Here is a 71,744-nt window from a genome sequence, read left to right as displayed (position 1 = left end):
TGTCCTCTCCGCCCATGGTGTTTCAGAGGAGACAGACTTACTGTGGGAAAGAGGGAAACTTGTCTGATGAGAAGAACATGAAGCCTCTCTTATTCAGAGACTTGAGAAGAGATACAGTCAACATAATAAATCCAACATATATTATCCACTATTTAAAATCGAGTGGTGCTTGCCTGTGGAAAAGTACAACATATTGATGATACTGACATTTACAAGCTATTTTTATTAGACTGGTTATTATATTAGACTTTTTTGTTCATGGATTTTGTTTATCACGGTCTATAAATGGAGTTTATGTGAAAAGAGCAGATGTGTATTACAGTGGTTGGCATCAATGTGTAGAATCTTCTACTGAATGATTTATAAAGAGCTCTAGAAATATTTTTCAGTTCAAGACAATGTATAAAGACAGAATAATTAGTGTCAGCTAATCTATTTTCTCAGTTGACAGTGAATTTTTGTCCCATGTTACTGTAAGTATTTGTTGTTAAGTAACAGACCATCTATTTCTACTGTTTATATACTTTTTTTAGCGAGAGGCAGGCAAAAGAAGAGTCTTCTCCTCCATGGTCCTTTTTGGTCACGGTAAATAGAGTTGTGTTGTGATTGTGAATAGCTGCTTTTCTTTACACTTTTTTTCTGGAATTCTGCATTACCATGAGAGGAACAAATAAAAAAGAAGTAAAAGTACCGCAACATTTTGGTTCTTATCAATTCAGATTAGCCTTTGAAGCCTTCAGGGTTTTAAAAGCCTGTTTGTGCTACAGTTCGAAAGTCTAACCAGCCATTTTCTTTTTCAGCATGGTCTGACCTGTCTCACACACACACACACACACACACACACACACACACACACACACACACACACACACACACACACACGGAGGACAAAGTAGTGGGTAGATGTTCCAGACAAAGTTGTTTGCTTTATAGTCAAACTTGAGGCTTTGGACAGGTGTCTTGTCAGTTAAAGGAACAGTTTTATGAGAGGAGCCTCCATGAAGATGAATTAAACTAACAATATATAACATGTTAATTATTAAGCTTTCGAAGTGCTGGTAGCCTGGTCTTGTTATGTTTAGACTGAGCCAGACTAAATATTCCCCCTGCTTCCAAGCCAAGCTAACCATCTGCTTGCTCCAACCTCATAGATGATTGAAGTAGGCCTACATTAGATATTGGTTAAAGGTAACCAGTGAGAAGAAAGTGAAGGAAAAGTTTGATATTTTTTAGAAATACTCTTATTTGCCTTCTTGCTGAGAGTTGAAAGAGGAGACTCTCATGTATGTTTCTGTTTGTTAAATATGAAACCAAAAGCCGGGAGACAATTAGCTTAGCGTAACTGCAGGGGACAACAGCTAATTAACACATAATATCCAATTTGTTTCATCTGTACACAAAAAGAAATGCAAAAGTTTCATGCTGATTATTTTTTGTTGGCGACCTGCATGTATCAGCGGAGACCGATAGGTTTGGACACAGCCAGGGTAGCTGATTCCCATGGTTCCAGTCTTTATGCTAAGCTAAGCTATTTGCCTTCAGCTATTGGCATCAGCTCCATACTTAACACGCAGACATAAGAGTGGAAAGCGAGAAGTATATTTGCCAAAATGTCAAATGATTCCTTTAACATTGATTTCACACTATTGGCTGTTACTTCAGCTCTAATTGGGTCTTCATCGAACTTGAGTGCCAGATACCAGAGCCCTGTGAGGTTTGGTCTCTACATTGTGGGTGTGTAGTTTACACCTTCCCTGTCACGTCGTGGCCAGACTGTGGTTTCTGTTTATTTATGTATGAAAAACAGAGGAATATATGTGGGCTGGATTAGAGAGGAGGAGGCCCTGCAGACCCACTCTGAGCCCACCGGCAAGAGAACCAACGGGGCCGCAGAAACCCTCCATTACACCACAGCTTTATTTTTAGCCAACATTCTTCCACTCAACAAAGAAGTCATTCAAGTTAATCCAGAGGCAAATATGTCATAGTGAGTTATAGACGTAAATCATGGCATTTATTTACATTTATGCTGCAATCTAACATTTGATGAAGACAGCGAATCCTCACGCAAACATTCGCTCATCGTCAGTGGGATTAGGAGGAGAGGGAGAGCACAGCCTCTTCATGAAGTATCAGCTGAAAGAAAAGAAACAATGATCCTGCTCATTGGATACGACCGCTCCACTACTTCAACGACATTCAAACATTCTTCAGTGGCATTAGAAAATATTTGGAGAGGGAGGGAGAAGGAGAGAAACCCAAGACATAAACATGTGGAGCTGGGAGAGCTAACAGGCGCAGGAGGACAACCTGCCAACGGGAGCTGTGGCTTCCAGGAATGTGCACAAACACACCGCCTCTCTGTTGCCCGCAGTGCCGAGTATCATCTGTGCTCCTATTTTCTCTTTCTGTCCGTCTCACCTGCAACTTGCCGACGTTTAAAAGTGGAAACTGATATTTAAGAAGCTATAAACTGCTGAATGCAAATATTTTGTGCCATAATTTATCCTTATTATCCTTTGTTATCCTTTGCCACATTCTTTGCCCAAAAAGTCTTAAAGGAATAGTTCAACATCTTGCGAAATATTCAGTATGTATTATGTGGAAAGTCATCTTGCAGTAACCTTGCTCGGGTCAAGGTTTTTAGAAGGGCTTGGGAAAAAAACATACATACTTTGACCAATATTAAAATGTTCTGATTTGAATACATAAGGATAATGACATAATAATAAGCTAACCCACTGCTGACTGTAGCCTTATATATACTGGTCAGACAAGAGCGTGGCATCTCATCGAACTCTCAACAAGAAAGTGAATAGTTTGAGTGTGTTTTTATCAAAATGTTGAGCTATTCCGTAAAAACATCCTCTAGGATTGTATAGAGGGGTCTCTGACGTAGCATTTTGATCTACAGGAGATAATGCAACTCTCAAATAAACACCTTACAAATGATATTCTTCATAGATTCTCCTGAAATAAATATAATATGTATCATAAAAGTAGAAAATGTGCAAGTCAAACTTTTGGTCTGGCCTTCCTCCCCTTGTCCATTTACTTACCATTTTGGGGCAGAAGTGCGATGGCAGTATGTTGTTGTTCCTGCCTTGTTCACTTCACCTTGACAGCTCACCAGCTGCTCGCTCAGCAGTGAGTCAACAGCACAGACAGCAGCTCGTTTACACAACCCCCAATTCCAATTTTTCCCTCCATCAAGTCTGTGTAATTTATTTCATGCATGCCACTCTTGTCAGTATCATTTTCAGCATCACATGCCACAATAGTAGACTTTTGGTCACAGTTAATGACAGATTTAGACGTTTGTGGAGCGATATATAGCCCCCTGCATAGTCCACAGTTGGTCTCATACTGCAGCTTCACACCATATGCCCTGTTGCCTTTGCACCATGTGTCTGCCTGACCTTTATGTAATTTCAATATGATACTGCACCAATGTCACCCAGGTAACTTATTGTGTTGCATTTGTTAAAGTACTGCAGGGTATTCAGAGGTGCAAGTCTGAACACTGTCTGATCATCTGATGTTGCTGTTATCAATGTGACTGTGGACGCTGCCAAGTACTTGATTCATTAAGGGCTTCGTTCCTCCAGGAGCAAAAACAAAACTGTCAAAAGAGATTTATGTCAAGGTTTCTTTATCAGAGGTATTGCTCAAGGAACATTAAATGGTGTTTAAAAATTACAGCCTAGAAAAACAATAATGCATTTGTCACCAGATTTAAAATCACAGTGGATTGATTGTTGAAAATGCACAGACAATTCTGAATGAAAAGGTTAAGTTTTATACAAGGAAAGGCAATCCAGCAGGTGGATACACACCCCATTCAAATTGTTGATTGTTTTTTGAGTAATGTAAACTCCTCTACAGGAGATAATGCAACTCTCAAATAAACACCTTACAAATGATATTCTTCATAGATTCTCCTGAAATAAATATAATATGTATCGTAAAAGTAGAAAAGTGTTTCTGGCAAGGTGCCATTCAAGGAAATTCGGTTGAGTGAGTGGCAGATAAAGACTCTTTTCATTACGTTCTCTGGGGCTCTGGAGCAGGGCTGTCATAGAGTTTCAAGGCAGAGCTGTGTCCCTGCCTGAATGAAAATAGAGCATGGAAAGAATTTCCTGAAATGAAACTCAATCACATTTGCCACGAAACAGCCGAATATGCACTGGAGGAATCATCAGCAAAGGCGTGGCTTGTTAAAGTAGTCCTTGAAAAGTATAGAATAGTAGCCCAACAATCAAAGTTAGGAAAAAGAAAATAGCTGCAGCTCCATGAAAGGGAAAGTTCAGTGGATGGAACAATAACAACATTATGTGGAATTCAAAAATTCAATGAATATTGGTTTTCCTCTTTACAATTCAATTTCTTCCATCAGAGACCTTTAAATGTTCTGCCTTTGTCGGAGGAGTCTTTTCTCAGAGAAGGACGGAGTGGCAGCCAAGGGCGACAGTGGCGTTACTGAAGATGGTGCGGCAGTGGAGGCCATAATCCGTGGCTTTCCTGTGCTGACTGGTCTCTCAGAGCCCAGCCGGTGTTGGGTTTCCATCCAAGCAGCTGGGCGAGGGTGTTTTGTGGTCCTCTTCAGTCCTCTTTGAAAGAGGATAGTCAAGTAGAGTCCCTCCATGAGGCCCTGAGGACCCTGCCACTGCAGCCACACTGAAGAGAGACGTCCCTGTTGCAGCCGGCATGAGCAGCTGGAAGACTCTGGGACACATTGGCAACAGGTGAACACAGCACCAGTGTGAAGGAGAATATCTGGCAAGAGAATTGGAAGGTCTTGAACCAATGTGGGAACTCAGGGTGTTGTCAATATGGTTGAAATGTGTTTTACTCAATTGGTGGGAAGAAATAAGAGAATAAAAGCAAATGTTTTCAGTTCAGGGAGGTTCAGACAGGGCGGGGTGTGCGGAGCTTGTGAAACAGCTCTCCTGCTGGGGGAGATGCAAAGATAGGTGAAGCTTTTCACTTACCCCCACAGAGGAAATGGACAACTTTAGGAAGGGCCTTGACAGTGTGTTGATTGGCCTTTTCGTCAATCTGACTGATCCAGTGTTTGTTAATTCAGGAAAGCCTCAGGGTTTAAATGGTTTCCTTGTATTTTGCCTGGCCACATAGATGGTGGAAAATAGCTCTGTAGTGGGTTTTTCTTGGCCCGGCAGCTCTATTTTATTTGGAGTCCTGCACTAAAGGATGAGTCGCCCAGTTTGACTGGAGCGGGCCCAAGGCCTTTGGAGATCACACAGGCACTAAAATCCATATGCGAGATGTATAAACAGCGAGCAGTGTTTATTTACAGCATTTGAACCTTCAGCATTTACCCAATTCTTGCTAGCTCCACACTCTGGAAAGAAGAGCTGAAGTCTTACACACCTGTTTGGTAAGGGCATTGAGCACATGCAACAAACACAAACTGAAGCAGGTTTCAAAGGCATTTTTGTCAATGCAACTTCATTTTGGTATCCTGGTAAAAAATGTAATTCAGCAATATCTTCTTATTTTGCTGCAGATTTGGAGATTATATTTACTGGACAGATATGAGACTGGTATCACTGTTCTTATCTAACTTCCTGCAAGAAAGTGAATAAGTGTATGCCAAATTACTCTTGAGGTGTTTTTGGTGTTTAGTGGGTCCCTGGTGAGAATTTGGAGTAGGCAAGTTTAATCATGGGTGTTTTAGGGTTGCGTTAGGCTCTAGTTTAGTGGCCTCCATCACTCACAGGGTTAAACTGCGGCTGCTCCGACCCCCAGCAGGAAACACTGCCAAATTCCATGACTCTCAGTTCACCTTCAAAGAGTTATGCAGCATATTCACACACACACACAACGGGATTCAATACATTACTCTGCGAAAGGTAAAGCGCCGTGTTTCACACGAGTCACAGACATATTGCACAGATCTCATATCTGTGTTCATCTTTGCAAGGACACAAGCAGCCACAAGGACATTTCAAGCAGACAAAGCGTAAGCTAGTGTTTGAGAGCTTCTGTAACTTTTCATTGAACACGTTTATGTGAAAGGTAGGTAGTCTGCACAGACATTTTTTGACACTACTGGTGGACTACTTTATGGATTATATTTCAGGAACATGCTGTCTCTGCTTTTGAACATCCAGTTCGCAACTATTCATTCTTTGAATACTCAACCAGTGGTTTGAAGATGGATACACATGGGCACATCAAATGTATAAGTCGGCAGAATTATCATCCTTATTGTGACTGGACAACAGGATGGAACTGAAAATTCTAGACTAGTCTCTTATTTCTCTGGAAAAACAGAGATTGTTTGAGCTGTATCTCAGGGCAGTGATTATGGTCGCGCACTAAGGATGGCTGAGGTGGTCGAAATAGGAGCCTGGGGATTTTATGACTGCTCTGAATCCAGGAAAGGCATGTCTGCTTCTGCTTCTGCTTCTCTTGGTTGTCGACCAAGCTGTGATAATCCAAGAAGAGAGTGTCCACCACAAACCACAAAAAGGCTTTACACATAACCTTACCACCCAAGTTAGCCCGAAGCATTAGTTTGTTCAGGCTTACACTGTACTGGAGGTTATACAGAGGTATACTTCTGCTTCTACTCGAGGTACCTGAACATCCACCCAAACAGCTACCTTAAGCCTAAAAGTGCAAATACAATCAAAGCTTGATCAAAGATAAGGAGTTGGTGCTGTTTTTTTTAAATTAGCAAAAATTATATACAGTCAATCATGACACTGATTTCAAAGCCTTCTAACATTTATTTCACACCTAAAACATTTGCATAGACGTTTTATATTTATCTAAGCGGACGAAGTATGTTAAAGGGTAATGAGGCAACAGTGGGAGTACCTCAAGGATCTGTGTTAGGTCCCCTCCAATTAATTAGGCCTCTCACAACAGTGTCAAGGGATAGAGTTGCAAATGTATGCCAATGACACTGCTGTACACACAGATTAGAAACTTGTAGCAAAATGTAATGCAGCCAAATTACTAAAAATGTTTTGATTGATTACAAGTCTTGCTTTTAATTTGTGCGGACATGCTGTGTGATGCATTTGTTTTATCCTGTTGGTTTAATGTGGTTCTGTCATTGTACAATTGTGATTGTGGTACAATACATCCAATGGAAACATGTATTACTACACTTAGTAACTGACATTAAACTCTAGTTTACACAATTTCTTTATTCTTGTCTTTTTCATTCCCCTTTAAACAATTAACTCACAGACATTACATTAATTACCTTCTGAATTGAAGAGTTTTAGTTGACACTTGCTTTACGATAAATGCGCCTGCATTCCCTAAACTATTATTTTAGATCGCAAAATAGCACAACTTTCAGAGAGAATACTTAAAGCCTATTCCCATAATTGCTATCCTCTAAATATGTGCTCTGAACCTTCATGTTTTCTATTTCATCAGCTCATTTGAACTAAGTTATGTGTCTTTCACTATCCATCACAGCATGTCTTGTACCAGTACGGGTGGAATGATATACCATGATACACAGTTTCTTCTGTGGTTGACTGTGCGGGCACCTTGAGTTACAGCCACTTCAAAGTCTGGTGTTAGTGGTCCATTAACCTCCAGTAATTAAAGCGTTACTTTAAATGGCAAGTAGCTCACAGCTCTCTCTCGACTGTGAACAAACTGTAAAAGAAATAAAAAGTAGCATAGAAAGCATGGTTTCCTGCAGTCCAGCCTCATTACCAGAATGAAGGCAGAGATATTTTGGCAGTGGCATTGTAATGATTGGACTTTCCATGCGAGCCCTATGTAACATGTTGGCTGTAATTTCCACCCTGTGTTCACCTATGTTTTCTCAGCTCGTAAATTTGTCAAGAATTAATTGGAAGGTACAAAACTGTGTCAGAGAAGCTGACTGCTGTTGTAATAACCTTTACTCCAGTGGCGGCTGGTGGAAAATGTTCTAGGTTGGGCCATCCTATCAATTTCAGGAACCATCCCAGTATGATTTAATGCAAAAAAAATGTAAGTATCAAACACGCATTATTACTTGGCAGTTAAATATTTAACATGTATTCCAACACGAAAACAATCAGTAAATAACACTTATATAATATAATATAACATGTTCATTTATTGAGATGCCCCTATGGACCTTGTTATAGGAGGTAAAGATCAGGAGAAGTAAACATGAAGTGTAATTATGAATACTGATGTTAAATTAAGCTATGATGAGTTTTCACTGTTAATTTAACATCTCTATTACACGTTGATGCCTCCATGACCAAGTTAAGCAGATGAGACTGAGGACAGCTATGTAGAATAAAAGATGTTCACTTTGCATAATATGTAGCTTGACAGAGTTCTCCATGTGTGTCCTGGTGTTCTCATGTTTCCTTACCTCCTCATCCCTCACTCCCTACCCTGGTGTTCTCATGTTTCCTTACCTCCTCATCCCTCACTCCCGTAACTGTCCGTGCTGGATCCGTCCCCGTTGTTTTAAAAAGCTAAATAAATTATTAGCATGACGTCATCCAGCTAGCCAAACCTGTCTGGTGTACAGCTATACAGAAGCTCCGCATGTACTGCTTCCCTTTCCCGCGAGTCTGCTGTCTGATTGTGAGGTCAGGCTGATCTGATATCAGCTCTTTGGCTGCAGAATCTCCTCAAAGTTCTCCTCTCAAACGGGGGTTGGAGGAGGAGTGCTCGCGCTGGCGCGGGCGCCTGTAGAGACTTCTCCTGACGAGAACGCGCAGCTATGGGCCAGATCGTTCTGGCCCATAGCTGAATCTATTTGAGGGCGCTGCTAATCATCCAAACAAATATACATTTGTAATATTCATATATAATAGTAGAACACTGACAGGGATCATGTTTTTGCAAAATTAGTACTTGTATTATTCAACATCTTTCGAAAACACGATGAGCAGCTTTACGAGAAAGACCGGACCCTTATGATTGTAAGTGGGGGTGATGAGGGTAAGTATGTGCATGCATGTGCACTTACTGCTTGTACTATAAGGACACGTGTGATGGCAAATTATCTAAAGAAATAATTCAGCCAAGTTTAAAATGTCACCCAATTGCATTTCACATTATGAAACTGTATATCAAGTATTAATCATAATCAGAAAGTTGAAAGGCATTAATGCCATCGCACTGTCAGCAGCTTACTTTGAAGTTTTCTCATAAATGACAGTCGGTTCAACAGTCGGGCGATATGACTTTCTTTCAGACAAATAAAAAAGGTCTTGGAAAATTAAATTAGCTTTTCAGAGTTTTAGAGGCATTATGCCTTGCCAACCTCAATATAATATCCGTAAAACTATTACAACCTGAGAAGTGTTGGTATTGGCCGCTTGTCAGAGCAGGGGCAGTTAAGCAGTGCCATTTGAGACTGGCTGCCATGTGCTTACATTTGTAATTCCATGAATTTGACAAGGACCTGCACTATCTGTTCACAATCCAGCAACTATACCAATGAGACACATTCAAGAAAGGTATAAATTAGTTTTACTCTTACTGATGTATGACTGATGCCCAGAAGTAACAAAAGCATAATAATCCCCTCTTATTACTTTTCCAGCAGTATAACATATATGACGTTTTGGGCCCATGTCGAGGACCCTCGCCCCCGTCTGTATGGCATTACTTGGAACATTTTTGAGTGCATGGCTGTGTTTCAAAAGTATGTATTTCCTCACTTTCTTTATAAAAGACAGAATATCAAGCTACAGACAAACTGTTGATTGATATTCTGTTTTTTATGAAGAAAGACAGGAAATACATTCACACTTGGCTGTAAATGCTCAGAGACATTAATGAGGCCTGCCAGATTGTCAGTCTTTACTTCTTATGCACATTACTATAGAACCTTTGCACTATACCCTCATTTCCACCTAACCTTTTTTTTGTAAATCTCTAATTTCAAATATTTGGATTTTTCTTCATACATTTTCAGTGTGTTTGGCAGGGAGCAATCCTGTATTATATAATGACAGTAAAGCTGAACCTTGAGCCTTGTTAAAGGAAATGGACAGTTTGAATGAAGGACATTTCTCAGCTGGAGCCTTCCCAGCACCGGATCACCTATAGGCAAAGGCCAAAAAAACACAGCAGGAGTCCAAAGTCAATTCTGCTTGTTTCATTCGGTTGGAGGTTTCTCTTGTTGAGCTACTTTACAACATGTTATGATATATGGAGATCTCTAGCAGTGTGAAAGTAAAAGAAATCACCAGGAAGGTAGGGGTCTCTGTTGGAGAATTATTTTTCACCTCACTTTTCTTGGGGCGAGGATAACTTACCTTCACCTCAACCAGGTGCTTTCTGCAGGCAGCTGGGAAGCGTGCCAGAAGCACTAAAAATAAAGAAATGAGAAGAATTGAATCCCTATCACAAACATGCCTAAACCAGGGAGAGATTAAAGGCTGCTTCTGAAAAATAACATTTCTGGAGGTGGACAATAATTCCATTTATTCCATGAGATATTTTCTTTTTACACATGAGCCTCTTACTTAGGTTGAGAATGAAAACTGATGCTTTTGTTTTTGGTTTGTATCATTTTACTCAGTAGCTAGGTCACTGTGGAATTTCTCTTGCCAGAAATAATTTAAGGGGATATGAAAAGTATGAAATGAAAAGGCTACTGTTTCCCAAATGTTCATACCTCAGACTGGGGAACTCGGAGTCAAGACTGCTGATATCACTTCAGATTCGTTAAAGTTAAATTATTCCTCCGGCAAAGTCCACGGTGAGCAGTAAATGGTACAATTTATTATTAATAAATTCTAACAAATCAAATGAAGTGTGTATACTGTAATAAGCATACATACCATTTCAATACTAATATAAATGTTGTATAGAAAACCTTTGTGTGAATTTATATAGTATTTGAATAGTAGTGCTGAAAAACATTCAAAAGAAAAGTTGTGATAATACACATTCATTCTCAATTTTTTACAGCCAAAGCCCACACAAACACTTGTTTTCAGTCTTGCATCTAACATTGCCGTTGCCAATTCTAATAGACACATACCAACTTGAATAGTCACATTGAGTACGCATTATTTACCTGCCACCCAACCCCAAACTGCAGCAGAAGAATACCCGAAGGAGTCAAATAGGCTTGAATGGCAAACTGCACCTTGCACTGATGGCTTTTATTTAAATACAGACATTGATTTGTATGTTTTGCTAAATTGTTTTAACATAATAGCAAATAATTATGTTAAGATCAGTCCCATGTTTGACATCCCTTAACAATCTCTAATGACAAGAGACCTTTAAAGAATTGATAAGAATACATTCATGAAGAATTTAAGTAATGAATACAATAAGACAATCACTGTGAGATTTGCTAAAAATGAAATAGATGAAAAAAGGAGTAGCATGAGAGTGAGTGGTCACAGTGTGTTGTAGTATCCCAGATCTGCCATTGAAGGGCAACACTCCCCTCTGCTGTCCACCAGCTGTGCTCTGTCCAACTGCTTCACTTATTTTCATTAATTTACTTCATTCTGGCAGTTTGGCACAGGATGGACATTAAATCTGACACCTAAGTACAGCATAGTTAGCGTTACGACATCATCACGTATCTCACTAATTGCAGTGCTGCTGTACTCCTGTTCTGCCAGTAGGTGGCGTAAACGCATCACTGCTAACAGGTGACATATTCTGTTGCTATGGTGATGACGCCGGTGACTTAAAAACTGTAGCACGTCCCTGACAATAATTCATGTTATACAAGGTTAGTAATTGCGGCTTATGTTTTACTTAAAAAAATAAATTAAAGTGTTAATTCGAACGGCTGATGTTGAATGACGTGATTAGAAATAACCGTGATTAAACGCCTTTGGGCCCTGTTTTTGTTTCCCATGATGCATCGCTTTATTTTGTCTCGTAGCCCAGGGAGATGATTGACACCTCCTCCCCTCTCTCGCGACCAAAGGCGAGCCCCTGAAAGCATCACCGACATGCCCCACAAGGCAGGACGCTCTTAGCCGGTGAAGGCTGGTCCGTTCAACGACTATTTACAACCGTTTACATGATATTCGACGGCCGCATATTGTCCAGCCATAAGGTATACGCTCTCTTTAATATATATTGTGTTGTTGTACCCTCGTTAGCTGTCCAGCTAGGCTAGCATAATTAAAGCCCCACGCAACGTTACTTCCTCTGTGCAGGGAACTTGTTTAATTCAAAGACATTTGATTAGATTTCCTATATTTAATATCACGTAACCCAGTAGCACGTATGATGCATTTATCAAATTGGCATTCCTCAAAGTAGGTTGACTTCATTGATATTGTAACCTATATAACGGGTTAGTCAAGTCTGTTGTTATTCATCAGGGTGGCAGCTACTAATGTGTGCTCACTGTTGCTAAATTACGGACTTTTATTGGATACAAGTCCTGTTTTGGTATGGTAACGTATGCCGAATTATCCAGAACTCCACCACAATGCCATAACCAGTGTTTATACCCTTCGATTGGATAATTTCCTGTCGCGTATAGCAGGGTGTTACTTGGGTGACGGATTGTAAAAGGGAGTATGGTGCGTTCAATAGAGAATAGCACATATTGAGACTAGCTTGTTGTCGGTTCTGGAGACTGGACAGCTCCTCCCTGGACAGCTGCAGTACATAACATTATAGCTGCAAGGACAAGTCTTTGTGATGGCATCCTACAGTGCATCACTTCATAACACAACAAGGAAAGTGAAATGCGTTGCCAGTTTCCGGGTTTACGACCACCAACGTCTTGTTTGATAACGGTAAAGAAGGTTGTGTCCTGGATGACATCGCTGTCAGAAGCTCAAAAATAACGTGTGTGTGAAGTAATGATCCTCTGGCAGCTACTGCCAGGACGAGCACCGCTCTGCTGTGAGATGTGGGTTTGGGGTGCTGTCCGCAATGCAGGTCCTGAAATTGAAAGTGCCGTGGATCGTAATCCCTGCCGGAAAACACGTCGCATAGGCTTTGTTTTTAATGGCTGAACTGGTTCAATTATAGTTGTTTATCTGTTTTGCCATGTTTTATATTGTTATTGACGTGGCAGACGTTTAGATGTTAACGTTTTCTTAAACATAAACGTGTGCTAGGAGTAGGTTGATGTTAGTCTTAAATGCATTTACTTGCAAGAAAAATATTGAAGATATGCTAAGAAAAGGGATGAAAAGCGAAGAAAATCTTCATGACAGGAAGACTAGTGACTGCTCAGCTCTTGTTTAGGCTAAAGATGGTAGCTTATGTTTCATGTTGCTGCAGTTCATTGATTATTTATGTTCTTTTATTAGGAAAAGAAAGACATGGATCACACTGGTTTGACATTAATCTGTTAGATTTGCATTGACCCCCTACATTGTTTCTGAACAAAGGGAAATCAACGTTATCGTCTGTCTCTAATTCACTAAAGTTGTATACTCCTTTGTACATGTGTCACCTCCACGCTACGGCATGAGCCATTTGAGGTGAGGTCATGTCTGTGCAAATGGAAAGCTATCCAAGCTATTCTAGGAAAGAGCTGTGATGAGATAAATGCTTGCAGTGCAGGGTTTATCGGAAAGACGCCACATTGCTCATCAATAACAGATCATCTCTTCAGCTTTTAGGATGCATCACTGGTTCTATTTGTGATTACCAGTTTGTGTTTTGATTATCACATGCTTTCCTTTTCCTCTGTAAGCCATGAAAGAAAAAATGCCACACAGAAGACTGTGAAGTGTGTCCAGCGAGGTGTCATGAGATATATTATTTATGTTAAGAGAGCTGATGATGTAAGAGTGAGAAGCTCTGGGATGTTTTATTGAAGCACACTTACGTATGCACGGAGAAAGAGAAAAGGCTTTCTCCGCACTCAGAAGGGTTGTTGCAGGGATCAATGTGCTCTCAACTCTCAGCCGGGTACAGTTGTCTGGCAGAGGATGAAGATGTCACTGAGTTATTGGATCTCTCACTCTGACTTGGCTCTGGAGATAAGGACATCGGGGGTGCGTGGAAGGATGGGCCTACTTGAGACTGCAAGCCTTCATGCCACACCCAGTGTCATTGTGTTCCACTTTGTTTTTGGTCTTTGTTGTTGTTTTACACTGCTCACTCTCAGATCAATAGCTTCATGTCAGTGATTGGTTGATAATTACAGCAAGCGAAAATGGAGTGCTCCTATTTCTGGATCAATTAGGATCAATTCGCCTTTTTCTGCTACAGTCTGAACGTAGCATCGACCCAGCTTTATTAATGATGATAGCGTACACACCTTTCCTGCAAATTAACAAATGTGCATCCTCACCTTTTCCTCAGCATGTTTGCTAATTGCTAATTTGTACACTTGCTTGGTTAGTTGAAGTGCCAAATGGCCTCCATTGTGAATGTGTTTGATGGTATTATCCAATGGTAATGAAGTCGATATGTCATCTAAAGCAGATCTTGGCTGACAGAGCAAAGTGTGAGTACATCCCTAAACCCAGCTGTTGAAAGGCGAAAGGGTGAGAGCTACCGGCCTGTTTGCCAGATGGACTGACTTTACATTTATCGTCTTCTCCTTCTCTCTCTTGTTCTCTGTCTCTCCTTGTTTTCTGTCCACCTGTGTGTCTGAACACTATCAGCCATGGCATCAGCAAATGTTCCACTGGAAAATCAGCTGCACAGTGCACAGAAAAACCTGCTCTTCCTCCAGCACGACCATGCCAACACATTGAAGGGGCTACACGCAGAGATTCGCAGATTACAACAGCAATGCACAGGTGAGCGCAACCACACGTAGCCACCTCTCTTCTCCTCATGCTGCGTAAAAACCAGCTCATTAAAGAACGTCTTAGAGGGAATATCTCAGCTGAGGCAGATCAGATGGAACACCTAAATGGATAGTTGAGACGCTGTGGGGCCACTATTAAACCTTTTTAGAGAGAATATGATGACTTATGGGAAATGCACTCAAGCATCAGTGAGTACACTTTGCACTGCAGCAATGCAAAATCTATATTGAGCATGATACCAGTAATAGATATATTCTTCCACAAAGGGAGGATATAAAGATTGACGCCTAGGTAAACAACACACTGTAAGCTTTGGCCCTGATTTCCCGTATTCTTGGCTAATCTGTCACTAAAGCTGACGTTGAACTGTCACTAATCTTGTTAAAGGAATACTTCGCCATAAGGAAACCACTGACACGTCTTCCCCAAACATGCAGTGGTGCTACATAGTGTGTGTAATGTGAATGCTGTTTGATAGCTGTCCTTTTGCAACCTCATGTGACCCTCTCCTTTTTTCACAGATCTGACATATGAGCTCACTGTGAGAGGCTCTGATCCCTCAGGTAAGCCTATATTGTCCTGTAAAGTACACACTCATCTGTTTTGCTGCAGACGTTCAATGTCTTAGAAAGGCCTTAGAAAGTACTTGCAACAAGTCGTTTCCTCCTGGATTATTTATATCAAATCTAGTTTTGTTTCTTAACAAGTTATTTAAATTGTAAAAGTACAACAGCAGCAGCAGACAAAACAGTCAAGGCTATGAATCAGTGTTTTCTGCTGACATAGAGGTCTGTGTCAGTGGACAGGTTTCCTGGTAACAAAGTCCCTCCCACGAAGCATTGCAGTGTGGGACTCCCTGCTGTTCATTAGAGCTCCCACTGCCCAGTGACCCTCCCCCCACACGTTACCATGGCCATGTCATGGAGTCACAACACTGGTGCCATTCAGCCCCAGCTCCTCTGTCTTTATACTGACAGCAGAGTACAGTCAGGGAGCATGCAGCTTAATATATTTACATGCCACTGATGACCCCACCGATGTGTGTAACTGAACAGGGAGCATGTTGCGTCTCACCAGGATCACTATATGTTGCTTGCTTTTTAACATGGCTGGCCCAGATCTAAGCAATACCCTTAGGGCCTCCGGTTAGAGGCACTATCATGTTAGCGTGGGACATCTCAGAGATTGGAGTGCAGGAAATGAGATTATCTGTCACCGCGCTAATGCACAGCCTGCAACCTGCTTAGTGCAGCAGGCCTCAGCTGCTCCAACTGGGATGCAAAATGACCACCCCCCCCCCCTCCCTCCCTTAGAGGGATGGATAACATCTTTCTATGCATCCCTCTATTGGAATGGAATTAGGAAAATATAATGTAAACTAGACATCGAATACTGTACACACATTTACTGTGTATACATAATGCACAGTTGTATTTTATTCCACGTTTTTTGCCCGTGTACAAACATGGCTGTATAGGCTGTTACTGGGTGGGCCGGGGATGAAGGTCAGAGAAGAGCACTGCCATTGCCGTACACCAGAGTTGTAACGTGAGACTGGAGCTCTCTGCCCACTGCAGATTCGTCTCCATAGGATCAAGCTGTCTCTGTCAGCTGGCAGACTGTCTATAGGCAGTGTCTGCTCTTAATGTACTAATTAGTGCTGCGGTCTGGGGAGATGAATGTCTCCGGCCTCTATTACTGTATTTCTTGTGTGCACACACGTGTATCTATGTTTGCTGTTTACTACACGTATGCATCTCTGTTTTTTGTTGTTGTGTGTGTTCAGACAGCAGTGAAGTCCGCTGCAGGGAGCTGCAAAGGAGGTGTGAGGAGCTCGAGGCCCAGCTGAAGAAGAAGGAGGAGGAGAACACCGAGCTGCTCAGGGACCTTGAGCAGAAGAACGCCATGATCTCTGTCCTAGAAAACACCATTAAGGAGAGAGAGAAGAAGTACCTGGATGAGCTCAAGATGAAGAGCCACAAGCTGGCTGTTTTGTCCGGGGAGCTGGAGCAGAGAGCGAGCACTATTGCTTACCTAACCTCACAGCTTCACGCCACCAAGAAGAAGCTGTTAGCCGGCAGTTCGTCTGAGGCCAGCCCCAACGTTAGTCCGGTCACTTCATACAAGCCCACGCCTCCACCGGCCAAGGACAGGCAACCTGAAACCCCGCGGCGACGCATGAAGAAGAGTCTCTCCCAGCCTCTTCACCCAGAGTTGACTGAGGTGTATCGGCTTGGCCCGGACGGCCGGCGGTTGGTTCTGCGGGAGACGGTAGACGCCATGCCGGACCCCACGCCCTTCCTGCAGGCCGGGAGAGAGTCTCCCGAACCGCAGGTAGTTCGAGAACGGCCTGCCGTCATCCCTCCTATTGCCTCCGAGCGCTCCCCTATCGCTCCCCTGGGTGCTACGGCCAGCCCCCGACACAGCCCGGCTCGGGACCGTCAGTACAGGGCTCACGTGGGCGTGGCACACCGCATCCCACATGGCGCCACTCCCGTGGCCCCGCCGCAGGCAGAGCTGGAGACACTGGCAGTGGACCAGGTCAAGGAGGAGAAGGTTGTGCGGAAGCGCTCGGGAACCGACAGAACAGTTTAACACTGCAATGTTAACATGCACATACACACACACACACGCACACATCTACTCTAAACACACTGCAAGAGCAGGAAGGAGCCTGATCCACTGTGTAGCCTGCTTTTTACGCAACACTGCAATATGAAAAAAGTAAAAGATTATAATTTTGTTCATGGTATTCCATAAAGACTTTTGTTTTTCTTAATATACATGAGAAAATGACGACTATAAAGCATGCCAAATGTTTCTTATTTTGCAACCAATGAGATCTTGTATAATACACATCTTGACTTTCGCTTCCTCCTCATTCTGTCTCATGCGATGCATACAACCAATTCTCAGCCAAATATCTGCATCAGTGCCTGCTCGACCGGATCAACCACACACGAGCTGTGTCGTGTGTATTCATGGCTCATAGTCACCTTTACATGTCTCTCTATCTGCTCCGTCTTCTCAACAACAGTCTGGACATATCAACAAACTGCTGCATAGGATAGAACTGAAATTATTAAACTAATACTCCCCGAATGTCTTTTATCTTCTTGTGATATCAGTATAACAACGTTACTGTATGTACGAGCTGCATAATGTGCAATTGAGAGATTTGCTGGTGAAGGGTGAACGAGCTGTAATTTCACCTTTCCTCTGTTGACTTGCAAAAACAGCAGTGGTGCACATGCAGTATGAACGGATGGTGAACGTATATTTGTGTGTGTGTATGAGCGAGAGAGTGTGTCTCTGAGAGAGACAATGAAGGCCATTGTGAGAATAAGTTTGGGCATAAACAATATCCACTGATGCTATTTGTGATACGAGGGCATTTTTGCAACACTGCTGTAATAGGATTTTGTGATATTATTAACTGTACTTTATAAAGGCTATACATTTGTAATGAATTGGTTTTTTATTTATTTATTGTTTAATAGAGAGGACAAAATCACCTCAGATGTTGACAGTAGTCTGCACCACCAACATGACGGTAATTATAATCACTTAATAACCTGCTTTTCACATTAATATCACTTGTCCTTGAAGTATACGAATGAATCTATACAATAAAGCGATGCTTCTTTTTTTGTTGCTTTGGTTACTTGGTTTCTGTTTGTACAGATATTTAAGGAGAATACTGCTTTAAGTGTATTAGTAAAGTGTTGGGGCCATTAAGAGCCTCCAGAACAACATCACATTCAAATATAGTACAAGTCCACTGGAGACATGAACACCATTCTTCCCTTTTCTGTTTCCATGGTGGTTGCGGAGAGCACTTTCTAACATGTTTGTTCAAAATCAAGTTGTTGTAAATGTCATAGCATATGATTCACATCATGTTCATACTCATTGAATCATTCAATGTCCCGTGAAACTGGAATTAGTTACTGGTACCAGGGTGTAAGTACAGGAACGATATATGTACAAGCCAAATCACTGAGCTGATGTCTTGTGAAAGCTTTATCTGTATAAAACAAAAGCCATTCAGTATCATATTAAACACGACTGTCTGTCACAGCAACATCAACTTAATGTCACTCTGACTCTGAAGAGTCTGCTGTTACTGAAAATGACACCAATCTCATTGAAAAACCAGCCAGTCTCTTTCTACAAATGTGTTTGTACTTCAACCATTTGGCCACTAGGTGTCCTCCTTTAGTCACAGTAGCTTAGTGGAACATAGGACACGCGATCAGTGGACACACCAACACTACAACACTTATTTTAAAGTGCTACGTTATTAAAACCTTTGGATTTATTTTCCTGGACTGAAGATAAACTAGAAGCTGCTGATATTTCCATTGATAATACATTATTTTTATCCTGACATTAAGGGTGCATCGTCTCCCAGTCGGCCGGGCTTTTTTTGCCCTATTTATGGGGTTTGTCATAATATCTGTCAGTTTAACTGCTTTTGCAGTAAAATGTTTAATAGAAGAATCCATTTCATATGTTGTAGACCTTAGAGAAAATGAAAAACCTTGTGTTTTATTGTACCTCCGTTAATAGTTTCATAATATCTCAAGATAAGTGCCTTCCCACTACAGTCTCTGGTGCTTGTACATCTATGTGAATCTCCACTGCATGTTGAATATTGCATAGGCCCACAAGTCTCCTGAGGTGTAGTGCCACTGAATCAATACCACAGCAGACAAGTGATTAAAATAAATTTTATTTTGGGAAACATATTTGGTTAAACTCACTTAAGGTAGGCGTCTCAGTCTTCGCAGGTATGTTGCAGTGAGACTAAACAAACTTATTGATCATTTGGCATAATATTCACTTTATTTTCAAATTTACAGTTGAAAAGGCAAGTTGATGCTCTTCAGAGGACAGTCAGTAAAGGACATTTAAAGAAATCAATAAACACACACTACAAACAACAAATGTACTTGTTCTCACACTTGGCCAAAATACAAGAAAAAATACAAATGCATTACTAGTCTCGCAGTTTAAGAGCATAATTTAAACCGTAAATATGTTCACTTCTGACTTGAGATCCTGATGGCAGAGCAGATCTTTTAAGTTGAAAAGCATTTTAATTTAGAAAAGAAAAAAATATATTTTAAAAATCCTTTTTGGCATGCCTCCATGCTTATTTCTTATTAATGAAGGAAAGTGCCTTGTTTTTATTATAACATTGATTTTACATCTCTTACAATAATAAAGTAGCAATTGCTAATGTAGTTCTTTGTACTTTATTGTACTTCTATGAATTCTGGCTTGTTTGGATGTTGGAAAAACACAGTTTGATATCTTGATGTCGAGCTTTAAACCTGTGCCGTCACTGTGCAGGCTCTAATCTCTTGGCTGGCGATGTCATTTTCTTCTGTTGAAAGCCTGGACAGAGAGGTGACCATTTGTTACCAAAAACATGTATATTACAGTCCAACAGAGAAAGAGTGAAAATCTAAAAAGTGCAAACCTGAATCTGTGAGGGTTAACTGGTTTAACTCTTCCTCCAGCTGCTCATCGGTGATATCCAAGCGTCTGTAAGGCACCGCAGGCAGAGAACTGAGCAGGTCGGCACCTTGGAGGCTCGGCTCCCCGGGGATTCGCAGACCGTTTGTTGGAACTTCAGGATAACTTGAGATGGAAACCGGCTTTGACTCGTCCAACAAAGATTTCAGTTCCTCCTCCAACTCATCCATGTCTTCATCTACATGGCAACACATGGCAAACTTAGACCCTCCTTGATATATTCATATACACAATGTATTTAAGACCCAACAGTACGTCATACCTGCGCTGGTCACGCCACTGGATATAGTTTGGTTCACCTCATCTTGAGTGTCACATAACTGGTTAAATCATAGGAAAGACACATTAAGATGTTTTAAGTGCAAGATTCAATTAGAATGATAAAATATACAATTAACTATCTGTAAATGTACATCTACTGTACCTCCTGTATTTGATCCACAAGACTCTCAGCACGTTCCACAGTCACGTCCTTCAGAGCGAGTCTCAGGGCAGACACTCCGGCCTGATATGCTTGCATAACCTACAAACATGATCAGCACAACAACACACTCGGTTATAGATAACTACACAGAAAGAGAGCTGACGTTCACTCTGCCCTCTTACCTTCTTATCAGTCTGCGACTGCGCTATTCTGTCCAGGATTCCTCTGATGGACTCCAGGTTGGCAAACAAGCCGTCGGCTCTCTTTTCCACCCTCTTGCAGCCCCTTAAACACCTCAGCGCCTGTGGGATAGACAGTGAACATTACCACTGAAACCAGTGCTGTGAGGTTTGGTTTGCGCACAGTAAGATGTTTTTTTTTTGTTTCAGTTCAATGTTATTGTGTACCTGTGATTTCTTCCCTTCCCGGAGAAGTGTCCTTGCTTCCTCTTTGCACCTGCAGATAATGCAAAGCGTCAGCAATAATCATAAGAAAGCATGACTTTCACAACCATTTAAATGTAATGCAGTCCTTCTGACTAATTAGTCCAATAACTGGAAAAAATAAAATAAATAAATTTAGGTTATTTCCCAACTGGAACAAGTTAATGACTACATCACAGACGGTAAATGTAGATTTGTAAAATAAAAGTATCATCTTCTTTGACATCAACCGCTCACCACCAATACTTATTCTGTTTCTACTTAAAGTTCATATTTGAGTTCATGTACTTGTCAGCCTCAAGGCCCAGTTTCTCCACCCGCTCTCCCAGCAGCTTCTCACTGCGCTGCAGCTGGTAGATGCCCATATCCACATCGCTGACTGGGGAAACATTATCTTGCCCAGCCTGACAAAACTTGACAATCTGTAAAGAAGACACATTGAAGACAGTTGAAAATGAAAACATTAAACCAGCAATCAAGAGTATATCTCTTATCAGGCTTTGTCGCGAAAGACAACTGGCAAACGGTGCGTCTTTTAAATGAGAATGTGTTTACCTTCTCACCCTCGTGCAATGAAACCGTCACTTGCTTGTCCCTCTGCAGCTGCAGGAGCGCCATGCACAGGGTGCTCTCATCGGCACAGACGTCAGAGGAGAGAGTACAGAGCTCTGGAAATGACAGGATGGAGCGGCTTGCAGATCCACTGCGCCTGTACACCTTGAGTAATTCTGCTGCTTTCTCCTGGAAAACAAAGGAAAACCACAATAACGTTTAGCGTCAGCCCTGAACATCAGAGAAACCATTCAGCACGGTTGCAAGTTGATCCGTCTTCAAAGTAACGTTCTCTTTGGCGGTACGGTACTCCACACACTCGTTTGCATGTTGTACTGGACATTTGTTGTAAAAACTGAAGGGGGACGAATAAAGGTAATGCACAACATATTCCATCAATAAGTACACCACAACAAAACATGGTGTTTTACGTGATAATGTTGTATTGTAGAGCCTCATCAGGAAACAGGGAGTTCAACAAACCTTCACTAGTTCAATGACAACGAAGGACTCCTCCAAAGGCACCTGGTTGCTTCCCAGAAGAGTTGAGAAGGTCCATTTCAGAGGTTTTACCAGCAGCAGGCCAACACCCCAGGACAGCCAGCCACAGTCCACATTGGCGGCAAACTCGGACTCCCTCTGGATCTTCCCACATCTGGCAGAAGTTAAAATACAATACGATGTAACCAGATTGACCCACAGAGACAGTAACAGTCAGTGATGACATGACGCAGTAACAGTTACCTGGCCATGGACTGGATGACAGTCGCCAAGCCCAGTGGTGACTTCTCTTTCCTTCTGAAGGTCTTGTTCAGCTCCTGCAGACTGACGCACACGGTGCCTCGGTCCCTGCAGCTTTTAATGACCAGAGCCGTCCAGAAGTCCATCTTACTGTCCCAGTCCGTCGTGTTGACATCTCGGTTCTCGTTGAAGTCCGAGAACATAAAATTCATCCGCTCGTCGTCCTCCCATTCAGCTGCCAACTTAATTTCTGTGGCGTTAGACATTTGAAATACCTAAACTTTAACTCAACCTTTATCGACCTGCTTATGTTGTCAATCACACAGCTAACGTTTAGCTTAGAGTCAAGTATAACGTTAGGTTAGCTAACAACAGCCACTAACTAACTGCTCTCTTTCTGAGCAGAAACAAACACTTTAACGTTATGTGAGTTATAGTTTCCTCTGTTAAAGGACAACTTAGAGTATTAGCTCGCATACAGCTGCCAGCTATCAAAAACAACCCTCACTTCAACATGATGCATTGATATGCGATATTCGGCTAACATGTCAACAACGTATGGGCGCGCGCGTTTTAAAATTCAGAATCGTGCGAAAAGGCGGTGATAACGTGTGCAAAGAAGACTATGCTATTACTCCACCCACGCAGACAGCCGGAGCAACAAAGCGAGCGCACACATAACTCTGCTCGCGAACATTCATTTTGCGTATTTTACGCGCATATCACGCGCATATCCCTGCAACGGGAGAGATATCTTCTTCCCAGAATACATGCGTGGTTTAAGTATTTTTTATTTGAGTTTGCAGTGAGTACAAATTACTGAATGGTGTATTTTCATTATTCCTTTTATTGGCTATAGCCTGTTGTCTACAACTCAAAGGGCCTCATACGTCATTATCCAGATTTAACAGCTAACACAGTCTTATATATGGTATTATATTATAATATATTCTTTAAGACTGATTTGTACGGCAATACAAAATAAACTACTGATGGCTGCAGGAGTTGTGTTATGGGGTTATCACGGTTTTCGAGAAGCAAATTCTAACCACATAAGACAGGACAGAGAATATTTTATGGGCTTTAAAACTGAATTTAATCATATAACCCCTTCCATGTGCAAATGTCCACCTCAACAAATAAATACAGTTTGTAACTGTACATTAAAAAACAGGAAATTATTTGAACTTTTTTCAGAACTTTAATGTACATTCTCCAACATGTTGTACAACGCCTCTCATATTGTTTATTTGTTATAATCCCCAAGTTTGCAATAGTGCGCCCAAATGTTCTCTCATTTCCCACGTCCCCCCAAAAAATCCCAGTGTTGTGAACTGGGGAGACATTTTGGATAATAGCTTTAAAAACACTACATTCTGAAGAGCAATAGCAGGTTCACATTTTCAGTTAATTCTTTGTGCCCCATGATTAGTTTGCTCATGCCTCAGACTGGCTCTGATCCTATGTTATTATTGCAGAATGAACATTAAATCCAAAACAAATTCAATGGTATCTCATATATAAACATAGACATAATCTATAGACATAAGGATCTTTAAGTATTGAAATGGTAAGTATTGCTTGTTTTACATAGTTATATCATATATATTGTACTGTGTCATGCAGAATGCTACACAGATAAACTACACTGTGTAATTTACAAAACCTTCATTGTTTTACAGTCAGTTACAATATTCAGTCGCATCCAGTGAATAATTCTGTCGATGCACATGCATATCATTTTCACATTGGTACACATACAATATAATAGTTTAGTCCTGCCAAACATTGCAGAGATTCATTTTTGGCAGAACAGAAGCAAATTACACTTACGTTGGCATGTTACTGGTGCTGTGTATCATCACATTCTTGCATTCAGATGTTAAGGGATAGTGCATAAAAATCGATTAATCATTTAATCAGTTGCCTTGCTTAAAACATTCAGGTGAAACAGCAGACCTTGAGTTACATGGCTTTAACATTTTGCAGTCTTTCCTTTATTTGGCACATGTTGATAAATGCTGAGAAACACCTCCTTTCGCTCTGGCTGTAGCATGTCTACTTGGCACTTAGATCCAGCAACAGGTGCTGATAGGCCAGGGTGTTGCCTTTGAAGCTAGCAGCCAGCATTATGTCCTTGTTGTCTACAGATACCAAGCTGAACGCTCGCGGGGCTCTCATGTTGAGCTCCTGGAAGGGCTGAAAGCGTTGAGTGAGGTCATCCCACAGGTATACTCTGGAGAAGGAGAAATCACTTCCAAGAATTAGGTACTGGCGGAGGCCCACTGTGAAAGGATACACTGCCATTGAGCCTCGAGAAGGAAGAGTCTGGATCTCTATGAACTGCTGCCCTTCCCAGCGGAGGATCTTGGAGTCACCTATGAAGCGTGTGAGGCAAAGATAAAGAACTTTCCTCACCCAAAAGTGCTTAACCATCTGTACATCTGCTAGCGCTGTGATTTGGGAGAAGAAAGCAAACTGCTTCTGGCCTCGGTTCCACTGGTAAACCACCGGCGCCTGAGAGGCGCTGGAGAGGATGAGGTGCGGCTTTCCCCCAACATCAAGGAACTCCACATGTGTGTCCCGATGCCAGGGATGAAGGGACTGGTGAGTATAGAAACCATTGCTGTTCCAGCGATAAATGCTGGTGGAGCCTGCCTTGGAGCTGTCTGCTACTACAAAGTACCACTCCTCATCCAGCTGGAAGGTCTCCACAAAGTTGGGCTTCCTCACGCGAGTGGTGTCGATGTCTTGGATCTTTACAAAGCGCTGTGGGCCCTCTTCCCACCTGCGATAACAAAAGGGTTGTCATAGTATTCCTACAGCTTTTCACAGATAAAACAATCTTTTGGGAAACACACTTATTTGCTTTGTTGCCGAGAGTTAGATGAGAAGATTGATACCACTCTCAGCACACATTGAGGAATGTATTGCCTCAATTGACTACATTTACCATCAACACTGATTGGACATCTGCATAAAAGGTGGCGACTTAAGGTTATGTTTTTCTATATGCTGGAGAAATTCAACAGGGCACTAGACCTGCAAGATTAGATCGCAAGCCTTACTTGTAGATATGAGATCCACCAAAGAGTTGAGCGACAACCATGTAAAGACTGTTGTTTATCACCACTGGTTTGCAGTACACAGCAGAGCGAGCTGCATGAGAGATACACATGAGCAGAAAAGACGGTAGGATTATGTTTTAAAACATAGAATGCTACAATATGTGTGCTTTCATAGCTGGCAACTTACAGGTAATGTTATGAAACATCCTGAAGACCATCTCCACGTGATCCCATACATACAAGGTGCAGAACCCTGAGTCAGGCTGAGCAAAGGCCACGAACTGATCCTCATTGAACTCATAGGACTCCACTGACACAGAGTGGAAAGGGAAGGTTTCATAAACAGCAAAATCTATGGGGAGACAAAGTGGAATTGCAATACTTATAAAACAATGAGTTATGCCATGACACCACCAGAATGTTTGACAGAGAGAAGGTGAAACCTGCGCTGATGCAGTTGAAGTCTCGCGGTGTGAGGTCGTGGATTCGGCGTCCCTGGAATTCAAAAGGGCTGGCACAGTAGATGGCAGGAACAGAAGTGTTGGTCCTCTCCATCCAGTCGACCAGCCATTTGATCTTACAGTCGCAGCGGAAAGAGTTCCCCCGCAGGTCTCTGAGTATCAGGTAAGGATGAGGGACAACAGCAGTTTCTATCTTAAATGCTCAAATGTAAATCAGAATCAGCTTTATTGGCCAAGTATGCACATACAAGGAATTTGAATCCGTTTTTTTCTTTTTCTATCTCTCTCGATGTACTAACACAGTGTTAATAACTGCTAATAACAGCTAGGGACAAAGACAACCAAGCTGGACAGATAAAGGTGAAGAATAGACAGGACTGTTATGTACACAAGTACAGAAAAACATCTTCCTAACCTAACAGGAAGGAAACAACCGACAAAAGTGTTTCAGTGCACCAGCATGGTTTGACTCAGACAGAAACCACACGCTGGAGCCAGACACTTTTACAGCCAATTGTGGTAGTCCACTAAAGCCTCAGGGAACCCCAGCAAGCCAATGTTTTGGAGAGACAGATTGTAGGGTCAAAGCTCTTGAGTTTATTTCAGTGAAGGCACACTTACAAATCTGTGAGGATGTCTAGATGTTTGAATAGATCTCTTGGCAGCTGCTGCAGGTTGTTGTTTGAGAGCGATCTGAAAAATACCAGAAAACATAGCTGTCCTCATTGGTTGCATTGTATACAATTGCTAAAGAAACGGTGTACCTGCTTTTCAAGTTTCTTTTCAAATGTTCTGGTTTCTAAATATATTTTAGTTTCATCCGATCGTCTGTTGTGCAAAGTGACAATTGGTAGACAGGGTTTCGTATCTTATTAGCTCAACACAATACTTACAGGTGAGTCAGGGACTTGAGTCCTCTGAGGGTGTACTTTGAGAGAGCCTGGATGTCGTTATTCTCAATGAACCTGAGGAGAGAACAAACCACCCACATGGCACACAGTGATGAAAAACTCTGAAATTCAGCCTATATTATAGGATGTGATGCTTGTTTGGAAACAAGGTTGTGTTGTCAGTGCAGGATACAAGAGGAATTTGACTGTAAGCAGCAAGTATGTCACTATGATTGATTTACTATCAAAAGGTAATGGCCTCAGTAATACGTCTGGCTTGAAAACATTTGACAATACAGATATATATTTTATTATTTTTTATTTTCCATTTGATAGATCCTACTGACTAATACAATCAGTGTAGAAACTGCAAAGGAAAAACGTTAAAAAAGACTGTTGATGGCAAAAGCTAATTTCATGCCTTTGATTAATGTGATAAAAATAAGTGCAGTCAGTGTTAAAAAGGTCTGCGTGTCAGCATCATTCGATTCCACCCTGTCTACGTTTTGTCTATTGTTAGACGAGGACGTACAGCATGTGCAGAGGTGGCTGGATATGAAAGTGTGACTTTATTAGTATTCATAGCGGGTAGTGACGGTATTGGCAGAGACGCAGAGAGGCCTGATGGCTGGGCTGCAGCCAAAGCCACACACAGCAAGCAGCCGGAGGCAGGGCCACCACCGAGAGCTGCATGCTCCAAGCCATCAGATAACTACTTTCTAAAGCACATCAATTCACAGAATGGCATATTCTGCTTCATCACGCAGTGTGCTCGCTTTCGTAGGAGGATTTATTTTCAGTTTTAGTTTTGGCATCCTTTGCAATACTGCAGTCCAATCCTGAAATCTTACAGTGCTGCATTGAGGTCAATTCTATTCACTTTGCAGGGAAATAAAGCTACGTAGACCTATTGTAATTAATCATTCACAAAAGTAAACAATGCATGACAGAAAGAAAAGAGTGCAAAACTAAAAATCAGTTGAAAACTGCTTAGTTTTCGCTTAACAATTACAGCATAATGGTAAATGCAACAAATAATGTAAAACTAGAAGTAACGTGGGAGTCAAAGTCAGCAAGCTGCCTCAGTAACAGTTACACAGCAGTATTTATTTAAAGTGAGTGTATTGAGTATTGAACTGATCAAGGGTGTGTTTTACAGCTTATGAATTTAACTTTCTATTTATAATAGTATGTCCGACCTAGAGTATTTATTTTTTCAAATGTTACATGGTTTCACCTTAAAACTTGTTTCTTTAGCAAACATCTTTGTCAGTCCACGCACAGTAATATAAGTACATTTCATTCAATATTTAAAAAAAATCTGATACACCAAAACACAGCGAGTTAAAAAAACGGGTCAAAATGATTTTGGAAGAACCATTGAAGTGTGACACTTACAGGTACTGCAGGTGAGACAGGCCAGCAAAGGCATCATCGGCAACCATGGTGAATGTGTTGGAGTTCAAGAGCCTGCAAAAAGGAGACGATAATGATCAAGTCATGTAGACAGTGTGATACACGTTCAACTGAAGTGAGAGGGCTAAACCACCGACTGACACATTAATATAGATATCATTGTTTATATTTGTCTCTGGGCTTATTCAGATGCTTTTTAAAGAAGAGAGTACAATGCATACATACAAACAGTTGTACTCTCTATCACATAAAACAATCACAGGATATAAAGCTAATACAATATAAACACAAATACTTTGGAATCACACAAACACACACAGACCAAGACAAAAACACACACACGGACGTGACCACACACTCATGATTGCATCTGAGTAGATAAACGGCCCTTTGTCCGGCAGAGCACAACTGAAGGGAGTCAGTGATTGGCAATGACACTGATACAGAGCCACTTTACTCTTATTACTGCTATGTCACCACTGTTTTCAATAAGCATTCATTTCTAGTAGCTGAAGTCACTCCCATTGTCACTGCAAAACAAAAGCTGTCTGCGAGCGCGACAATATCGACTGTGTTAAAACACGTGTGTGACATTAAGTGTAGTGACTTTATTTTTAAACAGGGACAAGTGTGAAGCTCACTGGTATAGTGAAAGAGATATGAATTAAGAGTTTATGATGTTTTAAAGGTTGTGAAAGTGCTCTGTTGTGGGTCGGAACACTCACAGAAACTGCAGTAGATGAAGGTGCGAGAAAGCTCCCTCTGGGACTGTAGTAAAGGCTGCGTTTACCATCGTCCTGTTCAGACAAACATCATCATCATCATCATCACCCTCATCAGATGTGTAGAAGAGTCACTTCATGTGTTTCATCTTATTCCAACATAGACTGCGTATTTATTTATTTCTTCCCTCGGGACATGGCCTTCCTTGCAGTGTAAATATGAAGAAGGGCTAAATATATTTAAAAAGAAAACGAGGACACACAAGTTCCTTCTTCACGTCTTCTTCTCTATTGTAAAAGGAGGACACCTCCACCAGCCTGTGCTCTGGAAGTCCCTTGACTCGTGTATTCAATCCTCTGGCGATGGGGGTCAGTGTCCCATGACAAGGGGCAACTTGTAACTTTCTAAGTGGAACATAAAATCCCCACATCAAGTGTAAAGCTTTCCAAATCGTTACATGTGCTCCATTCATTGAGCGTATCTCTGAACTCTCTTCAAGATTAGATCTCTCAGAGGAGAAGCAGGTCTGCTGCAGAGAAATAGGGAATCTATTGTTGGTCTTACTCTCTGGAGCTCGACCGCATTTTACAGCTGTGCTGCCCCAGCTAAGTTCAGAAATAAGGTACAGTAAAGGGACATTATTATTATCATTGTTATTATTTAATGCTGTCTGGTATATATATATCTCTGTTAATGCAAAGACACATTGCACAAAGAAAACAGCAGCTATATTCACTTTTAGTTTATTAAAAGACAAGTAGGGGTTCCCGCATCATTACGTAACAGAGGGTGACATCAGTGATGTACCCATCTCTACCAGCCTGCATAATGCTCACACTTCATACAGGTTATGAAAATGTGCTTTTGAAGAGTGAAAACCACAGACACACACAGATGTTGGACTCACAGGGAGATGATTCCAGGTGGGAAGCTCTTGGGGATGGCCTTGGTATCCACGCAGAAGGCACTGTCTTTGGTGCAGGAGCACGTCGCAGGACATCTGGGAATCTTTGGAGCTCTCCTGGCGTTTGATTCCCTCGGCAGGCAGAGACACAGACACAGAAGCGACAAGCAGATCAGCCTCGTCCATCTCTGTCCGAGCTCCAGCATGCTTGGGCAGGAGGAAATGGAAGCTGTGTGGATGAGCTTCTTGAAGTTTCTCCTCAGTGGCTTGTTAAGAGGCGATGGTCAACCTGCCGACAACCCCAGCCGCTACGATAATGCTCAGCACAGAGCATGAGAGTGAGGGGATGGGTAAGAGAGAAAGGAAGGGAGGGAGGAGGGAAAGTAAGCGTAGTCCTGTGTATCCTCAGTGGAAGGGGGGGGGGGGGGTTCGGTGTGCTCTGCAGCTTCTTTGGATCTGTGTAATCTTTCTCTCTCAGGAGCTGCTGCCAGAGTGCACACTGCAGGAATGACGAGCAAAGGCTGCTTTCTCGGCACTAGGACCTGTAAGAAGTGCAGCTGACAATGAATTATTTACTACTGCACACGCAGAAAACCTTAGAACAACAGCAGCAGGGAGGGAGGGACAGAGAGGGTGAGGTTAGGAGGGAGAGAGGGGTGAGGAGGTTGGGTCAGTGCTGATGGCACATTAGACTGCCATGTACTGTGGAGCTCTTATCAGGTGTGAAGTCGTGTGGAGCTGCTGCAGTCATGAGAGCAGACAAGGAAGGGGAACTGTGTGCGCATGCATCCATGTGTCCGTGGCTCTGTGTGTGGGAGGGTGTTTGCATTTTTGCAGCTTTAAGCAGTAACCAGTGATGAGACTTTCTCAAAACATGAAGGTGCACACCAAGAAACACTTGCTGCAGCCAATAATGCTGAACAAAATACTCCAGTGCTGTACCAGAAAAATAGCTAGGCTGGGGACTGTATCAACATTTGTATTTTAAAGCCACTACCTGTCAGATGACAGCGATGATAAACAACATCTTCAACCCTGTGACGCCCAAATTAATCCTCATCCTATTTCTAGCTGGCCTATTTTGATCTCTACTACTAATACTAATGGGACAAGAGGACCCACTGAAAGAAAAACATTTACATATATTTTACACTTTAATAAAGTGATGATTTTTGCAACTGGGGGCCTCACAGGGTTGCTCCAGTGATGAAGTAGTATCTAATATGTTGGGGGACTTGTGAGAGACAGCTCAAAGAAGGAGTGGTCTAATTCAAAGAAGCAGAAGCTGAGATATCCTGACTTTTAGTTTGTACTTTGGGTCGAGTTCCACTGGGTCCTACAAATCCCATAATGCAACTCAACAGCGTCTTGGCCCTCCCTGCCTGGTACTCCCACATCTTTCAAACTTCTGCCTCCAGTTTGTAACATGAGCATCCTATTAAAAATGTGATCGTTTTCACAGGCTGAGTCATCGCGACATGTAAATCTTAATGTGTAAAGTGCTGTTTTTTGTGCAATACTCACATTTCTAGCTTTTGCTTTAATGCCATCAGAAACAATGTGTGCAAATTATATTCTACCTTCTTGCCTTGAATGAGTTCATGCACAAACAGCAGATAAGAAACAAATACTAGATACGACTCTTAAAAACCTTTCTGCCCTGTGACTCAGGCTCATGACACCAGAGGGCGCTGTTGACCACAACAGAAAGAGTCAAACCCAGGCAGGTGACCGTGCAGAGTGGCTGAATAGCCGCTGGCAAGGCTGCAGCCTCAGTGCCAGGCATTACCAGCCTTCCCTCACAACGACTCTGTTGTCACAAGCAAAGAGAGCCTGCAACACCCTGTCTGTCCAGGTCTCAGCACATTGTTCCCAACCCAGACAAGCAGGGATACAGCATTAAACATCTCCTACAAAGCAGCAGTTTTTTTGTACTCATTTTAAAGCAGATAACTATTTCAGACAACATATAACCAAAATACAACCTGTTAATTAGTTGATTTAGTTTGTCCTTTAATTTTCTTTTTTTCTTTCCTCCTTTCTTTCAGTCAAAGCTCCATGTCCTTTAATCTATGCCTACTGTAAACAATGAAATTAAATAAAAAGCATTATCTTGAAGGATGAAAGAGGAAAGCTCAGAATGTCTTCAGGGGATTTATTTGAAATCTGTTGGATATTTTATTTTCCTTTCGTGGGACAGTTTGATGGTTATCAGTAAAAATAATCTAGTGTCTTTGAACAGAAATCTCTTCATCCCTCAAGTCTGGGAAGCCTCACTGTACATAACAAACAATTCTACGGAGTGATTTCACATGTGAATGAATCAGTTTGAAAATGATGGGCTTCTCTTTCTGAATTAAGGAATGCCATTTCCTGTGCAGGAGCTATTTTTATGCTTTATTTTCTTTTGTGCTTTGGTGCAGTGTGTTTGCATGCATCTTCGTTTTTATGTGAGGCTCAGCGAGGAGCAATGGATGGGCTTACTCCTTGCTGAACTCCACCAAATCCAAACCTCCGGTGGGAACCAACATAATTGCATGGCATAGAGAACGGAGCATGAAACAGCAGCTGGGAACCCTAACACGTCCCGTGTGAAGCAGAGGAATCTGAAATGCTGCTGAGATGAAGCCACAAAATTCTCTCTTCACAATACTTAACTTAATCACAGGGTTCAGTCTAAAATGCTGTTTTGGAAAAAGTGCTTTATGAAATAAATCAGCTGTGATATCTAAAAAAAATGCATGCTTTTGTCTTCAGAAACTCTATTGTATTTGAATGACAGCCAACTTTGGAAGCAACTTTTAAAGGAATAGTTTGACATTTTTGGAAATATGCATATTTGAACCTGCAAAAACTTAAAACATTAAATCTTCCTTGAAGTTGATTTGGCAAACTTTTTAGCAAACAGTTGTTATTTACAGAGCAACATTATTCATTTGGAGGATTTGGAGTTGTGCTTCTGGTGACCTGGTGAACACATGCCCATATTCACTCTCTTTTAGCTCTGATTGTGGTCTCTACCAGATCCTGAGGGACATATCTGACTGTTTAGCCGCTAAATGTTCCACAATATTAACCAACTAATCGCGAACTGCTGTTTGATGCTGAGCAAGTGCACAGTGGGTTTTTACCTGCCTGCTGCGGCCGAAAAACAACACTATGAGAGCCAAGAGTGAACCAAAAAAGTAAAATTGGGGGTTGGACAACTAAACAACAAGCTGAAACTTAAAAAAAAAACCTCATAAAAACTGAGGGGGGCTGCAGATTAGGAATATAATTCGCTGTAGTATCATTCCTATGAGGAAACCCTGTCATATTGTCACATTGTTTCCACATTATCATTTCTAAATTATTCTTAAAATATCCATTATAAGTGCATTAGGCAAATAAATGCAGCAGTGAGGAAAAACTGTGAGGATTCAGCACATCTCTCAGTCAGTCGGGTAAAGCACAGCATTAGCAGCTGTGCCTCCTGAACTGCCTTGTTTCATATCAACTTTTCAAGCAATAAAAGAAGTTCAGCCAAGCTACCACTCACTCTGAGGGTTCAGCATTAGAAGGAACACTTGGCCATGCTGAGTTTGGGAAAAAATTAGTCATCAAACATCACAAAGTGTTTCTTTCTCCTGTGCCAGACTCTCGCCATCTCATTATACCCTCGGCTGTCTGGCACATATGTATTCTACAATCAAAGCTTCTCCCCTCTTCATGGGCCAGCCCTGCTTCACAGGGAATCAACCCTGTTTGGACAACTTTAACTCCACGTCACAGCCACGTTTAACACTGACTTTGTTCACTTCAGCTTCAAACCCACATCCCACTCTGATTATGGGCCAAGGAGTCTGAAAAGAGCTCTCTGTCTGTCTGTTTCCTTTTCAGTTTGGCTTTCATGGATTTAGCCTCCTGCCTGCACAGGAAGCAGAAAAAAACTAAGTAGGAAGAAAGACGAAATGAGTTGCACCTCAGTGCTTTTCGGGGAAACTCCCAGCCGCTCCAGGCAATGAGCTTCATACAGCCACAAAGGTGTTGAGACTTCAGTCAGACATGTACCTACACGTTATGGGGTTTCTATACTGTTGATAGTGTGCTGTTGGAGACATGAATGCAACATGTCGGCAGCTCCTCTGCATATCTTTACACAAAGTAATTAACAGACGTGGACATCGGCACAAATAAACAGGTGATTCCGAGGTATTAAATCATGAACTTAATCTTCATGTGTCGTCATGAGGCTGCTAGCTGATAGATGCCAGTAATTGAGTTGGCCAAGTCTGATGTCCTCCTCTGTGAGTCAGGAGCAAATAATGCATTCACATGTGACCAAGAAATTCAATAAGGTAAGTGTCCGTCTTTAAAAAGAAATCGTCGGGCTGCCAACATGCCAATAAAATTCACAATTATTTAATATTAGACAATACAGGTTGGTGCTTTGGGCAAGTCTAGTAACGGCAATGACATCTGTGAAATGAAACTGCAGGCTGCAGGATACCTTTAGGATTTTATCCCAAACTGTGCCAAGAAAACAACTGTCCCAAATTGCTTTTATTCCTCGCCTCGCTGTCTAAGTGCAGGCTCAGTCACTGGAAGGTATGTCAGCCAATCCCATCCCAGGATCAATTCAATTAAAGAGAGTACAAAGACATATGGCTCAGGGTCGCGTGATATGATTAGGGCTCTGTGCACAACGAGGCTGCTGCTTTGATTCATGCCCTCTCTTATCTGGCCACTCACAGTGACGGGCTGAAACAACTGAGCCAAGGAGGGCTCCCTCAGGTGCGCTGCTGTATCCTCAAGGGGCTATAAGGCAAGGCAAGGCAAGGCAAGTTTATTTGTATCGCACATTTCAACAACAACGTAATTCAAAGTGCTTCACATAAAACCATTAAAAGCATCAAAACATAAGGCAAAAGAAAAGGAGATTTAAAAACAATTAAGAACATTCATGAAAACATTAAAAAACAGTGTAAGAAATAAAATGATTTGATTTGATTTGTTCAATGCAGTTACCCAGCCCTTGTATGGGATTATAGTCCCCTGGTGACATAGTTCTGTAGATTTGTGTGTCGTCTGCATAATTATGATAACACTCTTTGTTGTTTTCCATAATCTGAGCTAGTGGAAGCATGTAGATGTTGAACAGAAGAGGCCCCAGTATTGAACCTTGGGGAACACCACATGTCATTTTAGTCAGCTCTGATGTGTAATCAGTTACAGACACAAAGTATTCTCGGTCCTTCAAGTAGGATTCAAACCAGTTAAGTGCTGTGCCAGAGAGTCCCACCCAGATTTTTTGTCTTTCTAGGAGTATGGCATGGTCGACCGTGTCGAATGCAGCACTGAGATCCAGTAACACTAAGACTTAACTTCTGCCATTGTCTATGTTTAAGTGGATGTCGTTGAAAACCTTAACAAGAGCAGTTTCAGTGCTGTGGTGCTGTCGAAAGCCTGACTGGAAAACATCAAAGCAGTTATTTATGGCCAATTAGTTGGTCAGCTGTTGGAAAACCGCTTTTTCAATTATTTTACTTAAAAATGGGAGGTTTGATATTGGCCTATAATTTTTCATTGTTGCGGAGTCTAAACTAGCCTTCTTTAGGAATGGTTTAATGACTGCAGTTTTTAGGGCTTGTGGGAAGACACCTGAGAGAAGGGATGTATAAGAGGCATCCTGAGCTAATCTCCGACAATCATCGCGTCATACTGTCATTGTCTTGGCAATGAAAACAGGCTGCAGTGACAAAACAGGCACAAACACAAAATCAGTTTTTTCTAAGACAGGGATTTTTGTTTTTTTGTTGATCAGCATTCTGACATTTTAAGACTCATGGGATGAAGTAAATCCTCCAAACCAAAGGCCATGCTGCTATCTTAGTTTTCCATCAGGACAATGCAGAGGAGCAACTGTACTCCAACCCCTCCCCCCTCATCTTCTAGCTGAGCTGCCATAAAAGACAGGTGATACGCCTCATGGGACAGGGATGTGTCGAAGGAATGCGTGTGCAGGTATCCTGCTGCCTGTGGGGATTGTGGAGAAAGGCCCAGCGCACCAGTTGATCCTGTTTGATAAAGGCCCTGACAGGCCCAGATTAGATGTCTCAACCTGGAGGAGGTGTCCGTGTCTCATTCCTTCACTGAAGAAAGTCGATCTGGTGGGAAAGAGGCGGGGCCATGCCTGTAGGCGTCAGTTTTTGTATGGATGCCAACACACACCTAGTTGGGCAGACACCACCACCCCCTCTCCACCACCTGCTAGCTCAACACCAAACAAACACCCTCATCCATCTCATTTACCTGACCACACCCGTGCCTCCAGACGCCATAAATAGGCTTTCCGCAAATCAGGACAGAGATACCTTTTGAATTTTTCCAAAAATGCTTCAAAATGTCTAATTTGCAGTCTTGTGCATGAAGGTACCTTGAAACACTTACTGGGTATCTATCTGTAGTTACAAGAGGAAGCGGACAGGGGAGATGGTAACACATTTGTGTTTAAAAGGGAACCTTGGTTTGAATAACACCAACTTTGACTACTTTCGTTCTATCACCCGGTATGTAATACATAGTTACAGGATGCATACAAGGGGACAAAATGCTTATTCTTTAGTTCCTGTCACAATATCTTTTTACTTTTATGTTTTTCATAATTAATGCTAAATATTGCAGCGTCCACAGCCACTATTTACTTTAGAATTAACCAATCAACCAAAATGGGTAAACAAAAAACATGCGTAAACAAGATTTATTTTACATACTATGTAAATGATTTTTTAAGTTTGTTGGTTGCTTTGTGACAGAACTAAACCAAACGAACTACACCACATAATTAAAGACAGTGGAATAGGAGTGAATACGGGACTGTACTCTGGGACACACTGTGATAAAGGCATTTTCTTTAGATCGAAATAGATTTGTACTGATCGTAGTGTACAACTATTAAAAAGTAATGTCCATATTGGCTGAAATTCCGAATGCACGCTCTTAAAGAAAGGTGAGTAAAGAAAGGTGAGTAAAACTATGTGATACTTTAATGAGCACCATGCCACGATACTATTTATGTTGTGTGTCCATATTTAATTGTTTTCAAAAAGTAATTACACTGTAATTACACTGTAATTTGTGGATTCCAATCTAAAGCCTTATCCTATTGAAATCCAACTGATCTTTACATAATACTTGTCGTGTAGGGAACGGATACTTCCCCATGAACGTATTTGCTTGTGGTTTTTGTGATGTGGAGAAAAGAAGGAAAAGGGCAGCGACTCAAAGACAATGGTGAGACACACAGTGAGTGACAGGCCGTGCCCCAGGCTCACCCCTGTTATGTCTGTCCCACAGAGCAGCCGGGGCACCGGGGACCTGTCATATAGACAGCCATCTCACAAACAGGGGCCCAGGCCCTCTGTGGAGACAGAAACATCAACAACCAAAGAGCACAGACGAGGAGAGGACACCGACTGCCTTCGTCTGTCACCTTAGCTTCAGGAGGCCAACAGAGGGTTCAGCGCTGAGACTTCCACATCCGGTGACAAAACATTTAAAAAATATCATGAAAGCATTACATATTTTGTCCTCAAGCGTGAACTACACCCAAAACCACAGTGGCTGCATTCATACACAAAAACGGTTGCTCATCATCTTAACTATTGTTAACGAGGGTGGTGCATCTGTCACAGTGAGCAAACAAAAGAAAATTTAAATTCCTCCTCTTTTGAAATCTTCAGTCTATGGTGGACCGCAGCCAAGCCTGTCTGCTGCGGTTACCCACACACTTCCTTCACGTCTGAGGTTTCCTTTTTTATGTGCTTATCAAAAGGAGGAATGCAAGGACGAGAGACATGTCCCCTTCACCTTGCACGTGGACGCTGGCCAGAATGAAATTCACGAGTTTTTATTGCACTGCTGTAACGCTCGCATCTGTCCCCTCAGCATTGACAGCTCCCCTCCACTGAACTCTCCTCACTCACTCCCATAAATAATCAGTTCATTTGGGAGGGGACAGAGGTGCACAACAGTGGGCTGATGTCACCGTTCCCTGCTTCCAGGAGGCTCAAATAAGCAGAAAAACACACCCACACACCATCACAATCATCACCACTGGCGTCACCCTTCCAGGATCCTCTCTCCTAACTGCGGCCGAGAAAGATACTCTGATTGACGACATGTTTTCTCCAAAGGGTGGCAGAGAGTTGAAGGGCAGGTCATCTGTCACCACTGACAGGAAACACACAGGGTGGAGATTAATGGTGAGGCTCAGGCTTTTCTCTAGACCTGGAGAAGATAATCCCAAACCGGAATAAATCAAACCGTCTCTGGTAAACAACACCACAAAGCAATTCATCTCACAGGCCACCAAGGAAACATGCATAAGTCTCATCTTGCTCAGATTACTGACTTTTGAAAAGATGCGCAGTTTGCAGATGATGTTGATTTTTAGTCATTTATATCTTCAAGATGTGACGATGCCTTCATGTAGACAAAAGGCAACCAATTAGTGTTGTATGCAATTAGCTGAGATATTTAAATGAACAACTTAAATGAATTCATAAGATGAATTTACCAAAGAGGAGATGGCAGTGAAATGAAACATGGCAGTCTGTTTAAAAATAGCAAAATATATTGTAAAATATATCATATTTACCTATTAAAGGGTTACTCCAGTCATCACAATTCCACATGTAAAGCTCGGGGACTCACAGGAAACAGATTTGAAGCTTAAAATTTGAAGTCTAGCTGCTCCCTGAGGCTGTACTTTGGTACATGTGCTTTGAGCTAAATGCTAGTGTTAGCATGCTTAGAATGACAATGCTAACAAAGCAAATCTAATGTTCACCACGTTAGTTTAGTGTGTTAGCATGCTAACATTTGATAATTAGCATTTAATACAAAGTGCAGCCGATTGTCTAACGGAGGGCAATTCTTCCAAGTCGAGACATTTAAAAAAACACAAATATCAACCTCATAGTTACCTTTAGTAAAACAGGTGTCCCTTTATATTTTGACAAGTACACAGTAAATACCTAAATGCACTGCTCCAGCTTCAAGGTTCTGTAAAAAGAATTATGAATATATGACACATCTATGGGAATTAATGTTAATCTTATTTGATGGGAGAATATGCCGAATACGGGCGAGCAGAAAAAATTATACCAACATGTCATTAGTTCTTTGTCCCTTAAAAACAATGTCATGTTCCAATCTTTGCCCATTTAAGGTTGGTGATATGAAAATGACCTCACTGAACCACTCTGCAGGTCTGAATAATAGTCACTTTTTTTTCCTATTTAGAATTAAAGAAAAATAGGATTCCTTGCTTAATCATGCAGAGCTCCAACATTACATGTTTGTTAATGGTAATGCCTATTTTGCTGTGAGATGTTTTCACTTAGTCTTTGTTGCATTCCCATAGAAGGTGTAATGATTCTTCAGAAGCCCATATTCTGCAAAAATAACTTTTTTTGAAGTTCTCCGGACATCAGCCCACAAAATCTACTTTCTAAATGTGCATCCTGAATGTACAACATCTTAAAAATAAGCTTGTATAATGGGACACATTATTTCCCCAATCACAGCTGTTGACAATAAACACCTTCCTGTGTGTGTCCTCATCACAGCAACAATAATCACAACTGATTGAGTTCCGAAATTACAGCCATCAACAGTGTGCTATACTGGAGGATAGCTGATGAACTTTCCTCTCCCAAACTCTTCCTGTGCCATCTGTCAGAAGTGATAACACGCTGCACCTAATGGCACCTGTGCTCCTCACTGCACCATTAGCAGGCTATAAAGAGAGCCCTCTCCGGTCCTTTCTATTCTTAAACAGTGCTCTTCATCATCACCTCAACCACGGCACAGATGATGTGGTTTATTATCCCCGTTTCCAGGCGTGGATATTTATCCCCAAAACAGGAACGTCAAAATGTCTTTTTAAATGCTGAAGTGTGTAGAAATCTGGACGTGGCTGTACGCATTAAGCCAGACGTGACCGTGTACCTTTGAAGGCCATGACATGTATTGTTGAGCATACAGTATGTTGGTGTAAATTTACAAATCCCAGCAGCTTGGATTCATACAACTGTTGGAATAAAAGTAACACGGATCTGTTCCTCATTAACAAACTGTTCTACTCCTCCTCCACAGAAGGCCAACTGCATTGACCAGAGCTGTAAGAGCCGGCTTTTAAAAAGGTTGAGAGCCCGTCGCGCTGTGTGGCTGATTTTAGCCTGTTGCGTGGAGACTGCAATCCAGGTGATGCATCAGCCAATGGCAGGAAGCCAGAGCCAGACACGGGCATCAAGGTTGGTGTGGCTGATGGATGGCCGTGTAGCACCAGCACTTGCCAAGCCATTCCCACGGCCATAAATTACATGTTTACTGCCGGCTGTGGCTCTCTGCGCTCGCCAACATTTGGTCTGATGTCAGCAGCACATTATCATATCTAATCAGCCCCCAGCAACCAGTGTTAAATAGTTGGGGGATTTGAGTGGCCATCACTCCATCTCTGTAAACATGATTTACATCACAAACATGAAAATCTCGATATTTATTGACCCGTTTATAGAGTCGAGTTCAAACTCTGAAAGCTTTGGCGGTTTGTTTTTCGATAGCATTTTATTTAATGTAATCCTTTTACGATGACATACGTGTTCTGCAACCCTTCATCAGAAGTGATATGGCAGCAAACGTAACTCCTGTTAAAGCATTTCCAGCAGAAGATAAGTTCATCACATGGAAGGCATGCACAAGTGGAAGTGCATGATGTTGACTGAAGCTAATTACTCTGGATTTTAACAAGCATAGCATACAACCAGGAATATTTAGTTGTGACCATCCTTGAAATGAAGGAACATTGAATGAGACAAGATAACATTTTCCACATACATCCAGCATACAGACAGTCAGACACACAACACATATTTTCATAAATCTCCTCTGATGGAGAGAAACCCCAAACACTGAGTTACTGTATTGCAGGTTTGTCATGAAAAGCACTTACAGTTAAAAAATAGAAAACCCAATATATATTTTTTCATTGATGATTATGCAGTAAGTTTAGGGGAATCAAAGCCGTGATAAAATAAGATAACTGGCCATGTAATCCTCAGCAATTTAAAGACATTCTTATGTAACAACCGCCCCTACAGACTATATTAAAAAATGGATCAAACAAAAGCATCCTTGTACAAAAGAAAATAAATCAATGATGGTAATAAAAATAAGAGTACAATGTAAATATATATTCATATTTATAATTTTCTAACTGTATTTACAAGAAGATAGTGAATGCTCCAGAGGACCACGGTGCTGCAGGTCCCTTGGTAGTATATTCTCTGGATTTGGTCTGAAAAGCAGAATATTGTCCTTCACTACTGATGAAACAACCATGAATGGAAAAAAACAACAAAACGAACAAAAACCTGACATTATCATAGTCAGTCCTTTCGATTCTCCTGACCCGTGGAATGCCCAAAGTGGAGAGAAGAGTGGGAGTCTGCTCTTCTTTTTTTTTCTTTTTTCTGACACTGTGCCAAACTGCCATGCCTGTTAATACAAAGTGCCCCATAAACATCATCACCACCAAGAACCGTGGAACCGGCTGCACTCCTCAGTCCATGTGCGCCAACACGTTCTACGAGGTGTCTCTCCAAGCTCCTTTCCCACAGAGCACGGAGTGTTTTTTTTAGCTTCATCTCTGGGAATGTGGGGTAGAGTACAACCCCATGAGGCAGGGAGCGTAGGAAATGTCAATGTTTTTCTGAATGGAGATGAGGTATCAGCGTTTCTTAATGGCTGCCCCGTTGGAGTGGGGAGGGAACTTTGGCAGGCAGGGCTCCTCCGCTCCGGCATCGTGGGAGAAGACAGAGTCCTCGCCCGAGGAGCAGGTGGAGCTGCGGGTGTCCGGGTAGTTGGGGGAATATTGGTCCAGAGGCGCCGACAGCTCCAAATAATCCTGTAGGCAACAAAGAGGACAAAAACTAAAAATATATATAAACACATTTCACTTCCAAAACAGACATTTCTGCTGCATCATTGCATGATGAGGAGAGGCGGACTGACCTGGTTGGCGGTCATGGCCAGGCAGCGATCCAGGTCCTCCACCAGCTGTTTGAATGTGGGTCTGTGAGAAGGCACAGCATGCCAGCAGTCCCTCATCATCATATACCTGCAGAGATCAAGAGATTTTAAAATTGAGCAGTCAAAATGACCTTATCCTTTTATAAAAAAAGAACTACCACATGTGACTGTTAAATTCTTGTGAGGAGTGGTTGTAAACATCGAGCTGTAGCTGGAAGGTGACAATCTAACACCAATATGTTCCATTTGGAGCTCACTCGAGTGTGAGCCTCTCCTTTTATTGGCCGTCACACAAACAATGGTCGGGGTCATTATTATGTTGCTAAGCACCTGGAATTTTTCTGATATACAACAACATGGCAAATACAAATATTAACGCCAAACTGTTTTTGCCACGCATGAGACACAACAGATTGTTTGTCACCTTCAAAATTACTTTTTTTAAAAAGCGATAAACTTGGCTTACTCTCTTGGAAATCGAGACAATATATTGTTTAAATCATAACCCACGTCATCCCCTCAATAGTTGTACTGTTGAAGTAGGCAACATCTGGTTCAGAGTGAGTCTGGTTGTGACCAGGCAAGCTCAAAAACAGAAAACCTCTCAGCATTATATTTGCAACTCATTAACCGTCACTTGCTAGAAAAACAATCCAGTGCGATTACAACAGTGCAGCTGTCATAAATACAGGGCTGTTTTGATCATGTAGTGATCATATGCAGTACGTGCGGTGTCTAGTGTGCTAAGAAATAAAAGATCTTTTAAAAAAAGACAATTACAATGCATCTGGCCATGCCGTACCATTTAATATTCTCCCGATTAGTTTAACCTTACCAAATAAGGAAATGCAGGGAAATAGCTATTAAGAATTCCATCTATCTGAGGAACATGTTTGATTTTAGGTGCGTCGTGTTTCCTTACAGTTCATGAGTGCATGTTGAGGGCTTGTCCATACGGTGACCTTCCTTCAGCAGCTTGAACAGCTCCTCCACTGGGACTCCGGGATATGGAGAGCCCCCCAGGGTGAAGATCTCCCAAAGCAAAACCCCAAATGACCAGCTGCCGACAGAAACAGTCAGTCGTCTACATTATCTGCACGACTACATGCTTTCCTCACATTGCATAAAGAAAGAAATGATGACATGCGATACTCACACATCACTTTGGTTTGTGTATATCCGGTCAAACAGAGCCTCGGGGGCCATCCACTTGACGGGTAAACGACCCTGTGGAAAGAGGTACGCATGTTACGGGCTACAGTGTTGAGGATTGTCCATGGGCCTGTGTGCTAAACAAATGGTGAGAATACTCACATTGGTGGTCTTCTTATAGTAATCAATGTGGTGGATATCTCTCGCCAGGCCGAAGTCCGCTATTTTCATCACGTTGTCCTCCGTTACCAAAACATTGCGAGCGGCAAGATCTCTGTGGATGCACTGCAGGAATAACAACAGACATTAGTAAGACTGAACCGGTGTCCTGAGAGTCAGCTTCTTAAATACAAGGCCCGAACCGCGGGAGAATATTTACCATTCAAAGGCATGTACATTTTGCATAGAGATGCGTTTCTCTACCCTTCTACACCTAGGTTGAGGATGAATACTTGTCCTTTGTCGTTACCTTTTTGGAGGACAAGTACTCCATGCCTCGGGCCACTTGATAAGCACAGGACACCAGGTCTTTGATGGACATGTTCTCCACGGGAACCTGGTCTGGGTTGTAGCAGTACTCCATGCCTGGTGGGCGCCGAGCTCGCAAGTACTCCCGCAAGTTGCCCTTGGATGCATACTCTACTATCACATACAGAGGACCTAAAAGCAAATACAAGAATAAATCACCTCTAAATCATCGCCATAGAATGAGACCACGTAACATACAATTTTGAATTGGGACACGGGCATTATTTAGTGTAATTGATGGCAGCACTGATACAATTATTATAAGGGCACCAAAATAATCTTTGTGATGGGAGCGGGAGTATTCAGTGTGCACATGACCAAATACTTAAAAATGAAATCTAAGACTGATGGTGTCACAAAAGTAAAGCTGCGCCTGAAGATGTTTTTGATGAGTCGATTAATCCATCGACCAATTCATAGATTACAATAAACATTTAATTCCTGATTGACATAACAAATACATACATTAAAAACTTGTCCGACTAATATTTCAATATCTTATTCAATCATCGTCTCTTAAAAACAATCAAACGCAATAAGTAATTATGAAATAACATTTTTGTAAGCGATGACGTCGACAAAGCGTCCCAACGCTACTCACAAGGCCATTGAGATCAATTGGATCCCTTGCCTTTGTGAGTGAGAATGTGTAAGATTGAATAGTTCACGGCAGATGTTGTAAATACTTCGGGATCAATAGAGACGCGCAAATGAGTTACCCGAGATACAACTCAATGTCAAAACAGTCGGTAAAGTGGACAAAGAGCTTTGTGTTTCAGGGTGGAAGCAGCAGAGCGGTGTGCACTGCAGGGTCAGTAGAGGTTAGTTTTCTTTAGCTTTTCGTCAGGGATGATTGGAGGGAAGCGGCAGCAGCCGTGGTCGATTCAATCTGCGAGTTCGGAAGTTGGTGTCAGATTGGTTTACTCATGCTGTTCTACACATCTCTCACAGTAACGTTCATGGTTGTCTGGACAACATAGTGTGTGTGTGTGTGTGTGTGTGTGTGTGTGTGTGTGTGTGTGTGTGTGTGTGTGTGTGTGTGTGTGTGTGTGTGTGTGTGTGTGTGTGTGTGTGTGTGTGTGTGTGTGTGTGTGTGTGTGTGTGTGTGTGTGTGTGTGTGTGTGTGTGTGTGTGTGTGTGTGTGTGTGTGTGTGTGTGTGTGTGTGTGTGTGTGTGTGTGTGTGTGTGTGTGTGTGTGTGTGTGTGTGTGTGTGTGTGTGTGTGTGTGTGTGTGTGTGTGTGTGTGTGTGTGTGTGTGTGTGTGTGTGTGTGTGTGTGTGTGTGTGTGTGTGTGTGTGTGTGTGTGTGTGTGTGTGTGTGTGTGTGTGTGTGTGTGTGTGTGTGTGTGTGTGTGTGTGTGTTGGCCGGAGCAGGGCAGGTCAGTAGCAGACCCCTGACTGTCTGGTCCTACCATCCTGTGTGCAGGCTCCCAGCAGATTAATGATGTTCTTGTGCTTCCCAATGATCTTCATCATCTCCATCTCTGAAATCAGGTCCGATAGGTCTTTCTCTGTGGCGTCAGCTGTAGGGAGTAATCATATTAGGGCAATTAGACAATGTTCTGCTGGTGAAAAAGGCCAAAACGACCGTACAATAATCATCCTACAAAGTATATACACCAACATTGCAACTATTGCAGTTAGGCTGGCATTTGTCTTGGAGATCGCTCCCGGGGGAAAGGCACTTAAAGTAGGAGACAATAAATGCTACTTTCCCTACATCCTCACTCCTCCGTGCAGTTTAATGAACACTGTTTTATATAGGATGTCAAGGGTTCTCATAAATTTGTACTCTGCTCTCCCATTTGCAAAGTTGCTGGGATCCAGTGGCAGATATCTCTTAGTATCTGCTCGTCACAGTTGAGCATTGACTTCATGCTTCTTTAACATCTAAACTGAGGCGATTTCCTCTCTGCAAAGCTTATTCAAACATATCTTGTTAGTTTCAGTACCAATCAATCCAGGTCTACGGTTCACCCACAAGAACAGCTCACTTACATTTCAACATTTTGACTGCAACCTTGGTCACACGGTTTTGCTTCTCTTTGTCAAGACCCAGCGCCTCTCCCATCACCACCAGACCGAAGCAGCCTTCACCCAGCGGCTTCCCAAGAACAAGTCTGTGAGGAGGAGAAGAAGAAACATCAGACAGTCAACAGTCAGCGGAGTTCAACTCCAAATCTGCATTATGCGCGTGTGACGCTTGGCTTTTCATTTTGAAGCTTCAACGTTGATTCTAAACGTAAGTTCAATTTTAGAGACTTTGCTTTTCTTAGGTTTAGTTCAGTTTATGTTCTGGCCCTGTCTGAAGGTTTTGACCTGGACATACCTGTCCCGGAGAAGCTCCCAGCGGGGATCCTGGGGCAGTTCATACTCAGACACCCCTGACAGCATTGGAGATCCGCTGGAAGAGAGGCGGGAGGGACGAACCAGCATCACTCCAGAGTGGATGGAGGAGCTAGAGTCCACAGACACCTGAGGAAAAGAAGACTGACATTACTCCTCTCGTAGTGGAACAGACACCAGCAGCAAGAGCTTATTAAGTTAACAGTGCCCAAAAGAAAATTAAAACTAGAGTAGTTGATCAAATGTAGGACCTTTTAAAATCACCTAAACCAGTCAGGCACCATACGAATGGAGAAGAAATACTCTTCAAATACACATACTTACCTTATGTACAATACCTTAAGGCGCTACAATGAACCTGAAAGCCCTTTGAATAAATACTTTTAGTTTTCTGTTAGCAGCTGAGCCAAGGAGCGCAAAACACATTGTAAAGCATTGAATTTACAAATTACTTCAACAAATGGCATATGGAGAGAGAGAGAAGAGATGAAAAGGTATAAATATTCCAAACCCCCTATCTACTTTCTGTTACCTGTCTGCGCAGCGGGATGCTTTTGGCCAGCTTGTGGACAGCCAGCTGACTGTTGAAGTCACTCTTCTTTGAGGAGGTGCGAATCTTCCCTATAATTGCGAAGGCAATCATGACCGCGATGAAAAAGAAGCCCACGCAGTAGATGACCACCTCCAGGTAGGTGTGGTTGGCTGGAGGATAGTGCGGGACCGCTAGATGGGGGAGGGTGGAATGCAAGGCGACAGGGGGCAGGGAGGGGTGGGGTCAGCTGTCATCCATGAAAATAGACTACCACAGAAAGTCTGACTTTATATACCCGATAATCACACCAATCATACCCATGCTTTCAAGTAAACTGCAACACACATAAACCTAACTGACCATCCACACAGCTGATCTGTTTAAAAACCAGAGCCTTTGACACAAAGGAAAGAAATTGGAGCCCAGGCCTTCACTGTACATATGAGAATTAGTCAATGAATCACTGAGAAATAATTGGAGAAAAGCCAAATGACCCCAATTCAACACATTGCTTGATACAGATACATTTTCTTAAAAACACACTTATATAAATATTTTGATTGGGACCAAGTAATAGATATGTCAGAGTTTAACAGTGTGCAAAGGATCTGACTTTCATACAGAGTATTAACACTGCACACACACACACACACACACACACACACACACTTGTAGGTCTAAAAGCAGCACAACACAAAGCATGAGCTCAGTACAGTAGTTTAACTGCTCGATTTGTTGAATAAAATATCCAATTCTGACTTCCATTTGAAAAACTATTCTAAAACGAGTTGGTGCTGGTAATAAACAAAATCTCTTTTAAGAAAACAACATATGTGTAAAAAAAAAATGCTAACACTTTGAAAATAAATTGTCCAATTCAGATCTTGTTTTTTTCCTCCCATTCAGTGAAAACACCGACGTTTATTCATACCAACTCTAGGGGTGTAATGGGCTCCATATTTCAGTGAAAAAGACGCATACCTTGGCTTGGGATGGCTTGGCGTTGGGCACAGGAGCTAGATCTCACTAATCAGTTAGAAAAAACGCAAAAAAATAAGAAGAAAAACGCATTCCGGTCCACTCATAAACTCACAACCTGTTGAGGTCATTAATGATGCTGTTGAACGAATTAAGCCTCTTCTTTATTCTTGAAAACTTTCAATTCAAACAGCTGCTCATTCCTGTCTGGTGTATTGCTAAAAACACTTCCGAATGAATGAGCATAATGCCTGAACATGAACATCCTTTTCTCAATGCACAACTATTTATTTAACAGCTTTACTTGTTCAAGCGTTGATGTAAATTCTGCTAAGAGTTGCTTATTCTGAATATTACTAAATTGCTTGTTTTTGCAGTTAAAGTTTCCCGAATACTAATAAAAGTCTTACTAATGAAAAATATTAGACATGGCATTGTGTTGCTTCCTGCTATTGGGAGATATATCACATGCAAGTAATTTGTGCTGGAAGCACTACATATTGAACAATGCATCCCAAACCAAGGGTGCCAAACTGACCGAAGTGTACCGTTACACCCCTAACCAACACCGGCAACACAAGTGAGCTGCACTTGTGTGAAGAGGCTGACTGACAAGCAAGCTTGATAATTGGACAAATGCCCATTCCAACCCTCCGGAATGAGACACATCCACTGCCAATTATCAGAGCATGCCGCTGTGTTCACAGCAGGAAATGACATCAGGGATACATGTCATTTTGTAGCAGTTGTCAAAGAAAATCAGCGTTACACCAAATCGAATGCAAACACCAGTTAAAGAGCAGAATGGGAGAGACAGTTCATGATCAGAGCTGCCAAACAACCCCTCAAATGAAAGATCTACATGGCCTACGCCATTAAACCAGAGGAATATTAGGCTGTTAAAAAATAGCAGTGTCTGAGTTTGTAAAGACAAATGCAAACATTTACTGTATAAACTGAAAAATGCTTGAAGATAGCTTTCCTGCAAATCACTGAACAAATGTTTAGTTGTATAACCACTGTTGCATGGAGTCAACCAACTTCTGCCACCAGTGAACAGGGGAATTGCGGAATGTAGTCCAATCGTCGTGGGCTGGAATACCTGTTCACAGGTGGCAGAAGTTGGTTGACTCCATGCAACACAGATGTGAAGCAGTTCTCAGAAACAGTGGTTATACAACTAAATATTTGTCTTTGTTGAGTTTGTAAAGACACATGCAGACACTGCTATTTTGTTGAACAGCCTAATATTCCTTTTTCTTCACTTTCTGTGAAGTAATACATCTCAGACATTTGTCTTCATGTTTTGATTTGGAATAGAATGTGCAGTGTTCCCATGGGAATAAAAGCTATTATAAGGATTTTGGGCTTTACTCTCTTTTTTTAAACACTGCTATTATTTTAAACACAACTGTGCATAGTAACACGTTTTGTTTTTTTATGTATTGTGACTGTGGGGAGAATAGAAACGCATCGGTTTTATTCATAAAAAACGATACTGTGTATTCAAAACACATTGGGCTTATTAGTATTATTACATACATTTTACGAATTTCATTTACGTTTGACAAATGAACATACATCACATTAAGTTTATTTGTGTTAAAACTATGTCATCCAAATGGATGGAAATTTTAAATGCAATTAAAATACATAAATCTTAATTATCAGGCCTAAATATTTCTGTGAGTGTATACCTCTATGTATGTGGTCTTGTTTTTACAACACTACTGGCCTGTTTCTATATGTTGATTTGTTTTTGTCATGGTGGATCAGGTTCAGAAGGCTCTTGGGTTGTTTGGCATTTGCTGATTCCATTGAAGAAACTGCAGAGCATGGCTCATACTCTCCCATCTAGAGAGCTTTGATGGAGCAGGAGCCATGCTGAGGATAGAGAGAGGGCGAGTTTGAGTACTCGTAACTCGCTCTGGCTTCCTCTCACATTTTTCGACAGAACTAGAGTCGAACAAGACCCTTTTCTGTCAAATGTGAAGGTGGACAGCCAGGCTGGAGTTGGAAAAAGGGAAATAGTGAACAAATAGGAGAGAGACAGAACCACTGATACCTTCAAAAACGGTCAACCATGCAGAGTGATGAGAGAACCCGATAGAATTGCCCGCCAAGCAGGTGTACTCCCCAGCGTCATCATAAGACACATTTCTCAGTTGGAGGACTTCCATTTCCTTGTCCGTGGTGTTAAGGCCAGCGGTCTAGAAAATAACAAAGGAAGCAGACCCAACAAGAGGCCCAAGAGGGGAAAGGGAACCATGAGTAAAGGATTCTGAAAGAGAAAGGAGATGGAGGAGTGTTCTCCTCCACGATTAAACACCATCTGCCCAAAAAAGTACCACCGGGAGCCCCAGCAGGGGACTCCAGTATCTGTTAGTGGAGGAGCAGGTTAGGTTGACTCTGCGCTTCTGAACCCCACATTGAGCCACCACATCAAATACCTCAGTCTCATCTCTACATGCAAGAGATGGGCAACATGGAAAACTCCACAGCAGAACAGGGCACACTCAAATCCACACTCATACTTCCGATAGGTACTCAGAGGACAGCTGGAAATAAAACAAAAAAGGGGAGAGAGCCTGTGAGCCGTGAAAGGAGGACTTTGAAGGGCAAGGGAGTGAGAGTAATAGAAGAAGATGGCAAGAGAGGCCCTTATTAGGAGGGCACAGCACAGGCATGGGGCAGGAATGAGAACGGGTCCAACATTAACCTGAGACTAAACACTTTCAACTGTTCTGCTGGGAATTTTCCATAGCGTCATTTACAGTCAGGCGCACTGAGGCAGGAGAGAGGGAGGGAGAAACGGAGGGAGGGAGGGAGGAGAGAAACAGCTGAGGTTGTCTCGAGTTATACGGCCCTAGTTTTTCCAGGTGGTCCTAGAAGCGCCTCCCCTGTACTGCTGCGTGGTGGTTACCTGTGGGCTCATATCTGGTGACAGTCAGCCAGGCCGACTGATTGGCCTCTCCTATATAATTGGACACTTTACATATATACTCTCCGCTCTCCTCCTCAGTCACATTGTAGAGGGTCAGCACCTGAGCGTCCGAGCTATTGACCCCAGAATGCTGGAAATAAAAACATGTCATGTGCAGCACAGAAAGAAAAAGTAGCAAAACACAAACATGAAATTAGAGTAGAGAATTCAGGAAAGATTTGTCAATTTGTTGGGGTTGTGTTCAGAGTTACAATAGCAAGATAAAGGTAATTTATTGCATTGAATGCAATTTGGAAACCTTTTACATAATTCTTGGCTGTCTCAGGAAAGAACTGACATAGCAATAGAGGACATATCTAATCCAAATCCCTCCCTTTTCCTAATTAGCATTAACACAGTTATCTATACTGGCTAGTTGCTGCAGGATCAATGAGAAAGCTCCTACCTTGAGGACACGGACATACGGTAAACCATCAGGACCAACTCGGCTTCCATTGAGCTCGATGTGCTTCAGCCACTGGATATGAGGCTGAGGGTCGCTGAACACCTTGCACTCAAACTCCACGTCGCTGCCCACCACTGCGGTGCGATTTGCTGGCAGGCCAGCCTGCAGGATTGGTCTGTGGGGAGAACGCTCTGCAACGCAATCAGAACATACACAAATGTTAGTTTAGAAGACGTTTGGCGAGCAGTCGTCTTGCATTGCAGGACCTCTCGGTGTTAGCGCTTTGCCAGCGCTAAACAGCGGTCTGGTTCACACATTATCATCCTGATAAACCAATCCCAATCATCTTGGGTAGTGATAAGCAGAGGATGCACCTACTGTGACCTCGCAAAAATAGACAGATGACACAGGCTTGTACGGGGTTCCCACCACACAGTTTCATGGACAAAACCTCCAAACTTTTCAAGGACTCACAATAAAATGTCCATGAACAATCACAACTTAGGTACACAAACAGAAGTGTATAGTCCAAATGTTATTATTGTATCAAAACTAAACAGCAACCATTTTAATCTGTAATAGTTAGTTTTGTTCATATTCACTTAAAATACTTCAAACTACAGGCACAGTCAATACACTGCTCATTATTTTATTTCAAAATAGCTTTACAAACATCTTTATCAGTCTGGCACTGATATAAGGGGAGACAAAACTGATTGTGCCATCAGTGTATTCTTAATGCATTGGATTGGAAATTAATTTCGAGATTTAAATCTGAAAAAACCGAATGCAGCAACATAACGGCTACAGAAAATACATTTGCCTCTATGTGATATTAAGTGAACGGTTCTCCACAGAAGATCTATGTAACAATTCATTTCACAATAAAAATGACTTTTCCCAAAACCTTCAAGGATTTTAATAATTCCATGACTTTCCCAGCTTTTCCTGGTCAGTGGGAACCCTGTTTATACACAGTCTACAGACTAGGCGAGCAGTGAAGCAACCACGCAATATCAAAGACAAATGCGTGCAATAACTAAAAAGTACACAGACGACCGATTGTCAAACAAGCCAAATAAAACCTCCGTCACGGCGTTGTTACTGGAAATGCCGGGGTAGACGGCAAACAAGGTCACCTGTATTGTGTAAATTACAGATTGAAATTTCTTATCTTGAGAACAAAAGAGGCAATTTGTTTTTTTGTTTTTTTTGCTATGAGCTGCTTTTGTAATTATTAAGAGTTGGCCACAATAGCAACGCTACGTTATCTAATCTGGACCGGTTACCGTGAAATGAAATGTTGCTGCTCCATTTTGATGACCGATAACTCCAAAGTAAATTTACAAGCCAAGAATCTGGAAGAATTTCAACTGGCCAGGCGTTTCTGACCAAGACATTGGTGGCGCTTTAGCAAATAGTCGGTGACAAAACTCTCCCCTCGCTGAAGCAATACCAACGCTCACCAGGGTCTGGACCTCTACTGGAGGTCAGGAGACGCCCAGGGGACCACAGTGACTGAGGGAGTGGGTCTGTGATTTATAAAAACCAGCCGTGTAAGAGCGAGCAGTTCCTAGAGGAGTAATCGCTTCTCTCCTCAACATGGATCCATCACTCACGCCACAAGTACACAGGCTTTATTTAACAAACGGCTGACAAAGTGACCCAGCTCCCCCTACACAAGGCCGTGCCCCGCTGTGCTGTTGTGACAACAAATCACATTTGACTGGTTAATCAGATATTTGTGGAATTGTTCAAACATGACTCTAGAGCCTCATGAATATTCAACGGGTTATTAAACACGATCGATAAAGCGGGATCCTAGTGTAACACAGCAACAACATGATTACAGTGAACACTTACCCACTACATCGAGCTGGTAGGTGTGATTGATGCTGCCGTACTGGTTTTCGACCACACAGGTATAGTTTCCCTTGTCAGAGGGTACTACAGATTCCATGATGATGGTCCAGACATGGTCACGGACCTAAGAATTTGGGGGGGGAAAGCAAAGGTTATAGTGGCTGGCCTGGCATAAAGCCCAGATAGAACTTCTGCTCATCGTGAAATATGTTGCATTTGTTAGTCTGATGGTATGAGACAGAGCAGGTAAAGCCCCAGCTGGGTGCACAGATCCGTTAACTTGTTGGTGGCTACGGATTTCTCGACTGACACATTTTTTAAATTTCCTTTCCACAACGGAAATGGTAAGAATAAACACTTAATAGCTCCAGCCTGCATGTAGAAGTGTCTTTGGGCAAGATATTGCACCACAAATTGCTCCTGAAGGCTGTGCAATCGTTGTGAGAATGATTCGATTAGAATGCGGCGCTGGTGGCACCTTCTATGTCAGCTTCTGCAGAATATGAACATGCGTGTGTGTGAACAGGGTAAATGTCAGCATGTATTGTAAAGCACTTTGAGTGGTCGGAAGACGAGAAAGGTACCGTATAAATACACGTCTATTCATCATCTAAGCTGAAATGTTTTCAATCAAATCGAATTAACATAAATGAGGCCAGTAGGAAGCCAATCATTGCAACATGGAGCTAGACTGTAATTCCGTGTTTAACAGCTAAAATCTTAAAGAACACGGGCATTTTGTCTCCTTCTGCTTTCTCCTAATATGAATTGTCAAATCTTTTTTTTTTTCATTTCAAAGCCTCGGCTAACAAGGTCAATGACGTGTGATGTGATGATAACAAGATAACACACTACTCCCTCTTCCTGTGACACCACCCAATGTTATAAACAGCGGATCTTTTGTCTAACCAAACAAAGAACACAGGAAAATATGGACATGTTTTATATACATCTGCCCCAACCGATCATTAGCGCCAGCTGATATCTGGCTCTTTTTTTCCCAGAGACATGTTATAGTTTTTCTTCCATAAACCTGCCAAGACCGGCAGTGTGTGATTAACCAACGGACCTCTAAGGCAATGGCAACATCAAACATGCATATACACAGACTGAGCCATACGGTTTCCCTCATTTAGCTAAAAACGTGATGAGGGAGTCCAGCTGCCAGATGTGTTGTGCTTGGCTTCATATACATGTGGTCTACATTATTCCCTCCCTCCTGCACGTCTCCATGCAGACGATATGAACAATAGTAGCCCGGCCATAAACGCAAGAGTGTGGGAGGGATATGAGAGATGTCGCCGGCCGCTAACGCAGACCTTTGCACCTCAACTAAAATAATAATAAAAAAAATAAAAAAACAGCAGCCAGATGGTTAAGTGTGCTGCTTGGCTGGGTGGGGGGCTTGAGGAAGGGGGGGGGAGGCAGGCAGCTGAGAGGAAACTCCTAAATGTGTCCCAGCTGGGGAGGGAGATGGGCTAGGCCAGCACGAGACAAGGCTGGACTGGCCTACGCCTTGATGGGAAGAGCAGATGCAGGGAAAGCTCTTTCTTAGTGCACAGACATCCCACACCTGCAAGTCAACTGTTACAGAAAGCACAATATTTATACAGCCACCCCAAAAAAAGAATGGCCATATTATATGATGGTTGATTCGATTGTAGATTACTACAGTGGCGTCCTTTTTCCCCCCCAACAGGAAATTAAATGTGGTATATAACAGATCTGGTCCACATCAGTCTTATCGGTCATTATAATCTCACATTTTATCAGCAGTTAGCATCACATTTGAATAAAGCTTGCCTGGAAATGGGAAGATGTTGAGAAATACAGTTATCACCGCACGCACACATGCTATATCACAGATACCGTATGAAATAAGTTATACCTTGCCAGTTAGTAAGTACCGGTACACGTACATTTTGTCATCAGAGGGTGAACCCGTAGGCTCTGTGCGGATATCTGCGCACCGGCAAATGAGTTGTGACCGCCACTGTGAAACGCATCCTCCAGGCGGAAAGTATAAACTGAACTACGGTGCGTCCGTGACGTCAGCAGCAGTCTGTGTACGCGTCCGTTTGGGAGTTTAACCAAGGCTAAAGTACCACGGTAGATTTACTGCTGCGTGGATGTAATTACAGAAACGACGATGCACTGACACCCAGAACGAGGACAGCCAACGTTATCCTTCATCCAAGCGCGGGGCTAAGATTGCCCACCTGGAGGTATTATCACGATGGCACAACGTTCCTTTTTGTGGCATAGGGTTTCATCTTGTATTGTTTTCAGGTGAAATGTGAAACTTGCCTCTGTGTTTCAATTGCAGGATGTGACTCTTATTCCAGGGGAGGGGGTGGCGATCTAATGTGGAGATGAGCTCACCGACATCTCGACGAGTGGTGAATGAGCTTGGAGAGATTCACTGAGACATGCTAAGGAAGGTGTAGTGTCACTAAGAAGAAGCTGAGGGGAACAAATGTAAGAAATGTATATTTTTTAATTATTAACCTTGAAGCCTCCAATGCGATGGTCTCTCTTGAACTCCCTGCCATTCTTGTACCATTTCAGGGTGGGAATTGGGTTGCCGCTGGCTTGGCATCGAAACTTCACCGTCTTACTGGCTGGGACAGCGTGAAGCTTTTTCTCCATTTTCTCTGGATAAGCCCATTGTGGGGCCATTGCTAAAGAATAAGACAGAAAAAAAAAACAGTTGAGTAACACATAAAGCTACGTGTGTATTTTCTTAAACTTGAGGACACATAACTCAGTTTAAGTACCCTAAACTTCAGGCTAGATGTTGTAGACCGCATTACATAATGACCCTCTGAGAATCACCACCTTATCTTGGTGGAGGAGTATGCTGCGTCCCTGGGAGCTGTGTTGTCTGGGGTAATAGCTCCTGGTAGGATGGCCCAAGGCCAACTGGCCCCAGGGGAGGAGCCAGACCAAGAACGAGTCACAGACTGGATATGCAGCACCTCGTCGCTGTCATAGTTTCTCTCTGACTTTGCGGTCATATCAGCCAGCTTCGGACACTTGAGTTGTGACCGAAAGAATGACATTTCGTAGGGTGGCTGGGCTTACCCGTAGAGACCATTTTACTGAGCATGCTGCCACCGCAACCCAGCCTTACATAATACATGTTCACCCAAAGATTTCTAAATTATAGTCACAAGGCTTGGTCGTACTGGATGGGGCAAGATATAGTTTTGAATAGAAAAAAGAAACAAACAAACTATTTAAATAAAAAAAATGCTGTGGCTTCAAAATGGCCAGGCGGGTCAGGGGGCAACAAAGCTCTGGGAGTCAGAGTACAAACTCATGCTTGCCATGCTTGGTAGCTGCTGGGTTCTTTGTGGGCAGAGTGGGCAGTAAGAGCCAGATGATAAAGCCCAAGTGTCCTCATCACTTTACAGACAAATTGGATGACTTCTAAGGTTAACCACGATTAGTCACAGCGGAGACATTCCTCGTGTAGAAGTTGTAACTGAGGTAGTGAACGCCCTCTGATTCAGAGTGAAATCATTCACCTCAGTGTGACCAACACGCACATGGCAGACCCATAATTGAATAATAAAGCTTTCAAATAAGTGACCAGTCGTGACAATTACTCATACCCCTGTGACTCTGGGCCAGCGAGTAAGTAGCAGTAGCATTAGGAACTTGAAGAGATCGGCGGCACACTTACGCAGCAGTATTTGACTGCCCAACAGTTTGGCTTTCTCTGATGAAGACTCTTCATCTTCATCATCATCCTCAGATGAGGCCAGGGTATCAACTAGAGAAACACAAAGTGACAGATCCATTCATACTGATCCACAGCATGTTTAAGAACAAAAAAGAAAACGTAAAAGTGTGGGCACAATCTTTCAGCATGTACATATACACTGAAGCCAGGGGTGAGTATCTGATGCACACTCTTTACAATCCAATTCATCTTTCTATTACTTTACCTGTGACGTTGAAGTAGACGCTGTGGTTGCCGAAGGTGGTGCATGTGTACAGACCAGAGTCCGTCAGCTCCACCGCCTCGATCTCCAGCTGGCCTCTGCGGATGCGAGTGTGTTCTCCATCCACCACCGCCGCCACGTGGTCCTTGGTCCAGTTGACAGCATGGGGGGAGTCTTTGGCAAAGCAACTCAGATCCAGACGATCCCCGAGATAGAGAGTGAACAGCTCCACTTGCGTTTCCACAGAGACTACTAAGGAAAACAGGAGGACGTGGTTTTTAATGACAGCTCTGTAGTTATTCAAGACTCTTTATGTAGCCTAATTATAAAAAAATTAAAAATGGCCCCACGAGCACATAAAAAGCTAAAAAGGCACAAACTAACTATACGACAAATGCAAGTCATTCACAATAAGATAAGTGCACACGATATGACTAAAGAATAAATATTAACTGTTCACAGAGCTCTCACACAATACACGGGTGTATCTTTACTGTAGAATCAGCAAAAATAACTTCAATCAACAGGGTCCAAGAGGAGAAGAGCCCGCCTAACCTCTCCCTCAAATCAAATCATATCCAAAATTAGTTACGGCCCCATCGCCAGGCAGGCAAGGAGCTACTTGGGAAAGGAAGGTGAAATTCAATTAAGAGGATTGAAGAGCGGGAAGGTGTCATGGAGCGAGACACCTGAGCCCCCCTGTTCTAAATGACTACATAGTCCACGAGGGGGAGGGGGTAACACAATTACGCTGACACGTTGTCCATCACGATAGTGTTGTTTGTCTTGTTACAAAAGGTCGAAAACGTCACTGGCCAACTTGCTAGACATTCTTGCTCTAGGATTACGCAGCCGTGCTAAAAAAAAAAAAAGGCACAAATGGTGCATTGTTCCAATTAGCATCCTGATTTTGTGGACAGGCTGCAACTACCCATCATTTTCAATATCGATTCAGTGACAGATTATTTTCTTGTATTAATCATTTATGAAATGACACGGAGCACAAGATGTCTTCAAATGTCTCGTTTCATCCAAACAACACTCAAAGATATTTAGTAGACATTACACCAATGACCAAATGAATATTAAATAGCTGCAGATACATTTTTTGTCGATCGACTGATTGATGAACTAGTCGTGTCTGCTCTGGTTTACATCGTTGTTTTAGCCAGGTAGCGCCACTAAGTGATCCCCTGTGGCAGCACCACAATGTCAAATCTGAGTCATTTCACTCATCCTCCCTTCCTACATAGTCCCTTTGGTATTAGAGCAAGAAAAGCAGAACTAGATAATCAAATAGCCATCACGCTACGCAATCCATCAAGAAGGGATTATTCTGAAATGTTCTCAAAGTCCACTGTTTGTAAAAAAAAAAAAACGCACTTCCTCAGAACAGGAAGAACATCCATGCAGCATAAACTCAGCACAGCATCAGCAAACCTGACTAATCCCTCCCACCCTCACAACAAAGGTCTCCAAACAATAAAGGGGACGAGGGAGCAAGTGAGCATGTGCACAGGAGCGAGCGAGCGAGCGAGGGCCTGCAGCGGCAGGTTCTAGTGCCAGTTGCTATGGTGACCCCACTTGGGCCTAGTAAAGGTATTTCCTGGATCACATATGTCTGACAGGCCCTTAATCCCAGCAGGAGAAAGGGGCCAGGGGGTAGGATCAACTTTCTCCTCAGAAACAAACTCAAACGGGGGGAAAAGCAGAAGTTTAGTGATGGACTACAGCGATCCAACTAGGACTACAGCCTTAAACGTAACGTCTCTCTCCGTGTGGTGTGTGTGTGTGGGGTCATTATGCTTCTGTCCCTGTCCTCTAAATGGAGATGCCACTGATAAGTCTGTGTCAACATCCCAGCTGTTAATCTGGCCGCAGACATCATAAAGTGCCCATAACAGCTGTAAAAGTTAGCTTGTTGCTATATTGTAAACCACAGTCGGGACCATTTGTGCTTCTGTGACAACCGACTTAAAAGGTGGAGTAAGATATAAACACAATATAGTCAAAACAACAGACTACTGTCTAAAAAGAAAGACTATTTTTCTGATTAATTAGATACTAAAAGTAGCAGCACACTCAAAGTAAATATAGTTTCAACTCTTCACAATGAGGAAGGTGCCAGGTTTCCAGCATTTCTTTTCAATCAGAGGAGCTTTAATCCTCCTGCCGCTGTGATTGGATTAAAATGGATCAAGGACCATATTTTCAGAAAGCGACCGATCTGGAATGTGTTCTACCATCCATTCGGACAAATTGATTGGCATCGTTTACAATCAGCCTAATGACGTAAATCATCGTGACAGGAGTAAGAAATCATTGAGAGCTTTTAAACTATAGGGAGGAACAAAGCTCACTATGTTAAAAGACCAAATAAAAAAAGAGAAGAGTTTGCACCAGTCTATGGAACCTACTCCGGCTACAGAATAGGAAGCAATATGCCGCGTGAATGACTTCTGGGATTTCCTGCTCTCACTGGAGTGATGGTTGACTGCAGTAATGTCGGGCCGGTTGAGGCTCTGCGGTGGAGGAAAATGGCGATGGTTTCCTCTGCTGATTTGACCACACCAGAGTGAAAAGGTGGCGGACATGTAGAGGGGATTGATGATAGACAAACGACAGGAAGCAAAAAAAATAAAAATAATAGGACAATGCCTATTAGCAAGCCACAAAAAATTCACTAAGCGAGTGTCCCTCCTGAAAGCACTCCAGTGGAGGAGCTTTTCATTCCTAAATGAGCCTCCTGACAATCGGCATGGATTAACACTCTGGAGCGACATGACTTACTGTGTGTCATTCAAATGAGTTCAGCTACATTTAGCCTTACATTATGGCTTTAATGACTAACGCAGCAGAACCAGGGCTTCTTAAAAGAATGGAACGTCACATTGATTTACGGTAGTTCTTTCACCACCGTTATGAGTACCGGGGGCTGCTCTGCTGCAGGTTTGTCTGAGGAGACGCATGCTCACACAGTTTGAAAAATACCTTTAAAATGGTTTGCAGAGGCATGTTGCAACACGGATTAAAGTAGTCCATTCGACTCAAACGACACGTGCTTTCCTTTCAACAGTTTTTTTTACCATTGACCTAAGTTCACATGAATAACTGACAAAAAACATTCTATTGTTTCTGAGCTGTGCTAAAGAGACAGACTGGAGTGAGGTTCTTCCAAACTTCGGCTCATGCTTTACAAATTTAGTTTTGACATCATGTCCACTGCTCAGCCTCGATACATAAACAGCTTTGGAGAAAATGTGCCTTCTCTCTTCCTTTAATTTAAACTCACACACGCTAACCAACACACCAGGAAATACAGAACGGACAAAAGGAAATCTGACATCTGAATGTTTAGATCCACAAAAGCATAATCATTCAAATCCATGATGAAAACAGTATCTCAGCTCCAAGGCGTGCAGTAAATGTACAGCTCCTTTGCGACAAAACAAACCTAGAGATTTTGTGCCATTTCTGAAATACGTGGAAGATTTGACAAATGATTGCTCCTCTATCAGCTGGATATGCATTATGTGATGATATTAAAATTGTATTGTTATAATACCTTTATCTTTGCATAAAATTGCCTGCCTACTGAATGGCTTTAACCATTTGTCGAACGTAATTGTCTCTTTTTATCTTAAATTGTTGCTACCGTTTTGAAAGGCATAATGAAGTTCCATTAATGAAGCACCATTTTAAGATTCTAATTAAAGTAGCTTTGTGCATCGATGTCCAATTTTCCAACAGAAAAACAGCCTTCGTCTAAAAATTGCTTCCACCCCTACTTCTTATGTTTCCTGCTAACAATTGGTTCTGTGTCACCATCACCGTAAAGACCAGTTGGTTACCCTTGAGTGGAAATAAATGCAGACAAGGAAAAAGTCAAATTGAATCTGGTGCTATCCTGAAGTCAGTTCACTTGTTTTGTCCACAGAGGCTCCTCTGGGCCTCCAGCGCTGTCTAGATTTTACGAGCCCTCCACTGAAAGGGTCAGCGGCTCATCTACTCTGACAGAAGAGCATCCAGTCAAATGAATCCTCCGGGAACGCCACATAAACAACTTTCTGACATTTCACCGTCACATCCAAGAAGACATATGCTGACATTGAAATTATTATGACAAAACAACAAGTTGCTCTGAATTATTGAACCGAGAAAAACTTTAAGGGCTGTAATCGTTTGAATGGCTGAAATGAATTTGTTCAGAGGATATTCTTTTCTTATGGGAACACAAAACAAAGACAAACACAGAATCATGCATAAAACACGACTATTTCCATATAACTGTTGCGTTTCCCCAACCAAGACAAAAGGAATGCAACCAAATGCTTCTGCTGTGATTGTTTGTCGACAGCTGAAGCCATCCGTCACCCAGCAGGGAAGCGGGTGGGGGGGGGGGGGGGGGGGAAGAGTGAAGCATTCCCAGGCAAGAAGTCAGTGGGGGAGCAGGAGAAAAGGCGCAGAGGCGCATAGATAGTACCTGGCCATTTGGTGATTAAGAACTGGGTGGAGTGTAAATGCATCAGACTTCCCCCACCCTCATGGAAATGTATGGCTCACCTAGAAGACAAAGTCTCCTCAGAAACCCAATCCTCGGGGATAAGGGAGGGCTCAAAGTAGCATCTTCTTTCCTTTTCTTAAAAAAAAAAGCAGGCTAATTTATAGTTTCCCTGACAGTCAACGCCTCTCTCAGTGACAACAAATACCTTTTCATTACAAAAGGAGGAGAGGAGCATGGACTGCTAGGTAGTGGGGCTGCCCTGAGGCTAGAGATGGGAGTCATTTAGTCCTCCCTGTCCCAGTGTTGGCTTAAACACAGCCGCACCAAGTTTATTTTAGGGCTTACAGCCCAAGAGAGACCCTCTTGCTTAATTACTCTAATTATAACCTTGAGCTGTTATCATATTTTACTGCTCCCCACTTCCGACTCCAAAGTGTAAACATCCAAACCCATCTACTCACAAGTCCGGGCAGCTATTACACCGCTGGACTAAATCCAAGAGACACATTTTTAAGGATTTGATTTCAGTGCCTCGTTCCCCTTTTTCAGACGTTATTGTGTGCAACAGGCAGACTGGGCTCAATTCTTTATAGGCACTCTAAAAAGTCCAGTTTAAGAACAAAATAAAAGCATTAGAACAAAACTTCAGTCTGAGAAGAAAACCGATTTCCCACAACTTGGTTTAGTTAGCCAGGAAAAACAGAAAAGGAGTTAAAAATAGTCCAAAACACCGTTGTGCCACATCTGACACAGTAAAGAGCACTCAAACATCAGACTCAGGAGAACGGGGGTGGTGGAGGAAACACTGACGCTACAAAGGACAGACTTCACCAAGGCCTGGAGTGTGTTAGGATTACATTCCTTAACAAAGAACAAAGCTTTGATTATCAATGGACTGCTTCTCAAGGCAACAGTCTAGATAAGTCAGACTTAATAAGTTCAAACGGTTACATGATATTAAAAAAATACAGTCTACAAATGAAGTAGAAGAAGCGTTACGACATGGAGCCATCTTACCTTCGTGAGTGTTGGCAGGCCGGCCCTGGATCCTTAGAACTTGGGCGAATAAAACCAGACAGAGAAGTAGACTTGGCCTCATCAGCATCCTGCTGAGGGAGCTACAACTGTTGGCTTTTCTGCGATTGGAACTCCATTCAGGCATCAGCAGCGAGTCATTCACAGTGTTAAACTAAAAACAAACAAAGAGCAATAAAAAAACAAATTAATGCATGGCCACGTGAGCAAGCGTCATAAAAGTTTTGTTACGAGTAAGAAAAAGTCAAAAAATCTGTTCAGGGTCCAGGTTTGACCTAAAGACAAAAATAAACTATGTTCGGGGAAAATGAACGTCGGTATACAAGAACGATATATCCGTTTTGGGGCTCTTCAAACTTAAACAATTTAAAAAAAAAGGAATTTTTTTAAATATTTTTTTTTATAAATGGCAATCTATACTTCTGTTGACATGGAAATTCCTCACTCGTCCAAAAAGAATAGGATATTCTGTATGTCTACACGGTTCAAGGTGGATACTTGAGCATTTAGGCCTCTTTGTACAGGAACACTGATAAGAAGCTCGCTCTGATAGCTCGAGCAAACAAACACTGGATACATCTTGCTCAGCTCTTGGGAATTGAAACACTTTCAAGACTTCAAAGTAAAGACTGAAGTATGAACTCGCAGAGACTGTCGTGACACTAAGACAGTGTTCATGTATTTGCTGTTGGACCAATGTTGAAGGGGCTGAAGAATGTTCGGTACCCTCCTAAATGGGGCACAGTGCTATTGGGTGACCCTCGCATGCACATCTGCTTGCATCATAACCTCTGCAGCATCTGGCCATACAGATTAACACTTGCCCAAAACCCCCCTTGAGGAATTTGTTTAAGACCAAGAAAAAAAAAACACAGCCTGTTACGTGACACCCCTGTAGAGAGAGAACGCCGGGCCATCATTTCCACGCTGAGAGATCTATCACCCAACAGTTGGTTTTGGTCCCAGAGCCCAAATTGACCCCCCTGCAACCATTTGCTCCCACAAGTTGTCAGGAAAGGGTCAAACTAATGCTGGTTTTTATCCGAGTCGAGCCTAAGAACACAGGCCCCATGAATGAAGATCCTACACAACAATGGAGTCATTAATTAACCTAAAATATCATAGTCCACTACGTAAAACAGCAGCAGCATCACATCTGGGTCAAAGAAACCCCGACTGGGTTTACAGCCTCACAAGTCATGTTCAGATGCAGCTGTGAGGTAAACCCTCGTGCGAGCGTTCCGTCGCTGAAACATTGTGTTCTCCTCAAAAAACTAATTCAATTTCACTTTCTAAAAAAGCGCCAGTGTTCCAGCAGCTGAGCTGCGTCAGGGGGTCCGAGGGGGATAAAGGAGCGTGGTCATCGCGGCCCCGCGAGCGGTGACTCATCACCAGTGTTTGGGAACGATCCAAGAAAAGTGCTTCTGCTGCCAGACAGAAGGAGCCGCAGAGCGAGAGAGCGGCCACGTTCCCTCGGCCCTCGTCACTAGGACAACTGGCAATAATTGAGAGAGGAGGAAGCAGCTTCTTTAAAAAAGTGTGACACACCACTTTGTCATCTTCTGCTGCTGCGGGGGCCAAGCGTTAAACACAGTGTGTCTTACTATGCACACACTGGGCACACTCACCGTGACCTCGTGAGTCATCGAGAAGAGAAACTGACCGACACATTGGCTGATATTGGCTTATCATAGATATCAGTAGCAAAATAAATAAAGGTATAGGCTCCATTTTTGTACGTATTAGATTCCCATTCTGTCCGATTCATATATTTTCAGTGTCGTTTTTATTTATAGTTACCATCAGAGCTCAACCGAGCCAATATTATCTTACTGCTAGATAGATACATAGAATTGGTCGGCTGATGGGTTTTTCTAAAAACCTCAGATGTTTTAGAAACTGTGACCATTACATAGTTTGTTTTTCGGCTAAATGTCCTGATAAGCCTGTATATTGGTCACAATTCTTTAAAAAACAAATCTAAAAAGGATCTGTCTCAAGCTCAATATTTGGCCTCAAAAATCCAGCAGCTGTTGGGCTGCAGAACTATATAAAAATATAATTTTGTTTACTAATCAGAATGTTCTGTTAATTTGTGCGTACTCTTATTGTCTCACAGTATTGTTCAAATATACTGCCCAAGGACATATTTTACTGAATTCAATAGCCAAATTCAAAGGATCCCTTCCATATATTGAACAGCCCAAATCATTTTGGACACATTCGGATGAACAGAAATGACACAGGGGTCAAAATGACTAACACATCTCAGACCTGTGAGCTCTCCACCACTATTATTAAACGTCTATGTTAGCTTCACTTAACAGCAGTGCCAGGGGAGTCTACACCAATTAGCAGCCAGTGGTACACTCAAACTGAAAAACCAAGAGCAGCATCTATCCACAGATCTGGTGTTATGTTGCTCTCTTTAGTGTGCCAAATAAAAAATACATTGAGTTTTGTTGCTGACATTTTTAGAAAGCAAGTTTGCATATAAATTGTATGAAATAAATTGGGATTTAAAAACTCAAAAGACGGCGCAAGTATGGATGGATCACGCCCAGAATGATCCGTGGTGAATGAACGGTGACCGGTCAGAAAATAAAAGCAGCATCAGAAAGGAAGAAGACATTTCTGCTGCATATGGAACCCCGTATAAGAGTAACACTTCACACAATAGTCTGGCAAATAAAAGGGGTTAAACTAAACAGATTAGAACACGCAAGACATCATTCAGCTTCTCGCATTATACAAAGACAAAGGTTACAGGCTTTAGCCATAACATGACCTGCACCGTAACGACTGTTCACCGCCATCCATGCATAAAATTCCTCAGCTCCCAAATTATGGAGCCCCCCCCCCCCAGTTATCTCTGCACTCCCAGCCAGCAACAGGCCAGTCTGCACAGGGCTGCAGTTCAGCGGACATAAGAGCATCAGACCATCTCCCCAGGCTACTGTTTCCACAAAAACAGAAACTTCGGTTTCTTTCTTTGCAGCCTCACAAACTGAAATCGGTGATTTGCCACCTGAGGGCCATGGAGGGGAGCTCAGGTGTCACGATGAAGATTACCCTCAAACGTAAAGACAATCAATGTCAAGCCATCCGAGACGGAGCCATTTGGTTGACGCTTTAAAGTGCTTTAAGGTACACTCAGTCCTTTTCAGCGTATGCATGAACTGTGTATATTTTCCCAAAGGATGGTTAAACCGGGACACACAACATGTTGCATCTAAATGAAAATCAGCCTAAAATATCCGAAAAGCACACAATCAAATTAAATCCTACACCTCTTGAGAACAACTGCCTAAAATCTAAACTCACTAAAGGTTGCAAGGACACATTTAATTAAACGCCACATTTCTTTATGGATTTAGTTATAATAAAAATACAATCTCAAGTCGCAATAACTGTGTGCAAAAGGGGGGCAGCCGAGTGAATTAAAGGGCATGACTGTTCCTCACTTCCCATTATATGGAGGAGAAACCTTTTTTTCCCTCCTGGTGAACATGCTGCTTTTCTAAACCATCAATCTTCTCCCTCTCGCTTCACATCATAACATTTAGGGCTTTACACAACATCAGACTGCCTGCCCCCCCAAGACCCAGACTTCATGACAGATGTAGTAATGATGGCTGTCCTCGGAGAATTTTAAAAAGGAGGTTAAGTTAATTCAGCAATTTGTTCGACGATTTGAAAGAAATATAGAAATGATGTGAAATGAAGTGTTTGGTTTGAGCCGGTGTCGTGAATCGTACAGGGCTGAAGACACGACTAAGGTCGTTTTTTCAGAGATAAAACACATTTGATAGCGACTGCAAACACATTTCACAAGACAATAAAGAAGTTCAGGAAAGTCCCACGGATCCATGAAACCAACTTCAAATGTATTTTTGGAAAAAAAAGGAATAGCGCCATCACGTGCAGCTTTAAACATTTGCGTTCTCTGGTCTGATTCGAGAGATCTAATCTGATCAAAGGCGGCTGCTAGTGACTTCACATATAAAACCGAAGGAGTTTGTTTGCAGGACTGCAGCCAACATTTGGGCCTCGTGCGTAAACGTTTGTCCCCTCTTATTTTCAAGCATGGAGACCGAGGTGTTACAGACACCGAGGTCTCTGGAGAAAGCAACACGCGTAAACAGACAGTTTCTCCATCGGTCTTAACTACAGAGCACAAACATTTTCAAAAACAGGTGGTTGTATTTCAGAAATAAAATTAACTCCAAAAGAATTTAGGAACCACAATTCTTGAAGTACCTCCATATTAGGACAAGAGGTTCATCAACATAGTAAAAATGACAACGATGGAGGTCAATATCCAAACCCTTTGGCACGTAAACATAAAGTGAATCTAGATCAGAGCGGAGGAATTAATGGCTCACCTTACTGGTGGGGGGCTGAGAAACAGCCAGTGTTGGTCCGATAAGGAAGACTCCGGAGCAGAGATTTGGATGCAGAAACAAAACTTCCCGAATAACAGTATATCCAGACGGTGCAGCGGTGTCCGTCAACGAAGCGCACTAACTCCAAACTACCAACGTTTGGCTAACAAGTTCGCGCATATTTTTTTGCAAAACTTGTGCGTAAGAGGAAAAAAAGAACGTGCGTCGCCCACTCCAAAAAAAGAAAAAGAGTAAAATAATCAAAAGCTGCGGAAAGAGAACTTCCTAAATACTATTAAGATGTGGTTTCCCTGATTTACTTTGCGACGACCTTCTTGTATCTTACCTCGCTGACGTGAACCTCTACTACTACTCCGTGAGAACAGCCTATGCGGTAGTTCTTCGTAGCGCTGGTCCCTTTATCCCAAAACGTTTCGCTCGCGATGAAATGAAGTCACCTCACCTCCGAAAACTGTGTCCCAAAGTTGTTCAACCCACTCTAACAAAATATCTGCAAACAAAATGTCGTTCGGTGTTATGTGTCTGCAAAGGAGCGGTGTTTAAAATGAATCCTAGAAAGTATTGTTGGACGATTCCTGGCGGAGAAATGCTGTTAAACAACGAGAGTCCGCGCTGCTCCAAACCTCCCCCCTTCAATCTGAGAATATGCGCATCCTCCGGACCATTGTCAAGACACGCGGAGTAACAAGGACAGCTTCCGGTCTATTACTACAAAATAGTAGGAAACCTAGGCATGTAGAAATGAACTGAAGTATGCTAAATAAAAGGACTAAAAGGCTACATACTGATTGGTTTGAGTGGAGATGACTGCGGGATATTAACGTGGAGAGGATGCATTTATCAAAGACAAAACAGAAATCCACCATGACATCAAATTGGAGAGCAAACATTACTTTTATTTAGTTACCTGCTGTCACACACATGTCTTGTTCATGTATTACTTACATCTTACTTTTACTTGAGTTTACCCTGGAATTCATTTGTTGTGCATCAAAGTTGTTCTACTGTGTGTTTCTATGAAAACTAGACAAAACAAAAAACCCACAAAAACAAATCACCTGGAAATATTGTGCACCTGCCACATATTGCAATGCAAATCATTTTTTATAAAACATCAGTCACATATTTAATGCACCGTGAAGTTGTGTTTCTTCTTCAGCGCCACACAAATGTTGTTTTTTTCCCCCCTTGTGGGTTTTATTTTGAAAATAAAACAGCCGGAATTAAGACATTCTTCAGGCGGTTACTTTCCAGCTTGACGCAGGTCTGCACGGGCTGGTAGAAACCTGGCTCCCCCTGCCACCCACGGCACCAGAGCGCCACCAACTCCCCACAGCGAGCTCTTTGCATTGTGGGATTGGAGACTAAACGACACAAAGGCTGATACTGTGACTATGAATAATTATAGTGCTCCTTTGCTACTTTCAACTTCCATGGTGGATACAAACCACACCTTTCAATTTGACAACTCAGCCCCGATCACAACAAAAACATTTAAAGAAATATAAAACATGAGAAATATCCAAAGCATGTACAACCATAGTTCAACAAGATGGTCATTTAATTCGACAGGTACACAATAAGGGCCATAGAAGACAAGACTCATTCTTATTGATCACCACTTTTACTCAGGGATTACTGAGAAAAGTCCCATGAAGATATAAAACAACAACAATGTATATGTTTGTTGCATTTTACAGGAAGTTGAAGCTATAACTACTTCCAAACTAAAAGCATGTTGTTCAACAGTTGCGTTAACACTAAGAGAGCACATGCTGATGGTAAACATGACAAGACAAAGAGTTATCAGTGAAAAGAGACTAATGAGCAGGCAATACTAAGAGTGAGTTCACCTGAGTGTTCACATTAGTTTTCACGAGGACATTAATAATTCAGATAACTAACATCAATACCAATGCACTGACAGAAAGTAAGCACTTTCAACAACTTCCCCTTCAAGGCAACGATACAATATCTTTGTTGTGCTGGCGCAAAGATCATATGCATTGGCAGCATTTCAAACCGCATCAGAATTTCAAATGCAAATGCCAACTCAGCACAAAACACAAGCGTGCACTCTCTGATCAAACACATAGTTCAGCTCATATGGTCTTTGATTTCATGTCACAATTGACAAATGATTGACGACTGCAGAGACACACGCGAAGCAGCTCGGTAGTTAGATTAAAGAATGGGATGACAAAGAAACAGATTTGTGTTTCAACATGTGTTGGCCTTTCATCTTCCATGCAATGTCAACCCTGTGTGATGTTAAAGACATTAACAATATGAGTTGACTTTAGTTTGAGCTTCATAGAAAGGTACTTCTGCTTTGCATTTGTAGATTCTGCGATACTCTTTAACCTGTCCTTTGTTGAGAAAGTAAACACCATCTTATTGCTCTTATATCGGTTGTAACACAAGCCCCAAACTGACTTTCTATCAGCAAACACTGGAGGATATTGGCATGACCTTACAGGTTGTACGACTAAGTGTTGATACTGTAATCGATCCACCTACAAATCTAATTTTAGATTATAAAGTGCAAATGCAAGATGAGCTGAAAACAGAACAATATACCGTATAAATCAAGATACAAACATTGTCTTTGAGTCCAGCACACAGTAGAGATTTAGGGGCGAGATAGGTGAAGATCATTTAAATACTAAATCTTGTGATACTGTGAATTTATCTAAAATGATCCTTTTGATAACAGCAGCTTTGTCATGCTCAAGCCCTCAGTATGCAGATGCAACTTTACATTACATTACAGGACAGTCATTTAGCAGAGCAATTTGGGGTTAAGTGTCTTGCTCAAGGACACATTGACAAGCGACTAGTGGAGCCGGAGCCGGGGATCGATTGCAGGACGGCCCTGCTATCCACTGAGCCACAGTCACCCACCAACTTGTGGATGTTACATATACTTGGACTGATGACTTTGTCACATCAATATGAAACCACAGTTCTGTTCAGTAACCTTTCTTAACTCAACTGATTTTACACATCAAAGTCTGTTTACAGGACTTTGGGAGGAGTAGCCTTCTATTGCACATGTGAAATAGTTCTATACTTCTTTTGTGGCTCCAGAGGGTGCTGTGTGAAGTCTAAAAAACTTGCATCACTTGATGCAATTTATTAGACTTCATCACCAGTTGGTGCTGAAAAAAAATCTGGTAGTTAGAAAGAAATGAGGTGACCAGACCTCTGCAGCCCTCTTCTCATTGAGTGTTATTATAGGAATAAGTCCTAAAACCTGGAAATGTGTGTTAGCATTTTAGCACTCCCGGGTTCCTAGTCTTGAAATCGGTTGTTTTTTTGAATGGGTTTTTGGTTAGATGACCGAAATAAGGTGGTTAACACAAGCCAAGAGATTGTAAGGTTTTGTTCCACTATATAAATCCTCTTATTCATTTTGAACGCCATCTATGTCTGAAAAAAGCAGTTGCTAACAAGTGGCTAAATTAAACTACAAAACGTCATCTAGTCCGCCTTCACAGCCTTGTTCTGTATAGTCGCGCTCACGCGACGGTGGTTGTTCGTTTATAGCATTAAAAAATCTTAAAAGTTGTGTTCATTTCTGAAGATTAAGTATCATAAACTCGAGTTTATTTTCTGTAATGATCCAAAATCGAATGAAAAGATCTCATTGGCTTTTTGTCGAGGGAACCAGTGGAATGCTAACTTCCGAGTTGGCCAACATGAATAATTTATCCTTGCACCACTCTATTGCAGCTTTGGGCTAGCAGCCCAGAGGTGAAGTACTCGTTTAAAGCAATAGCTCAACATTTTGGATAAGAACGCTTATTGGTTTTCTTGCTGAGAGTTAGATGAAAAGATGTATAGACCTCTAAATGAACTGTGCACGCCCCTGCAGCAGGTTAGCTTAGCTTAGCACAAAGAGTGTTTTTACAGGGGTTTTTTTCAGTTTTTTGGTTGAGAGCATTGACGAAGCAAATGGTAGCCCGGCACATAACACAACGATGTGTTGCTTTTACATTTTGTTTTTTTAATAAGCGTTAGAGGTGCTGGTCGTCAGATTGTGTCGCCTTTAGACAGAGCTAACCCAGCTGTTTTTCTGTTGACAGCGTTTATGCTAAGCTAAGCTAACCGTTTGCAGGTTGTGGCTACCATATTTCACGCAGCCAAACATAAGAGTGGTATCAATCGTCTCAACAAACCCTTGGCAATAAAGCAAAAACGCAATATTTCCCAAAATGTCCACCTTTCCTTAAAGTTATAGTGACAGACTGAAGCCAAAGGACACACTGTCTTTAGATTGGTGTATCTCAGGCTGACACACTTTCTTTGTGCAAATGCACTTTGAGCTCAAATTAACTTGCAGCTTCAAAGAGAGCTGCTGACTATGTAGCAGATGAACTGTGAATCTGATAACCGCATACATAGCAGAGAAAAACCAAGCATGTTAATTACGGTATCTAATACTAGTGAGAGTTAAACGGGCATGTGCTGCCATGAGCCACATCTTAGGACTTCAGAGCATCAAAACACGACTGAGAAGGTCTTTGATGCCACGGCAGTTTAAAAAAACAGATCTTTTATAGACACGTCTTATTGTGTCACTGATAAAGAGTTCCCTCGGGATGTGCAACAAGCTGTTAATGATTTACCGTTTTACAGCAGACAAGAAAGCCTTGGCAGAAGTCACGTCATATGGAGATTGTTTATTCATTCTGTTGCTTATATGTTTTCCTTTGATGATAGAAGGTGGCTGATATATCTAAAACTCTGGAAATCTTCATCTCAGCCTGAACAGCGACAGTTTGGGTGGTAAAATGTGTGCAAAACAGATGAGTTGGTTGTTTATAGCAGCACAGGGGCGACACACTGTCTATATTTCTGATTCACTTGCACACATGAGAGTGAAAGCAGAACTTGTATTGGGGCCGATTTGAAAACGCTCCAGTCATTATTCATTAACCTGTCCCTGTGATGTGTACATACCATCGTAGCTCAAGAAAGACATAGGCGCGCTTACCGACAGGGCTCAACTGAAAGGCTATAAAATGAAGGCACAACGTTTATGATTTTAATTAATAATTACACAGTGCAGTTGCTTTTCATCTGTGAGGAAAATGCTAAA

At 42.1% G+C, this 71,744-nt stretch overlaps 4 protein-coding genes across 11 annotated transcripts; 1 reads left to right on the top strand and 3 right to left on the bottom strand.

Moving 5' to 3' along the window:
* Positions 1-14,569: 14,569 nt before the first annotated feature.
* Positions 14,570-18,227, top strand: ccdc92 (coiled-coil domain containing 92; the record flags this gene model as incomplete). The annotated part of the gene is made up of 3 exons (XM_079270255.1): positions 14,570-14,705; positions 15,239-15,280; positions 16,504-18,227. 3 exons carry the CDS (start codon positions 14,570-14,572, stop codon positions 17,310-17,312), a joined length of 987 nt encoding a protein of 328 aa, XP_079126381.1. The 3' UTR covers positions 17,313-18,227.
* Positions 18,228-19,434: 1,207 nt separating this feature from the next.
* chmp7 (charged multivesicular body protein 7) lies at positions 19,435-22,946 on the bottom strand. The gene is made up of 10 exons (XM_079271129.1): positions 22,425-22,946; positions 22,164-22,335; positions 21,684-21,869; positions 21,417-21,550; positions 21,093-21,141; positions 20,868-20,987; positions 20,686-20,784; positions 20,524-20,581; positions 20,206-20,439; positions 19,435-20,120 (listed from the first exon to the last, which is right to left on the bottom strand). The coding sequence occupies exons 1-10, from the start codon at positions 22,685-22,687 to the stop codon at positions 20,065-20,067; spliced, it is 1,371 nt and encodes a 456-aa protein (XP_079127255.1). The 5' UTR covers positions 22,688-22,946; the 3' UTR covers positions 19,435-20,064.
* A 597-nt stretch (positions 22,947-23,543) lies between these two features.
* On the bottom strand, positions 23,544-30,171 carry lgi3 (leucine-rich repeat LGI family, member 3). Its single transcript, XM_079270901.1, has 9 exons — positions 29,887-30,171; positions 28,982-29,053; positions 28,239-28,310; positions 26,844-26,915; positions 26,572-26,643; positions 25,933-26,102; positions 25,677-25,841; positions 25,490-25,580; positions 23,544-25,209 (listed from the first exon to the last, which is right to left on the bottom strand). Exons 1-9 carry the CDS (start codon positions 30,087-30,089, stop codon positions 24,480-24,482), a joined length of 1,647 nt encoding a protein of 548 aa, XP_079127027.1. The 5' UTR covers positions 30,090-30,171; the 3' UTR covers positions 23,544-24,479.
* Positions 30,172-40,484: 10,313 nt separating this feature from the next.
* Positions 40,485-67,257, bottom strand: fgfr1a (fibroblast growth factor receptor 1a). 8 transcript variants are annotated; one of them, XM_079270560.1, is made up of 18 exons: positions 66,620-67,257; positions 62,217-62,388; positions 56,699-56,947; positions 56,434-56,523; positions 55,254-55,426; positions 52,746-52,869; positions 50,883-51,073; positions 50,417-50,567; positions 46,510-46,706; positions 45,967-46,112; positions 45,636-45,757; positions 45,050-45,160; positions 43,580-43,770; positions 43,273-43,395; positions 43,115-43,185; positions 42,881-43,018; positions 41,941-42,046; positions 40,485-41,858 (listed from the first exon to the last, which is right to left on the bottom strand). In XM_079270560.1, the coding sequence occupies exons 2-18, from the start codon at positions 62,359-62,361 to the stop codon at positions 41,667-41,669; spliced, it is 2,520 nt and encodes an 839-aa protein (XP_079126686.1). In that variant the 5' UTR covers positions 62,362-62,388; positions 66,620-67,257; the 3' UTR covers positions 40,485-41,666. The 8 variants fall into 8 exon arrangements, with proteins under 8 accessions (XP_079126686.1, XP_079126691.1, XP_079126689.1 ...); XM_079270565.1 differs by having other exon boundaries at positions 40,485-41,833; XM_079270563.1 differs by having other exon boundaries at positions 46,516-46,706.
* Between the last annotated feature and the right edge of the window lie 4,487 nt (positions 67,258-71,744).

This window comes from Melanostigma gelatinosum (assembly GCF_949748355.1).
Source record: "Melanostigma gelatinosum genome assembly, chromosome: 6".
Classification (NCBI taxonomy): Eukaryota; Metazoa; Chordata; class Actinopteri; order Perciformes; family Zoarcidae; genus Melanostigma; species Melanostigma gelatinosum.
Note: the sequence above shows the minus strand (reverse complement) of the source record. Positions and strands in the feature narration are given on the sequence as shown.

Excerpts from the sequence above, each read along its gene's own strand:
- fgfr1a (XM_079270560.1), bottom strand. The coding sequence starts at position 62,361 with ATGCCTGAATGGAGTTCCAATCGCAGAAAAGCCAACAGTTGTAGCTCC. Across the intron at positions 50,568-50,882 it reads CGTATGTCCGTGTCCTCAAG|CATTCTGGGGTCAATAGCTC; the intron begins GTAGGAGCTTTC and ends TTTTATTTCCAG. Across the intron at positions 43,771-45,049 it reads GGGAGCCTGCACACAGGATG|GTCCTCTGTATGTGATAGTA; the intron begins GTAGGACCAGAC and ends ATTTGCTTTTAG.
- chmp7 (XM_079271129.1), bottom strand. The coding sequence starts at position 22,687 with ATGTCTAACGCCACAGAAATTAAGTTGGCAGCTGAATGGGAGGACGAC. Across the intron at positions 22,336-22,424 it reads GTCATCCAGTCCATGGCCAG|ATGTGGGAAGATCCAGAGGG; the intron begins GTAACTGTTACT and ends AACTTCTGCCAG. Across the intron at positions 20,785-20,867 it reads AGTCGCAGACTGATAAGAAG|GTTATGCAAGCATATCAGGC; the intron begins GTAAGAGGGCAG and ends TCATGTTTGTAG.
- lgi3 (XM_079270901.1), bottom strand. The coding sequence starts at position 30,089 with ATGCTGGAGCTCGGACAGAGATGGACGAGGCTGATCTGCTTGTCGCTT. Across the intron at positions 28,311-28,981 it reads CTTCATCTACTGCAGTTTCT|GCTCTTGAACTCCAACACAT; the intron begins GTGAGTGTTCCG and ends TCCTTTTTGCAG. Across the intron at positions 25,842-25,932 it reads CTTCAACTGCATCAGCGCAG|ATTTTGCTGTTTATGAAACC; the intron begins GTTTCACCTTCT and ends GTCTCCCCATAG.